Source organism: Rhinolophus sinicus, linkage group LG02 (genome assembly GCF_036562045.2).
Source record: "Rhinolophus sinicus isolate RSC01 linkage group LG02, ASM3656204v1, whole genome shotgun sequence".
Classification (NCBI taxonomy): Eukaryota; Metazoa; Chordata; class Mammalia; order Chiroptera; family Rhinolophidae; genus Rhinolophus; species Rhinolophus sinicus.
The window spans coordinates 19,248,564-19,320,652 of NC_133752.1; the positions used below are offsets into that span (position 1 = coordinate 19,248,564).

Genomic DNA, 72,089 nt, shown 5'->3' on the forward strand with positions numbered 1-72,089 from the left:
AATAGAATTACCATATGATGCAGCAATCCCTCTCCTGGGTGTCTACCCAAAAAATCTGAAAACATTTGTACATAAAGACACGTGTGCTCCAATGTTCATTGCAGCTTTGTTTACGGTGGCCAAGACATGGAAGCAACCAAAATGTCCTTCGATAGATGAATGGATAAAGAAGTTGTGGTATATATACACAATGGAATACTATTCAGCAGTAAGAAAAGATGATATAGGAACATTTGTGACAACATGGATGGATCTTGAGAGTATAATGCTAAGCGAAATAAGTCAGACAGAAAAAGCAGAGAACCATATGATTTCACTGATATGTGATATATAAACCAAAAACAGTAAAAGATTAAGACAAACAAATGAGAAACAAAAACTCATAGACACAGACAATAGTTTAGTGGTTACAAGAGGGTATGGGGGGTGGGGGGCGGGAGATGAGGGTAAGGGGGATCAAATATATGGTGATGGAAGGAGAACTGACTCTGGGTGGTGAACACATAATGGGATTTATAGATGATGTAATACAGAATTATACACCTGGAATCTATGTAATTTTACTAACAATTGTCACCCCAATAAATTAAAACAAACAAAAAACAAAAACAAAGGAAACACTCTCAGCTTCCAATCTGCCTCTAGGTGTAAGAGAGAGAGAGAGAAAGAGAAGGGGCAGGGGAGAGGAGAAGGAGGAGGTGGAGAATAATTTGCTTTCAAAGCTCTTAAAGACCAATCTCAGAATTTGCACAGCATCCATTGCATTTCATTTGGGGAAAAAAAAAAAAATCACAAGTCCAGTAAAGATTTTAAAAGTAGAAAAATAAATTTAACTTGTTGAAGGAAGGAGCTGCAAAATCATGTTGTATAGGCACAAGAGAGGCCATTAACTGGGGCTGTGGTTGCAACTAATCTACCACATATATTAACCAACCAGCAAGTATTAAACAAACATATATATGTAAATCTACAAAGGATACAGAGTATGAAACATTACTTCCTACACATTACCTACTTTTAATCAATTCAATTAATGACACACTGTTAGAATTTTCAATCTATTTTTGCCCAATTTAATTTGAGAAGTATGACATCATTTCATTTTTTTAAACAGTATAATTTGCCAGAGAAATTCAATGGAAGAAAGAAGGTTTTAAAGTAAAGACACAACTTACTAACTAATTCAGACATTTTAGAACCTCAAACGGATGTTCACAAAAGCTGTGAAAAGGTAGCTTGGGATGAGCAGATGGCCTTCTGGGAAACACACACTAGCCACTGTATCACGAGCCCAGGGAGTTAATAGAGTGATGAAAACCTTAGGTTGGAGGAATGAGGAGAGAATAGAGAAATCTGAAAGTAATTCAGTATTAATAATTCTGAGAATTCTCTCCCTTTCTCTATATTTTTACATGAATTTTTTTGATCCCTTCGGACAAAATGATACACTAGCATCAACTTGTGGGGAAGAAAACAGATCCACATGGGTGTGGTAATTAAGACATATTGACTATTCTCCATGTCGAGTATCAATAGCTCAAATAAATAAAAATTTGCATAGAAATTTTACATGCATCAATTAGTCTATGTGTGAGGCTGGAGTTTCTTTACATATGCCAACCGAAACACCACCGTATTGTAAACAATTGTATGCAGAAGCAGATATGAGTATCTGAATGCCTTCTATTAAGCCAGACATTAAAGAAATTTGTAAAATGTTACATAATGCCACTTTTTTAACTTTTTTTGTGGTTTTATGATAGCATGCAATCAGTCTATCATTACTTTGAAGGAATTAATATGTAATTCGTTTTAATCAGTTTAAATTTCTAATACAGTAAATATTGATAGATATTTATAAACTCATATAAACCCAATTTATTTGGCAACCTTAATAATTTTCAAAAATGTAAACAAGCTGTGAAACGGAAGAGTTTGAGAACTTCTGATATGCACTTATATGAAATGAGAAATAGATTATTGCTGGTGGTGTGCACATAAAATAAATAAGGTACTTTAGGAAGACTGAAGGCTGTCACATTGCCTTATTCCAGAGGAAAGTGTGAAATACATTTTAACTGTGTAGATATCTATTTAAGTTATAGCGTTCTGAATAGTTATTTTGTTACGGTTTCTTATGTCAGTTTCTGTGAGTTTCCAAGCAAGCAGTATGAACAAACATACAAAGGCATGAAAAGGCCAGATGTTTTCTGAAGATAGTGAAAAATCCAACACACCTGTGTAGAGAAACAGAAAGTAAAGAGACAGAAGAGCAAAATACAAGCCAAGTTTGAAAGGCCTGATGTGCGTGGGATTTAGTCTCTGTTCTGCACTGGAGGTCTTCAAAGAACTAGGTGAAGATAAAGAAATGGTCAAGTTTGAGTTTGCAATGAGAATCTGTCGGCAATGTAGAAGCGTCAGCAAGACCATCATTTGGTTGCTTTTTTCAATAATCTTGGTGACATGATGAACGCCTTCACTGATCAGTGACTATGATAATAGAAACCATGGATTCAGATGTGATATGTGTGCTTAACTAATTAGGAAAGAAAAAGAAAAGAAAAAAAAAACATTTGGAACAAATGATGATCCTGGGCTGGAGTTTATGAAAAACTCATATTGCCGTTTGAATAGATAGTTAACATATAGGACAAATAACTAAAATGTATCAGGTGACAATAAAACTTAGCTATGCATCTAAGTGCTGTGGCTCAAAAGAGGTCAAGGTTAGATTTGTCAGAACATAAATGAAGAGAAGTGGAAGTCAGTATGGGGTGCTTGTAGTTCACTAAAAGGGAGCTGTTTGTTTGATGGAGTAAGGGAAATATATGAATTTCAGTTGGAAATTTTAGATGGGGAAGGGATGAAAATCAGGCAGGGAGTTAAAACAACTTCCTGGAGCCATTGAAAAACTAGCTAGAAAATTACAGCTGCATGATACAGGTGTGCTGAGTGAATCAATCAATTCTGTCACGAGAGTGAAGAACAGTTAGGAAAAAATTACTTTGGTAATGGTGTGTGTACCAAACTAGAAGGAAATGAACATTAATCAAATATCTATATTTGGATATTTTAATGCCAATGTGAAGGTAAACTACACAATATAAACCTTATAAAATTAATAAACTTTTATTGCTTATGTAAAATAATTTTTAAATTCAGCTTATTTATTTGCATGTTATTATAATATCCTCTTATAAGCTAATCCAAAACATAAGATAAGTGTGGCTGTTGTTAATTTTTAAATTAAAAAAAAAAGAAAAAATTTACCTCCCTATATTAAAGCACCATCTTTAAAGTAGCAAAATCCTAAATAGTGCTACAAATTTCATTTGTTTTCTTGCATTTTCGGAAGTAAATATGTATAAAGACTACTTATGTGTAAAATCTGTGAGATTAATTTAAAAAAATAGTAATTCAGGTGTTCCTATTAAATTAGAACACATTTACACTCCTGAAGGTAAGGAACAAAGAGTCTGGGTTGCTTTCTACTTTTTGAAATATTCAAAATAGGATAGATTCATTGTTTCTTCATGGAAAGCATTCATCAAACATGATTTTTATTTATGTGAAGCACTAATAATATGCCATCTACATCATATTTAACACAGATGTCTCATAGGTATTGATAAATTACAGGCTATCATATTTTAATACAATTTCAATATTATGTTAACTGTGTTGTTCATTTAAAATGATGTACAACTTATAGCATTGATTTGAAATTGGGTATAATGTACACTGTGTATTATATTACATTATAGTGTAATATACATTACATTGCAATCTACATTTAATACAATATGCACTATATATAGAATAGTCAAGGAAATACTTAAAAACAAAGTTGTAAGTGTATATCACAAAAACATTACTTAATTTCTTATTAGTTCTTGAATTGAAGTAGTAAAGACAATAGTGGCTCCTATTTACAAAAAAAAGAAAATTAAGGTCTTTCTAAAAGTCCATTTATTTTCACTGAAATTTTAAAAGCTCATTTTCAAACTGAAGGATGGATGACATATATAATAGAAAAGCTTAACATTGAATGATTTTTAAACACCAAAACAATTTTTATTGCCCTAGATACATTTTATAACAACAGATCTAAATCTCTCAGTGTGAAATACTCGTATACCGAACATAGCAAAATCCTTTTTTGTTAAATTTAAATTTGAGATCTTGACAATGTTCAAGTTGTAGAATATCTCAATTACTTAACCAGCCTCTTGGGGATGTCATGACAGTAAATTAGTACATTTGCGAAGCACTTAATAAATGAGCACTTTGTAACTGAGTGCTAAGCATTTGCTGGACATAACATAATATTTAAGAGTATGTTGGAAAACATTCACCTATTTGCCAATTTCACCTCATATGAATAACACTTTTCCCTTTGGGGAAACAATATCTAATTTCACACATAAGCAAAATCCATTTTATGGTAATATAGAAGCCGCAGTGGAGGTGATACTAAAAGTAAAAGTTGAAATATGTTTTGCCATGTGAATTCCTTGCACACATTATTTGAACTAATTGTCACAACTGGGATTTAAGCTAAGAGGGAGATTATTTAGTCAACGAAGGGAAACTGAAATGATCCTACACAATTTGCTAACTTAGGCAATCATACAATATTTCTGAAAGTTAAACATTTTAATTGATATATTGTCTTCCCAAACTGCACTTTAAATTCCACAGGCAACTTTCTGTTTTGGGAACAAATCACACACACAATACACACACACACACACACACACACACACACACACACACACACACACAAAAAAAAAAGGAAGGAAGAAAAAAATGTAAAAAGGAGTAGGGAAGAAAGCATTTTAACCAGGAATAAATACAGACAGATAGGTAGATAGACAGACATGATATTATAAAGAGCATGTTGTCAGGAAAAAAATCACCGATCTGGCCATCAAGAGGTGTGATTATGATGGAACTTCTACTGCTAACTGTGATCTGTGCCAACAAGGCTAGCAGTTGTGTAGAAGTTTAAGGTACACCCATTAAAATAGTAATAATAATGATAATAATAATGATAATAATAATAATATCTCTAACACCATCACCACCACAATAATAACAATAAATATGCACTCCTGCCCTATAGAATTTGTAATTAAATGATTAGAGAAACAGGATGGTAGAAAATAAAAGTAAACTTTATTTTAAAGATCAAATAATTAAACAAGTGATTATTAAATAATTAAGAAGTAATTTGAAAAATACAAGAAAAGCTAGATTAGGGTAAGATGGTTTGAATTGTTGAGGAAGAGGGTTGGACTGTTAACTAGGGTGGTCACAACATTTTGTTGAATAAGAACTCAATCTCCCATAGCAGCTATTAGAAATGATAATAATATTTGGAAGCTTAAATTTAGTGTACTCTAGTAGTTAAAAAGAAAAAACAAACACACAAGCAAACAAACAAAAAAACGAAAACCAAAAACATTCCCCTGCCAAAAAATGTCATGATTTTGAAAAACAGGGAATAAATCTAATTCTCTGCCAAATGTTAGCCCATCTAAAATAGAGTTATATCTCTCCAGCCATCTCTTCTCTGTTCTAAGCACCTCGTAATTTGAAAGACTGCACTTTCTGTGCTCAAAGTACTATACATGTATAAGAGAATGATTATAAAGATCCTCAATTGATCTAGGTGTTAAGTGGTATTATTCCTATTTTATGGAAATATAATTAGAGTTGACAAGGCTCAGGGGATCAATCCAACAGGGAAAATAAAAACTATTAATCGAAATCAATAGCATAATGATGGCTGGCCTAGTGCCCTTGAATAAGTCACTTAGCTTTAATCTCCTTATCTGAAGACAATGACAGAAGGTGGGGGAGAAAAAAAAAAAAAAAAAAAAAAAATATATATATATATATATATATATATATACATACACACACACATATATATGTGTATATATATGTGTGTATATACATATATGTGTATATATATATCAAAGAGTTCAAGTCAAATATGTAATAGAAGTGAGGTTTTATGATAGCATAATATTCTGACTCACTGTGTCATATAGCAAAAGGAGGATGCACTGATTGAGAAATGGGACACTTAAGTGTTTAAATGACTTGGCACATAGAACAAGGCAAGCAAGTAAGTATTTTAACCAGAAATCTACAAGGAGCATTCACATATATATTCTTAAAATTTATTTTTTATTTAAATTCTGTGGTCTTTAGATTTTTTTTTTTTTTTTTACTTAACCAATGTATATTTATTTGACTTAGTATTAGGAAGCTTAAATACATTTGTATTGACATTTATTGAGTTTTAAGTGTCTAAGTTATAATTTTCCCACATATACAATTTCAGATGTGAAATATGAAAATTTCAGATTTATATTCTGCTCATGCTGCTCTTGCCCCATTTTTAAAACTACAATCTACATATCCTATCAAATATTCTGTCATCTGAAAGCAACTAATTAGGCATTATTGCAAAATGTGAGTACATGGCAGTAGGTCATTTTAACTCCTTCATTTTCTTTTCAAACTAGTGTGCCAAACGCCCAGTGTTGTTTCAAAAACAAAAAGTAACAAACAGAAGGAGAGGAAGAAAAGAAGAAGGAAAAGGAGGGGGAGGGGGAGGGGGAGGGGGAGGAGGAAGAGGAAGAGGAGAAGAAGAAGAAGCCAAATTTTAAATATTATTTTGTTGTTTTTTAAAATAGGAGATGGGGACTTTTAATAAAATTTAACTCAATTCTTGACCTTTCAATGTTTGATTCATTGACCAGAAATACCTATTGTAGTCAACAATAAATATTATTTTAAATAAGATGAATACTACAATATAAAGTTAATTTTTTCAAGAATTCATTTGAATCTGATTAATTGTATGGAAATTTTTTTTCTTTAAATTGAAGTTTATTGGGGTGACCATTGTTAGTAAAGTTACATAGATTTCAGGTGCACAATTCTGTAATACATTATCTGTATCTCACATTGTGTGTTCACCACCCAGAGTGAGTTCTCCTTCCATCACCATATATTAGGCCCCATTTACTCTCTTCTAGAGCCTCCCTCCCCGATACCCCTTACCCTCTGGTAACCCCTAAACTATTGTTTATGAGTTTTTGTTTTGTCATGTGTTTGTCTTGTTCTTTTGTTGTTTTCGGTTTATATACCAAATATCAGTGAAATCATATGGTTTTCCACTTTTTTCTGTCTGACTTGTTTGGATTAGCATTATCATCTCAAGATCCATCCATGTTGTCACAAGTGGTCCTATTTCATCTTTTATCACTGTCAAATAGTATTCCATTGTGTATATATACCAAAACTTCATTATCCATTTGTCTATCGAAGGACATTTTGGTTGTTTCCATGTCTTGGCCACCATAAAAAAAACCTGCAATGAACATTGGAGCACATGTGTCTTTATGGATAAATATTTTCAGATTTTTTGGGGTAGATGCCCAGGAGAGGGATTGCTGGGTCATATGGCAATTCTATTCATAATTTTTTGAGGAACCTCCACACTGCCTTCCATAATGGCTGCACCAGTCTGCATTTCCACCAACAGTGGATGAGGGTTCCTTTTTCTCCACATCCTCTCCAACACTTGTTACTATTTGTCTTGTTGATGATAGCCATTCTGACTGGGGTGAGGTGATATTCCATTGTGGTTTTTATTTGCATTTCTCTGATGATTAGTGATGTTGAGCATTTTTTCATATGTCTGTTTGCCATTTGTATGTCCTCTTTGGAGAAATGTCTCTTCAGGTCCTCTGCCCATTTTTCATTCGGATTGTTTGTTTTTCGTTGTTGAGTTGTATGAGTTCATTGTATATTTTGGATATTAGCCCCTTATCGGAGACACTGTGCAAAAATCTTCACACATTCAGTTGGTTGCCTCTTTATTTTGTCGATGATTTCTTTTGCTGTGCAGAAGCTTTTAAATTTGATATAGTCCCATTCATTTATTTTAGCTTTTACTTCCCTTGCTTTTGGAGTCAAATTCATAAAATGTTCTTTGAACCTGAGGCCCATAAGTTTAGTACCTATGTTTTCTTCTATGCAGTTTATTGTGTCAGGTCTTATGCTTAAGTCTTTGATCCATTTTGAATTAACTTTGGTACATGGCGACAAATAGCAGTCCAGGTTCATTCTTTTGCACGTGGCTTTCCAATTCTCCCAGCACCATTTATTGAAGAGGCTATCTTTTCTCCATTGTACATTTTTTGCTTCTTTGTCTAAAATTACCTGTCCATATTTATGTGGGTTTATTTCTGGGATCTCAATTCTATTCCATTGGTCTGTGTGTCTGTTTTTCTGCCAATACCATACTTTTTTGATTATTGTTGCCCTGTAGTACAAGCTAAAGTCAAGGAGTGTGAAACCTCCAGCACTGTTCCTTTTTCGTAGGATTGCTTTGGCTTTCCAAGGTCATTTGTGGTTCCATACAAATCTGATGATTTTTAGTTCTATTTCTTTAAAAAATGCCATTGGGATTTTGATAGGGGTTGCATTAAATCTGTATATTGCTTTGGGTAATATGGCCATTTTAACTATGTTGACTCTTCCAATCCATGAGCACATAATGTCTTTCCATTTCTTTTTGTCTTCTTCAATTTCTTTTAAAAATGTCTTATAGTGTTCAGCATATAGGTCTTTCACATCCTTGGTTAAGTTTATTCCTATGTATTTTTTTTTTTTTTTTGTCGCAATTGCAAAATATTGTTTTTTCTTTTTTAATTTCTTTTTCTGAGATTGCATTGTTAGTATTTAGGAATGCAATGGACTTTTGTACATTGATTTTGTAGACGACAAATTTACTGTATTCATTTATTGTTTCTAATAGCTTTTTGGTGGAGTCTTCAGAGTTTTCTATATATAGCATCATGTCATCTGCAAAGAGTAACAATTCAACTTCTTCATTCCCAATTTGGATGCCTTTTATTTTTTGTCTTGCCTGATTGCTCTAGCGAGGACTTCCAACACTATATTGAAAAGCAGAGGTGATAGGGGACAGCGCTGTCGTGTTCCTGAACGTAGAGCAAAGGGATTCAGTTTTTCATCGTTAATTATGATATAGGTGAGGGTTAGTCATATATGGCATTTATTATGTTAAGGTATTTTCCTTCTATACACATTTTATTAAGTGTTTTAATCATGAATGGTTTTTGTATGTTGTCAAATGCTTTTTCTGTATCAATTAATATAATCATATGATTTTTGTCCTTTATTTTGTTTATGTGATGTATCACATTGATGGATTTGCATATGTTGAACAATCCTTGTGCCCCTGTGATGAACCCCACTAGATTGTGATGAATAATCTGTTTAATGTATTGTTGCATTCAATTTTATTGAATTTTGTTTAGGATTTTTGCATCTGTATTCATCAGGATACTGGTCTGTAGTTTTCTTTTTTGTGTTATCCTTACCAGGTTTTGGTATCACGGTAATGTTGGCCTCATCAAATGGGTTAGGGAATATTGCCTCTTGTTCAATTTTTTGGAAGAGTTTGGGGAAGACAGGTGTTAGATCCTCTTTGAATATTTGGTAGAATTCACTAGTGAAGCCATTTGGTCCCAGACTTTTGCTGTTGGGAGGGTTTTGGATGATTGATTCAATTTCATGACTGGTGATTGGTCTATTTAGATTTTCCAACTCTTCATGATTCAGCCTAGGAAGGCTATATGTTTCAGTGAACTTCTCCACATTCTAGGTTATTGAATTTGGTGGCATATAGCCCTTTATAGTATTCTTGGATGATCCTTTGTATTTCTGTGGCATCAGTGATAACTTCCCCTTTTTCATTTATGATTTTGTTTGTTAGTGTCTTTTCTCTTTTTATCTTAGTGAGTCTAGCCAAGGGTTTATCAATTTTGTTAATCTTTTCAAAGAACCATCTCTTTGTCACATTAATTTTTTCTATTGTCTTTTTGTTTTCTGTTTCATTTAGTTCTGCTCTGATTCTTATAATTTCCTTTCTTATGCTTACCTTGGGTTTCATTTGTTCTTCTTTTTCTAGTTCTTTAAGGTGTAAGGTAAGGTTATTTATTTGGGATTTTTCTTCTTTCTTGAGAATGGCCTGTAATGATAGGATATGTTTTCGTTATCATTTGTTTCTATATATCTTTTGATCTTCCCTCTTATTTCCTCTTTGACCCAGTCAGTCTTTAAAAGTATGTAGTTAAATCTCCATGTATTTGTGGTTTTTCCTATTTTCCTTTTGCAGTTGATATCCAATTTCAAAGCCTTGTGATCAGAGAGTATGCTTGGTATGATTTCAATCTTCTTAAATTTGCTGAGGCTAGTTCTATGTCCCAGTATATGGTCTATCCTTGAGAATGTTTCATGTAAGCAGAAAAAAAAAATGTATAGTGTGATATTTTAGGATGAAGTGCTCTACAAATGTCAATTATGTCCATTTCATCTAATATGTCATTTAGGGATGCTATTTCTTTCTTTATTTTCTGTTTGGATGATCTATCCACAGCTGTCAATGATATATTTAGGTCCCTTAGTGTAATTGTGTTTTGGTCAATTTCTTCCTTTAGTTCTGTTAGTAGTTGCTTAGTATATTTCGGTGCTCCCTGATTGGGGGCATAAATATTGATGACTGTTATGTCTTCTTGTTGTGTAGTCTCCTTTATCATTATGAAATGTCCATCTTTGTCTCTTGTACTTTTTTTTCTCCTGAACCTGTTTCATCGGATATCATATAGCTACAGCTGCATTTCTCTGGATACCATTTGCTTGGACTGTCAATTTCCACACTTTCACTTTGAATCTACATTTGTCCTTGTAGCTGAGATGTGTCTCTTGGAGGCAGCATATTGTTGGGCTTAATTTTTTTATCGAATCTGCTACTCTGTAACTTCTTATTGGAGAGTTCAGTATATTTACATTTAGGGAGATTATTGATATGTGAAGATTGCCTATCATTGTATCTTTAGTTTTCTGGTAAGACTTTGTCTCCATTGTTTCTTTGACTTTTTGTTGCTCTCTATTATTTCTATGTGGTGGTATTCTATGATTTTTCCCTGTGTTTCTTCTTTTCTTACATTACATATTTCAGTTCTGAATGATTTATTTATTTGTTTGTTTATTTATTTTTGGTTACCATTAAGTTTATGTAAAATAAAGTTTCATATTTAGAGTATTCCATTTTCTTCAGCACACTTACTTTCTCCATTTACATATTCCGGTTCAGGCCTTTACTCTCCCTCCTTTTATACTTTGTTTGCCACAAATTATCCCTATTAATACTGGTCAAATAGCCTCCTTCAGTATTTCTTGTAGTGCAGGTCATGTGTTAGAAAATTCCCTCAGCTTCTGTATGTCTGGAAAGCTCTTTATTCCTCCTTTATATCTAAAGAATATCGTTGCTGGGTATATTATTCTTGGCTCATAATTTCTCTCCTTCAATAGTTTTAATACTTGCTTCTACTCCCTCCTGGCTTGTAGAGCCTCTGCTGAAAAATCTGATGATATTCTAAAATCCGATTTCCGTTGTCGGTTACCATCTTCTTTTCCCTGGCTGCCTTGAGGATTCTTTCTTTGTTGTTGATTTTTGACAGCTTCAATACAATGTGCCTTGGAGAAGGCCTGTTGGGGTTGAAGTAATTAGGTGTACTACTTGCTTCTTGGATTCGAGGATCTAGTTCTTTCCACAAGTTTGGAAAGTTCTCATTAACTATTTGTTTGAATATACTCTCTGTTCCCTTCTCTCTTTCTTCTCCTTCTGGTATGCCCATTATTATTATATTGCTCTTTCTGATGAAGTCAGAAAATTCTTATAGAGTTCTTTCATTTCTTTTAAGTCTCAAGTCTCTCTCTTCTGCCATTGTGGCATTTCCAGATTTCTATCTTTGATGTCACTGATTCTTTCCTCCATCTTGTCAACTCTACTAGGCAAGCTGGCTATTTCATTCTTCATTTATTTTATTGAGTTCTTAATCTCCAGAAATTCTATTTGGTTCTTTTTTAAAATTTCAATCTCTTTGGGAAAATGTTCATTTTGTTCTTTGATTGTGTTTCTGAGTTCATTAAAACGCCTGTCTGTGTTTTCTTGCATCTTGTTGAGTTTGTTAAGAACTGCAATCTTGAATTCTGTGTCATTTAAGTCACATATTTCCATATCTTTAAGTTCATTTTCTGGAGACTTTTCCTTTTCTTTCTGAGCTGTATTATTGCCTTGGTTATTCGTCACAATTAATGATTTATTATTTTTCTTCCTAGACATCTACAGGAGTGGATTCTGCAACAGGTTAATAAAGAGAGTTCTTTCTTTTGTTTTCCAATAGGTGTTGGTAGTATGTTTTGTTTTCTGTCCGACTACAGCCTTTTATTCTCTCTCACACTGTAGTGTTATATTTTTTCTGCACTATTCTGGCTTCTCACACAATGGGGCGATTCCGTGGAAGGCAGGTTTCTCCTCTGTGAACAGTTCACCTGGGTCATAGGGCGCCACCTCCCTGAGAGAATGTGGAGAGCTTCTTAAGTCCCAAAGCTCTTCCTGCACCAGATTCAGAGCAGCTCTGTTTATTCCTGCAGGGATCCACCCAGATAGATAGGGACAGCGGCAGGGTAGATTGTGAGAGGTGGCCCAGAGCAATGGCGGCGACCATCACCATAGCCAGTCCTGCTACCACAGCTTCCTCCTCTTTGATGGAACAAGTTGGGCTGTGAGACTGCAGACCACAGTTCTCAGAACTGCAAATATTCGGTTCTTTTGATCTGACACTGCTACTGTTCCACTCTAGAACTGGGCAGGTCGTGGCGGGGTGAGCTCTGTGAGGGTAGGGAGGGGGTGATTGGCTCAGTGCCTAAGGATTGCATTAGTTTGCTAGTGTACCACATACGAGGTCAGACAATTAAGCTTGTGAACTCATCCTAGAAAAGGTGCTCTATACTTCATTGATGAGTATCACTATGATCACCTCAAAGTACTCCCCTTGGGAAGCTATGCCCTGATGCCAGCACTAGTCCACCCTTCAAGGCAGTTTTGGAACTCTTTTTCTGGAATGACCATCACAGCTGTCATTGTATTACCCTTGATGTCCTGAATGTCATCAAAATACCTTCCTTTCAATATTTCCTTTATCTTGGTGTAAAGAAAGAAGTCATCTGGGGCCAGATCAGGTGAGTAGGGATGGTGTTCCAATACAGTTATTTGTTTACTGGCAAAAAACTCCCCACAGACAGTGCCATGTGAGCTGGTGCATTGTTGTGATGTAAGAGCCATGAATTGTTGGCAAAAAGTTCAGGTCATCTAATTTTTTCATGCAGCCATTTCAGCACTTCCAGATAGTAGACTTGGTTAACTGTTTGTCCAGTTTATATAAATTTATAATAAATAACCCCTCTGATATAAAAAAAAAAAAGTTTAACAACATCGTTGAAACAAGTTTGCAAACTAAATTGTCTGACATTGTGCAATAAACTAGATGAGGTAAACAAAAGAAATTAATTTTCTCTCAATTTTGAAAGCTAGAAATTTGAGACAGTGTCAGCAGAGTTCATTTTGCGGCCTCCCTCCTTAAATTATAGATGGCGCCTCTTCTTCCCGTGTCTTCAGATGGTCTTCCCTCCATAATATGTCTGTGTCCTGATCTCTTCTCATATGGCTATTGATTCTAATACACCAGGGTTCACTTTAACAACTTCATTTTAACTTAATTATTTTTAAAGAATCTATCTGCAAATATATAGTTACATTCCAAAGTACTAGGTTAAGACTTCAACATGTGAATTTTGGGGGACCATAATTCATCAAATAACAGGTGCATTATTTTGTCTTTAAGTTATCTGCTTCCTCATGTTTGTTTTACTTTATACATAGTTGTGCCACTGCATGTCTGACAGCCATTCCTTGATTTATTTGAAAAAGTAGGATGTATGTGATAATTTGTTTCTATAGTACTTTGTTGTCTGAAGAACAAGACACATCTTTTTTGTTGTTGTGAGGCATGCATTGTTGAGCAACATTTTTACTCTTAAAATGGAAAATTTGAAAAATGGATTTTTCCTTTTCATAGGCAATTCATCACACACAGATATCTTGATTTTAATGTATATCTGTTTGCCCATGCTACATCTCCCTTAAATATGATATTCTGTTTTTTTCTGTAATTCAGGCAGATTATTTTTTCCACTTCTCTAGATCCAGTGGTATTTATTTTTCCAAGTTTTTCTGATCAATGTTCAAAGTACAGTACTCCTTATTGAAAGTTCCAAATCGAATGTGTTTTATGGATAAATGCATATCTTGCATTTTTATTCTGCACTTCTTCTGGCCATTACTTCCAGATGCATTTATTTAACTCCTTTTATGTTGACTCCTGGTAACTTGTAGTTGAAATTCCTGAATCGTTTTCAGATTGAACATTCTATGTAGGCTTAGTAAGATGGTTGATTTATACCTCTACATAATTGTATATTGAATAAGCAGTTGGATATATTTTTATGTAATTTCAGAAGAATATTTTCTTAGATAAATTTTAATCAATTCTAATGCAATTACAGATGCTGACATATAGATTTTTGACACGTGCATCGATTGAATAATGTCTCCTTTTCAATAACTGATGAAAATATTGGATTTGGTAATTTCCACATTTCTTTGTTACTATCGGAAATAGACATTTGTTAAGTATCATGTGTAAAGTGCAGCTTTTTCTATCTTGATATGCATTGAATTATCTTTGAAACTATCCCTTATATTTTGCTATTTGAAGTGCTTTTCCTTTCCACCCTTTTCCTATTGCCATAATGCATTTGTGTAGTTTTCTTAGTGGATACTGTCCTTTGATATAACATCCACTATAGTCTGACTGAGTTTGGCTACATTCCACAGTGTAATGTCTTACCTTTCTTAGTTCAATTTCTTTTTACCATATAACCATTAACAAATTTCAAGTCAATCTTTTTGTTCTATATGAAAGATCTAATTGAAATCTATAATTTACCCAGTGCATTACATTAAATTGACCTTCACAATAGACTACTATAGTCTTTAACGTTTGAGGCATATATGCTGTTGAAGGAGGTCATCAAGAGAACGTAACATTAGGTTGGCCTCAGAACTAGACCAGGGCAACCTGAGGTTCCCTACCCAGTCTCCTGTCTTTGGAATGTACATTTGCCCACCTTTCCCATAGGCAGAGGCGTTTTCTAGGACACAGATTTGAAAGAGCAGTGTGTCCTTGAGACCACCAAGGAAAATGAGGGAAATTCAGAGTTGCCCATGGACCTCCCCATGGGGAGGGGTGGCCTGTATGTCAGATGCTTTGGGAATGCCGCATTAAGTATGGGGGCGCCCCCAAAATGCCCCAGTAGCACTGGGGCATTTGTGCTTATTTAAGGAACTGAGTAGAGAGCTCTGTGGCAAAGAGCAGAAACATGCTTGCGAAACGGGCTGGTCTCTCTTGTGGGCGGTACAACGAGTTACTGGTACCCAACTAGAGGCTGAAGCTGGAGTTAGAATGTTGGAAGAAGAGCTGAGGGTAGAGGAGGACGTGTGGTTATCCGCTACTCTGCTTGCTTCAGGGCTGGCAGACAAGGTAGAGAGCAGGATAATAAGATGGAGACCTTAGTGTGTGGCTTGGCAAAGCTATGGTGTTGCCCCGAAAATAAGACCTAGCCAGGCCATCAGCTTTAATGCATCTTTTGGACCAAAAATTGATATAAGACCCGGTCTTATTTTACTACAAGACCGGACCTTGTACAATATAAGACTGTGCCTTACATAAGACCGGGTATAATAAATGTAATTATAATATAATATAATATAATATAATATAATATAATATAATATAATATAATATAATATAATATAATTAATATAATATAATACCGGGTCTTATATTAATTCCAACTAGATCTTATTTTCGGGGAAACACGGTAGGAGGGTGCAAATTGCTACTGGTTAAGATCTGAGAGCTGTGACAAAGCCTGATTAGAAAACTAAAAGGTGGAGTTTCTGGGAAATTGAAGAGAACTAAGGGGAGGATATTATTATGATTGACAGGGAAACAGATGAGGTGCCCCATGCCCTCTGACACCTAATATAAAGGAAACCTTTAAATATTAACTGTACTAGACTTCTGATAATGAAGAATTGTATCCCATGACTCCTAGGGGAGACCTGCACTCTTCCTCTGTTCCTGTAAGATGTAAATCTCATCATGTTTTTGAAACAACAACACCCCGAGAAATATCTAAGACATTTCCTAAAACTGGATTAAAAAAAAAAAAATGAGGCGTTTTAAAAATGCAGACTATGTAGAAGCCCCCTTGCCCCAAATCTTGTGAATAACCTCCACACAATTATTTGTCAAGGGCAAGTACAAATCTTAGAAGTTTTCTTCTAGTGTTGGGTAGGCCGCGCCTGGGATTCATGATTAGTTAGGGTGCTGATTTTGCTTCCCTGTGGACAAGGTCCCTAGCTGGGCTCTTTTGTTGGTAAGGCCTCCAGCTATATCCAGCACTTGGGTGGGGCTAGAGATGGTGCTCTGTGGTCGGGCAGGGTCACAGTCCATGTTCCATTATCAGGTGGGGCTGTAGGCTATTGTCTACACAGTGTGGCTGTGTTACTAGCTGGGCTCCCTTCATGAGCAAAGCTGCAGGCTGTGTTCAAAATCAGGCAAGGTCCTAGGCTGGGCTCTGCAGCTGGGTGGTATGTAGGCCTTCCAGGGTCACTGTTAAGTCACCTTTGTTATACAGGGCTGGAGGTTATAGGTCACAGCTGGGCAGGACTGCTGGGTGCGTTCCCTGCTGTACAATATGCTCCATGGCTGCAGGGATTCTCTGATTAGGCTTCCTGATTAAGCAGGACTGGAGTCTATATTCAGCAGTAGGTGAGACTTCAAATTTGCTTTCCTTTCTGGGCAATGCCATAGCATGAGATCTAGCACTTGCACTCTTCCCTGGCTGGTGACCCAAACCATGCAGAACTGCCCAATAAGCTCCACAGCAGACAGAGTCACAGCATGACTGCAAATGGGCAGTCACTGGCTGGGATTTCAGCTCGGTTATAACTTCAAGGAGGAATGGGTCTGCCAAGTTCTGAGTGTTGGTTGCTGTAATCCTTATACTCTTCTCTGTTTCTACATGATCCTTAGTGGGTAAACCTGTCAGATTTCTCCAGTGATTCCTCTGAGGGAAGAGCTAAGTGGGCCACAGGGGAAGGGCCCTGCAATACTTGGGGAGCTAGGTGTACACTTTGGGCTCCTTTTGCCACTAGATAAACCATAGACCTAGTGAGACCCTCTCAGAGGTTGCTGTGTGGGCTTGTGGGAGGGGTCGATGTGGTCAGTAGCTGCCTCTTTTCCTTCTAATATGGTCCTTTTAGGTCTCCATGTTTCAGGGGGGTGATTCAGCCTTGCCTCTAGGTTCTGGGATTTTCACAATGGTACCTTGTTGATGGATCGTTGATAGTTGGTCCTCTTGTGATGGGGACTTAATTCAGGAACATCATATGGCGCCATCTTGATGATGTCATTCCTACTTTTTTTTTTTGGCTTTTATCTTCCATGGGACATCCTCATTCTCTATTTATAGAAATCATTTTAGTTCTTCAATATCCAGTTCATTTTTCTTTTTCTTTATTAAATATTGTCTATCTACATTAGACTCCTTCCAGTTCCCCGTAGTCCAGAAATGTGTCCTTTTTTGTGTCGTGTTATATTCTAAATGCCAAATACAATTGATAGTACGTTATATGTTTAATGAATATTATTATTCTTTCATTGGAAAACAACTTTAATAGGGAAAAATATTGTCAACATACTGAAAGTGTGTGTATGTGTATAAATTAGCATCTTAATACTAGATATTGTTTTTTAAATGTATAGATAGGCACTATTCAAAAGTACAGTTATATAAACTTGACATTGAATCCCTAAGGCAGAACAATCCAAAATTTTATTTAAAAAAAAATCTAATAGAGATGATTAGTCTGAAGAATTTGTGCAGTTACTTTGTGTGTGTGTGTGTGTGTGTGTGTGTGTGTGTGTGTGTCTGTGTGTGAAACATTCTATTTGATGCTTTCTAGGCAACTGGAACATCTCGTAAGAATAACTTAAGTTGACGATTTTAAGTGTAGGCTTTCAAAGCAAATTAAAAAGGCAGAGAATTATGGCCACTTATACTGTATATAACTTCAATTGGAAGAAGGTCTTTTGGGGCATAATTAAGCAGTCATGGTAAAAACTGCCTTCTTGAAACACAAGATTCTCAGCCTAGGATACTTCAAGTTTAAATAAGGGATGGTTCTACATGTGATACCTTTTAAATGTCTACAGTGATAACTTTTAAATGTTAAACATTTTCATTTAGCTTCTGATAAGGCATAATTGACACTGTGGTGTGTGTACTCAGAAGTCAGCAGAGATTATTAAGTTCCAGAATGATTATACTGGGGAGTCTTGGGTGAAATTGTGCGAAACTAGACCCACATGTGTTAGTGCAAGCTATTGTTATGTCTCCATGAATGTGCGCTCAGTGTGGTCTCTGCTCAGCCCTTTCCACTACATGTTACTTTGAAGTGTTGTGGCAATGCCCTTTCTTCGGTGTTGTGTAATGGCACATATCATTACTGTTAACTTTTGTTATAAAATCTGATGGTATGCCATCAGGAGATGGTCATATTGGGAAACTGCCTGGTGCAGGTACTCCCAGGGACATCAGTTTGGAGCTCAGAGGTGGCGTATGGCTTAATTTTTTCATTTCCAAGAGCAGCAGACAGGGGTACCCCGCTGTCATTCCAGGTGTGCACAACGCTATATTTATTTTTTTATTGCAACATGCCTTCAGTCAATGTACTTCTAGTTCTATTCAGTTTTCAAGAGTTGGTGTTATACACATTAGTTTTTTAGTTTTGAAGAACTTCTTTCATTCCCTTAATTCCTGGGTCTTCAAACTCTGATCCATCCCTGGGGTAAATTTACAGCTCAGAGGAGACAGTGTAACCATTTTGGTAAAGACAGATTCTCTTGAAGAACTCAAAGGTGCCAAACATAATTCCAAAATACGGAACTATCTTCATTCAGAAAGTTGGCTGCCAATCCATTCCAGAGTCCCAGTACCCGCTGGGACTTCACTATCTGCAGGAAGCAGTCCACGGCTTCTGAAAAATGGACAGGTACTCCTCCACTGGGGGGGAGGTCGGGGTTATGAGTCTATATCTTCCTCTTCACTGTATCAAAGGGAAAGGAGAGAGTCTGGATCACTGCAGCAGCCAGGCAGACATTGGCCAAGTTCTGGAGGAGAGGGAAGTGATCTCGGGGCCCATTCCAAATTTTCTCCAGGTTTGTGTAAACTAGAAGAGAGCCTGCAGACAAAGGGAGAGCACCTAAAACTATAAGGGAATCCCCTCGTTAAAGGGCCAGGAGTCCTTCCTGTTGATAAACAGTACAAAAAGCATGGAGGAATACCATGAAAGACGGTTCCAGCATGTTCTGCATAATTAAGCAGGTTTTGATGAGGTGTAGGGTACATCACAGTGGTGGAAACTATTCCTGCTAGACTTCCTGCCATGATGGCTCTCCACTGAGACATATGGCCTAGGTCACCCATGGAGAGTACAATGAATTTGCGGTAGGCAGTGAGCTGCATGGCAGTGTAAGGGAAAAGGCACAAACCACCACATTTGCATTCCACAGGGCCCAGGACCCTATACCCACCATACTCTGAGAACCTGCAGCCCATGATCCATAGCCAGGTCCTTGCATGGTGCTGACCTGGGCCAGCACGTTGGTGAGCTTTAGCTGCACTGTGAAGCTCAAGCTGAGTGGTCCTAGCAGCCCTCTGGCTGCTGGTCAGCCCTCCTGCTGCCACATCACCATCGTGCCACACTGGCCAACCCTTGGCCTGGGACACAACATGGCTCCTGGGCTCCTGAGTGCTGGGTGGAAGTGCAGGACATGCTCCACACCCCTGAGCACTTAATGAATATTATTGAATTGATGCTTTCGGCAAATTAAGTGTTCTATAAAGATAGTCATATTAAGCCTTTCAAGAAATAAAATCTGTTGCTTTATCATGTGCTAAAGTATAATATAATAAATTAGCAAACAGAGTTTTAATTTGAATGAAATAAATTTAGTAGTTAAAATCGATAATTTTAACTTATATTTTAAACCTCAGTAATGACTGATAAGCAAACTTGTATCAAAAGCAAAATCACCTCTGAAATATCTTATGGCCAAAAAGATATATATATATATATATATATATATATATATATATATATATATATATATTTATATTTATATATATATATATATTTATATTTATATTTATATTTATATTTATATACATAATGTAATATAATATATATGTATATGTATTATATGTATTATATATTTATATATTATTATCTATCATATATCATATATTGTATGTATATATCTAATTGTAAATAATACTTTCATTTGTTACATTCTGTAATTCCTTTTGAACAGATATCACTATATAGGAAATTTACATTCAAGTATATATTTTTTCCTTGCACATGAACATCCTGCTATCTATTGTGCATCTGTTAATTCAGATGATAGCAATGCTTAGGGAAGAAAGAATGAGAGAGAGAGAGAGAGAGAGAGAGAGAGAGAGAGAGAGAAAAGAAAACAGAAGAAAAGAGAAAAGAAAGAAAGGAAACTAAATGCATTATACGCTATTTACTTTTTTTAAAAGTTTTCTTTATATGCACATTAGTTACATTTTTATTTTCTTTACTAATTCGAAACATTCATTTTATGACTTTATTTCCAGAGAACAGATGCCAATGATGTAAAATCAAGAATAGCCCATGTGTTAAATTGTTTTGAGAAATACATGGAGCCTCTAGTACTAAATTCAAGGAAAATGACTTAAGTTACTACCTGACATACTAGAACACAATAATGTGGAAACACATGAAACAACTGCTAGAAATAATAGCCAAAGTTTATGTTACAAAAATATTGCAAATTAATTAATGCTTAAATGTATAGGCCCATTCTCAAATGCTCTGACTTTTTTACATATAATTATATAGTCAATACTCAAATTATTTTTCTGAGGAAAGTGAAATATGAAGGCTTACTTTTTCACTTACACTTCTTAAAACTCAATTTCAAATCTGATATTTAATCTAAAGTTGAGTATAGACAAAAGTATCATCTTTCTTATAGCCAAATAATTTTATGTTCATTTATTTTTAAATACTACTTAATAATTAAAGCTAAAAAAAGTCATCTCTGCAAATTTCCTATTAAACCTATGTCTGTAATTTTTTTTATAATAAAATAAAGGATAGAAAATACCTGTATTTGTAGTGATAATGTTCGAGTTCCACTATAGTGACCGTGATCTCCATGAACTAAATCAGAAGTTGTATGTATATATGAAAATATTGACATTATTAAGCTTTGGCATAGGCATGCCAAAATAATGGATCCTTGCACCCTTTACCATGTAACACCCAAGACTCAACACAAACTACCTAGAAGATTATTGATAAAACATTTAACCTGACTTATGAAAATATATAATTTCAGATATAATCTCAAATGTGCTATTTTTTTTAATGAGAGTGAACTACAAGTAATTTGACTCTTAACTGAATAGATTCAGTAACTACTCATTTATAGTACCTTAACCACCATCACTTTAATCATTGTGCGCTTCTTGAGTGAACAGAAGCCTGGGTCATCATATCTGTCTATCTCTTACGAAGTTTCAAGAGGTAGAACTTCAAGGATCTAATGATAGAAATAAAAGTGTACAACAAGATCAAGCAAAAGAATAAATGGAGATGCCTAGAAGTTGAGGTTGTCTCTCATCTCCATGGTGTCAGTGGGATGTTTGTATTTTGGTTTCCTTTTAGCGAACATTACCTTTATGTCATCCATTCTGAAGAAAATGATTACTCCTGCTAAAGCAAAAATAAATCATACCCCTGAGATCTCTGAATTTTTATTTTATTGACATGGTAGCTTCTGAAGATACCAGTACTTCTACAATCCAAAATGCTATTGTTCTTTCCATGACAAAATCAACCATATCATAAAAAATAGTAGGAAAAAAATGCACAATTACCAATTCCATGATGATGAAATTTGCAATACACATTTTTGGTTAAAATTTCTTCTACACTTTTACAATGATTTTATGAACATTTGCATGATTTTCTACTACTGAGGGATAGTACATAATTTGAGGCATCACCAAACCTTAGTAACATAGGCATCGAATTTTCACCTTTTTCCAAGAACTGTATTTTTCGTATCTTGGACATAACACAAAATATTTGTTAATAAAGAATATAAAGACATTGTATTTTAAAATGGTAGTCAGAATAGCATTTCTCTTTCATAAGACCTACATGCTTCGTTGCTGGTTTTAATTCTCAGACTGTCAACTAATTATGCTTGATTTGTGATTTGACAAGTATTGAATTATCCATGCATCATCAGATGCCACAGGTTGAATTTTTAAGTCCATTCATTAGTATTTATAAACAATTTTACTTTATGCCACACTGTCATGTTAACAGATGGCATATGTAGTTGGCAAATAAGTCTTCTTAATTCCACTCATCTCCTCCTCTTCTGAGTCCCTCCTTGTTATATATTGTACCATTAGTGCTTGAATCTGGTATTCCCTCTTTGCCAAGTACTCATTTAAGTTCATATATTCCCTGTCCTATTACCATTGCTTCATTGCTCTGGCCTTCTGTTTCAGAATCTCTTTCCACCTGCTTTATTATGAATGCTTTACTAAATATATTTTTCTCTGTGTATATATCTGTCTCTTTATTCCTTTCTCTCCCACTCTTTCAAATATAAAATTGATCCAAAGATCCTATAGTAGTATAATAACTGTTAGCTTTGTTCCAAGGTTATACCATTGTCTGTCTATATCTTAATATCCTAATAAACCTATTTAATGTGTATGTTCAGCTCTGTTAAACCACATTTTACTCTTTTCCTTAGTGTATTTTCTCTCTCTCTCTCATTTCTTTTGTTGTATACTGCTCCCTCCGAATTACAATTTGTTTTTAATTGAGATTGACCTTCCCCTCCCCACCGCCCCCAGTTGGTTAAGATAAATAACTCTTTCCAATAAGACCTGTCTTTTGTCTCACTTTCGCTGATGATAAGTTATCTTGGGATGGCCGAAAGAATTTTTCAAATCTGCTAAGGAGATTCGCCAAAAAAGAGATACATTTTGTTTAGGTTTAGATTGACATATCCATGGGCTTGCAGTCACTTCCATGATTAGTATTACTAGCTATATGCATGTAGAAAGGATTCCAGAGTGTTTGTATATATTTGCAAAACCAGAAATCACGTGAAAATGCTCTGTAAAACTAGGATTTAAAGTATGTAAGCGGTAGAAGGGGAGAAAAGTTTAAATTATGTGGAGCAGAAAGTAATCTGTGGGAAGTTCATATAATCATTAGATGTGCGATTGTTAAGAGAAGGATTTGTTGCTCAACAAGTCAAAATAGAAACTCTCTTGTTAGTAACATATTCAATTATTCAGCCCTTTCTTAAGGAGCCCACCATTATATTTTATCAGTGTCAGATCCTAAAATATTTGGATTCAGTCCTTCCTACACAGTTTTTCTTTATATGAGTGAATTGCCAATATGTTAAAATAGGAATGTTTTTGATGCACTTAGCATATCTGAACCATTTTTAAATATATAGTTCAGTGGCATTAAGTATTTACAAAACTTACAAACTGAAATTCTGTACCCATTAAATGATAACTCTTCGTTACCTCTTCCCCCAGCTACTGGCAACCACCATTCTATTTACTGTTGCAATGAATTTGACAACCCTAAATACCTCACATGAGTGAAATCATACAGTGTTTATCCTTTTATGACTGGCTTATTTTACTTAGCATCATTTTTTCAAGATTTATCCATGTAGCATGTGTCAGAATTTCGTTTCATTTTAAAGGTGAATAATATTCAAGTATATATACATATATATATGTATATACACACACACATTGGAATATTATTATATACATTGGAATATATATATATATATATATATATATATATATATATATATATACACACACACACACATATATATGTGTATATATATATATATGTATATATATATATATCCCATTTTGTTTATTCTTTCATATGTCTAGAGACACTTGGGTTGCTTCCACGTTTTTGGCTCTTATGAGTAATGCTGATATAAATATTGGTGTATAACTATCTGTTTGAGTCCCTATTTTCATTTTTTTTTTAAAGTATATACCCAGAACTAGAATTTCTGGATCATATAGTAATTCTGTTTTTTAATTGTTTGAGGAATCAATATACAAGGCAATTTTTAAATTAAATTTTCTGCTTTCTTATGGAAAAAAAAGAATCCAAAAATCCAGGAAGATCACCTTGTCTTTCTGCCATGGCAGAGGTTCTTCTGTAGCAAAGAAGATGCTTAGTCCATCACAGAGAGCGTGAGTCTTTCAGTTAGACACAAGCCCCTTTTGTACAACACTCCACTGTATTACTTGTTTGCCCCTTACAAGTACATATTTTTGAGACCATGGCCTCGAGCATAAGAGAATCAGTATAAAAAGAGTGATAAAGAAAGTAGGAAAAAGGAAGAAAACCACGAGTACAAATGTGCTGGTGATGGGCTAGACTTGGAGGGGAGAGGGCTATAACAACAGGTAAAAGATTTAAAGAAATTATATATAAGAGGAAAAAATGTCCATAAATATTGGGGTTGACTATTTTAGAATGATTTATGAATGTGTATGAAATTGTGTGGTCATGGTTTAGTTAACTAACATCAGTTTCCCAACATCCTGGCTCAACTTTCAGTTTTCATATTAGCTGTACATAATTATATAAAGTACAAACTTTGCCACTAGGTCTTGAGTCCACAAATGGCTATGTAATTAACAGATGTACAGCGTAATCAGTGGCTAATTATGCCATTTCTTTCAAATTTTGTCAGTGATGGTTATGCACATCTGTTAGATCATGCACAGACAGGAAAGCATGTGGTTGTGTTGTCTCCGTGTCTTCCAGTGGTAAATCCACATGGCATTTTGCAAAACTGGATAATCAAAAGAGAAAATTGGCCAGCAAAGAAGGAAATGCAACAGAGAAACAAATTGATAATGCTGAAGTGAAATTTGAATAGAATTTAAGTGGAGTTACAGAAGAAAGGAATTGATTGTAGGAATGTTGAAATAGCCACCATTGAAGAAACTCTAGAGGAGGAACTTAATAAAGGCAAATTTTATCTACATAAATTAGAAATTTGTTGTGATGAAAAAATCAACATGTCCCAGAAGAAGTGATGCTGATGAAACACACACACACACATAGGGAAAATCTTCACATTTAAGAAATTCCTGGAAATTTTTTATGACATTGAAAGTGTAAAGGATAACATGTTGGAAACTGATCCATGCTTAGAATTGCATATGCTAATTTGCAGAGGCTACAAAAGATCTTCACTCCATATTCAAAATTACATGAAAAGGAAGGAAGCACTCTTGGTGAGGTTTTTACAAATAAACAAAACTTTAATTCTCAGTGTTTCTAATATTCTAATTGTGTACTAAATAGTTTCCCTTGTTTCTATTATCTATATATGTATAATTGTCAATAAAAAAAACCTTTAATATTTGACATTTTTAAAGTTCATACAATAATCATAATTTTTCCTCATTGGTCATTAAGATAGCTTAGGATGACTTCAGTTTACGGGATCATTTAAATGTCTTTGCTCATCCTTGTTTTTGAGATGGATAATCACAATGCAAAGTAAATGTACTAGTAGAATGTAGACACACTTTAGAATAAAAATGGGCTGAGTTATAGCTTAAGCATCGGCATTTTATACAATGCAATTTGGGGCAGGGTATTCAATCCTTGTAAACTTATTATCTTCATCATTGAAGTAGAAAGAACAAGCTACTTGTTAGGAAGATTACTGTACAGTGACTATTACAAGATTTATTAAAGTAAGTGTTCAATTAGTAAGTATTGTAATTGGTTATTTAGACTTTTTAGGTAGTTTGGAGAAGATAACAAAAGTGTGAGTAAAAGGCCAAAAGGTTTGGACTTTATGTTGTGGTAAAGAGAAAGTCATTGGGGATCTTATACAATGGGACATGATTAATTAGTGCCTTGTGAAGATTAACCAGGAAATACTGGGCATGATGGATTAGAGAATAAAAGGCCTAATGGCAAAGTATAACTTTGGAGTGTAAAACAATTAAACAGGTATATGTTGATAAGACAAATTAGTAAGCCCTTGATAAGCATTATTCAATGTATAAAATCTAACGATAAATAACGTATATTTGTTTAATGCATTTAATAATGATTTAAACTATTGGTAAAACTATGATTGGAGAAAATCTTGGAAGGCCTTATGTGTTCTCATAAGAATGTAATTATTTCACCCGTGTATTCCATGAATTTTAGACAGGGTTTTTCCAGTGGGATTTTTATGAATTTCTTTTCAATGGCATCCATATTAGTCAGGGAGAATTAACTGCTATAACAAATGACCCAGAATCACTGTGGCTTACCAAAATAAAAGTTCATTTCTCAGACCAGAGAGAGTCTGTAAGGCAGGGACAAGGCTTGTTTAATCATATTGTTGTGCGATATTCTATGGCACCAGAATTCTCCATTGGAGTCTCCCCATTTGGAGGAACTGAGAAGAGGGGTCTAATGGGAAATAATAGAGGCTAGACCCACAAGTAACATACATTGCATTAGCCAGAATCCAATCAATAGACCAGGAAAGTATAACATGAACATGTAGAATTGTCTCTATCCAGGGAAATACATTTTGGGGTTACTTGAAATATGCGTGTTGACGTTGTCCTGACACTTGTTTCCCTAAAAGAAGTTTTCAGAGGGAATTTCAAGAATGTGACATCTGAACAAGGGATAATATGTTAGGGATAATATGTAACCAAACAACTATTGTTTTATATCAGAGTCCTAATGTCTGCTAGGATCTTTTAAAATCAGAAAGATGTGACAAAAAAATGGAATAGATAACAGTGTGTATCTTAATGAAAAGAGTCATTAAGAAGCCAAGGATGACAAAAATTCAATCCCAGGATTTTTAAGTAAAGAAAGGAAAAAAACAACTGAATTTCACAGATGAGATTAGAGATCTGAAAACGTATAGATTACCTATAAATAGGGTCAAATTATACATCAGTTTTTGTGGCCAAAATCCAGTTACAGTTGTAGTCCCAGCAAAATTAAGTACCAAACGTGTCCCAGTTTGGACGATGAATATTATGATTATTTTGCTCAGAAAGGTGTAACTAAGGGAATTTAATCAAGTAAATTTGAGCTGATTTTTAAAAGAGTATTGCCTAATTAACTTTTTAAGCTAAAAATTGCTTAATAAGATTAACCAAATTAATTGAATAGGTCTATCCTCAAAAAGACTTTACTTTTGGCAAAAGAGTTAGAGTTATAGCATCTTAGAAACGGGTTCCATACAACAAGGATATGTCAGTGTACCTACAACAATAGGAGAGATATTTCAGAATAAATTGAAGCAGCCATGCAGTCTGCTGAGTAGAACTATCCCTACAGTAAATATGAATGAATTACAAATGACTTGAAGACATTGGTCATTAATATCTTCAATGGATTCTCCTTGCTGTGATTGTGTGCTTCACCCACGATGTATTGATCAGAATTGTCTTCCCAACAGAGCCTTTTCACTGGAAGAACTTGCATTGATCTTCAACATATACATTTTATTAAGTTTGCCAGTTATGCTATTTTAATGATATAAGAAATTGAACCCTTGGATTTTATATCAGTCATTTTTGTTTGGTTAGCATGAGTCAGGTCCTCTTGAAAACAACAGCATCTAGGGATAGTGGAAAATATTTTCAGAGCCTGAAAAGTTGAGACCAAGAGCCTAGTCCTATTCCACCCACAAAATTATCTTCCCGAGGTCCTTATTAAAGAACCAGCTTCTCTCTCTGGATGGAAAATATATATGTATATATATATATATGTATGTATATATATATATATACACACACACACATATATATGCATATATCTGTATATATATATTAGTTTCATTTGGTCAACACTGATGTTCAAAGGAATGAAAAGAACCCATGAAGGTAATTTATTAAAAAGCTATTCTCATTAAACTTAAGTATTTGTAGATTTCAGGATTTTTTTTTTTTTTTTTGTGGTCAGCTCTTATGTCATATAAATCTAAATGAAAATAGAAAGATGATGGAACCTACAAAAAATAAGTGTAGGCCTGCCTTATACTTTAATTATAAGAAAGCACATATTATAGTCAGAAATTTGAAAGCACCTCGGAAGTCTGCAGTGAATATTTTCAATGAAACAGTAATGGCTGAATTCTAATGACAGTCAGAGTGAGATTTCACAAACCATATTTAGTTTGAAGGAAAAAGCATTAGTGCTTATGTGACAAAGCCGATAAAGTCATCACAGCCCTGTAATGTTAGAAGAAATTTAATGATTCCCAATCATTTCCTTCCAATTGGATTACTCTGTAGACTTCAGAGCATATTCAAAACCAGCTTCCTTCCTGATGAAGACTTTATGTGCTATATAAGTCAAGACAACAGATATTTCAATGACAAAGGAGACAGCAAGGAGAGGTGGCAATGCCAGGCCAAGCAGACACGAAACCCAAACGTGTTCAGTTTTTGTAACAATTTTTTAACTGGCATCTCCAACATTAGAGAAATGACAAAAAACTGACACAAACAAGGGTAGTGAATCATAATTGATGTTTGTCAAATAAGAACAGAAAAGAGACACACTAGATAGGCTTTTGGCATTTGCACTTAGAATTTGTTGAGGGAGCATCATGCCGAGAGATGGAGAAGGAGGAATGAATATATTGAGAGAGAAAGAAAGAGAATATGAATGGTTGTGCCTTTAGTACAGTAATGTAATTGCTAGTTTGGAGATAAATTACTTCTCTGTGTATATTGGGATGTTTTGATTGATAGCAATAGCATAAAAGAAGGCATTAAATATTAAAAACGTATGAGTCATCTCTCTCTCTCTCTCTCTCTCTCTCTCTCTCTTTCACACAAACACGACACACATATACATATGCTTACACAAAATGTGCATAAAATTATACTTGAATGAAGACTTAAACTATTCATAATATTTGCATTTACGTATCTTTGTGCATAAAAAACTCTTATTTGTACTATATCAGCTATGGATAGCGTTATTTGAAAGGACTACACATATTTCATAATAGCAAGAGATGAACTTTTCATTATCCAAATATAAAGATGAATGTGAGGGATTTTTAAAAGTGCTGAAAAGTTGGTGAAATTATAGTTTGGGAAAAATTCAGTATAATTTTATTCTCAATTATTAACCTTGAAATCAGGAAAAGAAATGCTTCACTAAGTTCTCTTGATTTTGTTGGCCTAAAATTTTGCTATATAAATTAACTTTGCCTGGGTGAAATTAACATTTAATATTAACATTAAGGTATTGTTCATAATTCTATGCCATATACAGATTACTTTTAATTGTACTGATATATTTGAGAAACAGATAATTCAGGGAAGTGACAGAATGCATGGCCTAAACTTTTTTTGTATGTTATTTTTTTGACATTCAATATTATTTTATATTAATTATTATATTAATTATTTTATATTAATTTCAAGTGTACAGCATAGTGCTTAGACATTTATATAATTTAAGAAGTGATCCCCAGACTAGTACCGACCTGGCACTATTCAGTTACAGTATTACCATATTATTGATTATATTCCCTATGCTTTACTTTTACATCCTGTGATTATTTTATAACTACCAATTTGTATTTCTTAATCCCTTCCCCACCCATCTAGCACCCCGATAAATCTAGTACCCATCTGACACCATATACATAGCTATTACAATATTATTGACTATATTCCTTATGATATGCCCTACATCCCCATGACTATTTTATAAGAACCAATTTGTACTTTTTAATCTCTTCCCCTTTTTCAGCCACCCCTACTGATCAGGAAGCCATCAAAATATTCTCTGTATCTATGAGTTTGTTTGTTTCTGTTTATTTGTGTTTTTTTGGTTTGTTTTGTTGTTGAGATTCCACTTATAAGTGAAATCCTACGACATTTGTCTTTCTCTGTCTAACTTTCTACACTCAGCACAATACCTTCTAGGTACATCCCTGTTGTCACAGATGGCAAGATTTCATTCTTTTTTATGGCTGAGAAATATTCCATTGTATATTCTATGTACCACCTCTTTAACCATTCATCCACTCAGGGACACCAGGTTGCTTTCATATCTTGGCTGTTGTAAATAACACTGCAATGAACATATCAATGATCATGTCCTCTAGAAGTAGTGTTTTGATCCCAAAAGTAGGATTACTAAGTCCTTCATTGTCTCTTGTTATAGTCTTTGTTTTAAAGTGTTTTGTTTGGTGTAGATATTGCTACTCCAGATTTTCCGTTTGTTTGTTTCCATTGTCATGAAATATTTCTTTTTCCATCCCTTTACTTTCAGTCTGTATGTGTCTTTCGATCTGAAGTGAGTCTCTTGTAGGCAGTATGCATAAGGGTCTTGTTTTATTATTTATTTAGCCCCCTTATCTTTTGATTGGAACATTTAATCCATCTACATTGAAAGTGATTGTTGGTAGTTATGTGGTTATCACCATTTTATTATTCATATTTATTATTAGTATTATTTTGTCTTAAAAATGTTCTGTAAGATTCCTTGTAATACTAGTTTGGTGGAGAAGAACTCCTTTAGCTTTTCTTTATCTGGGAAGCTCTTTATCTGTCCTTTGATGTTAAATGATAGCCTTGCTGGGTGGAGTAATCTTGGTTGTAGGTCCTTGCTTTCAATATTTTTTGCCACTCCCTTCTGGCCTTCAAAGTTTCTGTTGAGAAATCAGCTGAGAGTCTTATGAGATTTCTCTTGTAGGTAACTAACTGCTTTTCTCTTGCTGCTGCTCAGATTCTCTTTGTATTTAACCATTGGCGTTTTAATTATGATGTGTCGTGGTGTTGGCCCCTTTGTCCATATCTTGTTTGGGACTCTCTGTGCTGTCTGGGCTTGTATGTCTGTATTTCCTTTGCCAGATTAGGGAAGTTTTTGTCCTTATTTCTTCAAATAGATTTCCAATTCCTTGCTCTCTCTCTTCTCCTTCTTGTACTTCTATAATGCAAATATTGGCTTGCTTGAGGTTGTCCCAGAGGCTCTGTAAACTCTCAAAATTTTTGTTTTATTCCTTTTTTTATTTTTTATTTTTTGCTGTTCTGATTGAGTGTTTTCTGCTACCTTCTAAATCTCTGATTCAATCTTCTGCTTCATCTAATTTACTGTTCATTCCCTGGAATGTATTCTTCAGGTCTTTTATTTTTTTTATTTTTTTATTTTTTTTTATTTCTGACAGGTTCTTTCTTGTATTTTCCATGTCCATTTTTATGTTTCCTATCTCTTTGTGGATGTTCTCTCTGAGATCATCGAGCATCCTTATAACCAGTTTTTGGAACTCTGCATCTGGTATATTGCTTATCTCATTTCTTTTTCTGGAGCTTTGTTCTGTTCCTTTATTTGAGACATGTTTGCTGTCTCCCCATTTTGGGTGCCTCCCTGGGTTTGTTCCTATATATTAGGCAGGGCTGCTATGTCTCCTGATCTTAGTAGAGTAGCCTTTAAGTAGTAGGTGTGCTGTGAGGCTCAGTGGCACACTTGTGTGGTACATTCTTCCTGGTCCACTTGTGTGGTACATTCCAGGTATATCCCTAGTGTGGGTTGTGTGTGCCCTTCTCTTGTAGTTGAGCCTTGGTTGCTGTTTGCTCGTCAATGGGAGGGATTGACTCCCAGGGTTATTGACTACAGTGGAGGAGCTGTTGTGCAGGAGCTGACCCTACAGAGCAGGATCTGCCTCAGCAGGGTTCTGGTGCCTGCACAATCTGCCCCTTGGGTGTGTCATACTTGGAGGCAGATTTGTGGTACTCCAGCTTGTTTTAAAACTGACTACTGGGAGCGCCAGCCCCAGGGCCACCTGTGAGGATACCTGCTGCAGGCCAAGTTCTTCTGCAGCCCGTGCCCCACCCCAGGCCACCCAGCAGGAGCCACATAGCAATCCACTGATGGCCACTCCCTGCATTGTGCTTGAAAGCACCTTGAGAGGCCAAACCATGAACCAAGGCCGTCTGCCACTAGTGCCAGGCTTAGGGATGCTTAACGAGAGGTACAGGTCATATTCAAGCCAGATGTTGCTTGTCTGGGTTCCATGAACCTTTGAGAGACCCTAGGAAAGTCTGCAGCATGAGCCAAGGCAGGCAGTTTTTATGAAAAAGCCACTGGAAGCGGCTTTGGTATGCCCGAGAAAGTTGGGTGGGCCAGGGTCTCAGAAGCACCAGTGTGTGGTGAATGAATGGTTCAGGCAGCTTGATGGAGACTCAGATATGGTTGCTGCCTGTGTCTGCCCACCAAGAAAGGGGAGGGCTCAACAAAATAATGGCTTCCACCACCTTCTCCTCCTGGGAGAAACCTGCCCCTCCAGCTCTTGGCCTAAAGCCTGGCAACTCAGTTTTTTCCTGTATGTCCCTGTTGCCTCTCTAGCTGCTGCCCCAGAGCTGGAGCTCAGAGACAGTGATTTCATCGGTAAGCCATAGGTGGTCTCTTTAAAAAGAGCACCTGGTACTCCAGCCACCCTCCCTCTCATTTGTCACAATCTCCACTGGTTTTCACAACCAGAAATAGTACAGTTCTCCCTGGTACTGGAACCCCAGGGTTGGGAGCCTGGTGTGGCACTGGGACCTCTTGCTTCTTCAGGAGGGAACTACACAGCCAACATATCCTTCCCAATTTTTAATGGTCACGTGCAAGTATGGCGCCAGCCTGTTCTGAGTTTCTGCCCCTTCTACCTGTCTTAAGGTGGCTTCTTCTGTATGTCCTTAGTTGTATGTCTTTGTTTCAGCAAGATTTTAGGTGATTCTCCATGATGATTTCTTTGTAGTTTAGTTGTAATTTGGATGTGGTTATGAGAGAAGGTAAGCACAGCATTTACCTACTGTGCCATCTTGACTGGAACTCTCCATGGTCTAATCTTTTCTAAAGAAGTGTAACTACAAATAGTAATAATAAAAAAGATCAGTTGATATCTCAGAACAAAATCTCTAAGCAAAAGAAGATTAGTATGATAGGTTAAATATTTAAAATCATTTTAATAAACAAGCAGACTTAACAAAACTCCTGTTGGTTGAATATAAACTATATTGGAGCTAGAAATTTGTTTCTAATTTTGTATAATTGAAATTGTTGTGGGTCCAATGAAGTTCAGAAAACTGCTACAATCTTATTCATTATTTGACTTTGTATCACAATGACATGTCTGCCTTAACTGAGATGGAAGTTAAGATAATTATGGTGAGTTATGTACAGATGGTCTGACACCATAACATGAGTTATCTGCTTCACCAATAGTGCTCCTTTCAGCATCCTGCTTAAATTATCTCAAAGACTTTGAGGTTTTATTTAATCCAGAGCCCTATCTTCAAAATAGCTCATTATCAAAGGCCATGTTTCAGGGGTTTTCTAAATCCCCCGAATTAAAACCATTACAAATATGTTCTTTTCTTGAATTCCTTAAAACCTGTGAAATTTTTATAACAATGTTTCTTAAAATTTCCATGTTTCTATTCCATCCATGTTCCTTGTAGGTCACAGCAGCTATATCTTTGTCTACCCAGACCAACTCTACCAGAGTCGCACTAATAGATTATCTTATATCACTACCATTTTATATCCTGTTCACTACCTTCATAAAAGGGTCAGGCTTAGTCCCAGTTCTCCTAATACCTGGTCTAGAATTCTCTTTATTCCATCAAAATCCATGTCTTATTTCCATATGATCTTTTTTATTTTTTCATTTTTATTTTAAAATTTCAAGTCGCTAAAATGGAACATTAATTCAATAATGAACTTTGATTGGATGTCACATGAAACATATCCCAGATAAGACAATGCATTATCCAGCCAAAATAAGTCCTAGGGTGAAATGTTTGCATCATATGGCTCCAAACTGTTTTGTGACAATTCCTATGAAAAAGGTAAACATATGTGTTTCATCTACGAGTATGAAGAGCACTGTCCTTGGTTCTCTTGAAATAATAAACATGTAGAACAACAATAGAGTCACAGGAGACATTTTCTCAGAGGAAGAATATCCTAAGTTCTATAAGTATATGGATCTAGAGGGAAGAGGACAGGCTGCTTTTAGAGATTGGAATAATTTAGGTATAGGATGAGAGAGGAAAGGTGATGGGAGCAAGGATAAGAGTGAAAGAAGTATGCATTGATGATTGTGTTCAGTGTGTTATTTCATGAGTATTCAATTTTATTAGAATAGAATTTTCATATTTGAAAGAGAACAGAAATACTTACCTATGCACGTTGTAGATAATTTAAAAAACTTATGTGATCTCAAGAATCTCTATTTTTTAAAAGCATTAATTATTACTTAAACATTATTTACTTAATAACATTATTACTTAAACATTCAAACTTAAACGTTAGTTTCATTTGATTTGGTTTTGTTTTACTCGGAGTCATAGAGATTTGCTGTTTTTAAGTGCAAACTCCTTGACTCTTTAATTAGTAATTTATTTTTTAGGGGTTGGGTAGTTAGATTCCTTTTCTTGTCCGAATAATGGGAAATGAGAACACTGAGACAATGACAATATATAGCAGGGGCAAGACAAAAAATTGCTGTGGTTTATCAATCTAGTCTTTCACAAGTTGTTTATGTTGCTCTGCCTCCCACTGCTGCCACTTGAATTTCTCTGAAGAGGACCTGCCATATGATACCTACAGACCACTCACTTACCCACCGCTTGTATTTCAAACCTCAGGTTGTGAATCGTTTTTTATATAAAGTCTCTGTCGCAACTACAATCTTGTAATTAATTCCTTTTGACCCCACACTTCTCTGACCAAACAGGATTAGGTGTTTCCTCTGCTTCCATATTCTTGCTATATCACTCATCACACTGAATTTGATTTATCTGTCTTCCTTACTGGACTAGGGACTTTTTGAGGGTCAGGTGTTCTGATCCTGAGGCTCTTAGTTCACTAATTGGCATAGAAAAGTTTTATGTATAATCATAAACCATGGACAATATGCTTAGCTCTGGGCTACATGCACATTAATTTTTTTTCATTGAATAAATTGACTCATGGATGTATGCAGTTAGCATACTCATCATGGATGAGATATATTACTCATTAAATCAATATAAATCAAAATAGATTTCTCAGTACCTTACACCCAAAAGATGAAACAAAGTATTGTAAATAGTGGATGAGATTGCATTATCGAAAGACTAGTTTCTGTAACACACTTTATTTGTTATAACACATTTTAATTTGGCAGAGGAATATATGGAGTACATATAAACTAAATAAAACTGTAAATGTTGGCATATTTACACTCCTAGTTTAAAATAACCCTCTCAATCTTGTCCGAAACAATGTGAAAGTATTATCTTAATTTCCCAGGTAACTACTTAAGAACTTGCACTATTAAAATTATCATTAAAAGTTCAAACAAATGCATATGAAATTTTTGGATTTCAGGTCTTAATTTCCAAGTAATGATCTTTAAAATGAAAATTCCATAGTAGGGATATGGAAAATAAAATTTTCAAAATATATTATTTTATTACTTGTTGGTGTTTAGTGGCAGCATATGCTGAGTCCATTTAATCACATATTTTTCAACATATAGAATATTTATATAAGACATATTTATGCTCAGACATGGGGAATTTTGTTTGCTACCTAACTGCTAAGTGGATTCACATTTAAATGTAAATAACTTTGCAAGTGCAGTGTGTTGAAATTACTAATTTTCATACTAGACATTTCAAAATTTGCATGTATAATTGTGCATTCCTTCATGCAAATAAAAACTTAGTTTTTGTCCTCCTGGAAAAGGTATTTATGTATTTATCTCTGCATACTAAATGTGTGTGCAAACATTTGGATTTGCATATATACATATTTATTGTGTTTATGTACCTATTGGTTTTATATAGTGCACCTACACATTTTACTTTAAATGTGATAAACACTGTTATGCTTTCTCCTAATCAGATGTAGATAAAATGTTTGTCGTTTGTCCATAGTATCTGAATTTTATGAAAACTCTTATCTGTTGAGAATATGGGGTGATTTCTTTTAAATAGATTTTAAAATATCAGCTATGTAAGAGCTTAGGAACCTTGTTTATTTGGGAAATGGTATTCAAATAACAAACATGCATTTAGTACATATATAAATTAAAACTTTTATAAAAGGGGACATATTTGGGTAGGATGTGTTCAGGGACTTCTTAGGCCTGGATACTATTCACTGTCAGCTCTGCAAACAATATGATGGAAAGACACAAAAATAAAAGTTTACTATGTATTATGTATGACTGCATCCACACAGATTTCCCACTCACATATGCTGCCTGGGACATGGAATATGTCACAACCATTTTGTACTCGATTCTTTTTTCTAACTATAGGGGTTGGTGTTGTCATAATACATATTTAGCTTCTGAGATTGATGAATTGCTTCAGTGAACAAGATTATATAGCATACTTTTTCTTATCTGAGTCAATGTTTTCCTCAATACCATGAAGTAAATGAAAATAAAATGTTTAAATCTACTGCTTATGATAAAGAAGACCAAATCTCATTCTAATAAATGTGAAATACAGCTTGTCATGTTCCTTTCATTCTGTAGAAATGCTACCACAAGGCTTTGCCAGTTAAGTCTAATATGTTGACATTTATTTTTGCTGCAATAAATGTTAGGATTATATTTTTGCATTAAATTCTGGCATTTTTAAAGATCACGATGACAAGTAATTTATTCCTCAAATCACTATGGTTTGTTTTTACTTTTTGAATATGGATTTGGCCATGTGTCTCCAAGGCACGGTACAAAGCATATTTCATATGTTTTGCAACCTATTAGTTTGATTTAAATCCACTTTTTCCATCTGGATTTATGCAAGCCTTCCTTGATGTTATTTGCTCTGAATTATTGCCTAGAAATAATCACACTGAATCCAATTTTACACTGGCTGTGTGGCCTACCAACTCTGTCACTGTAAAGCTTTAAGGCTTTTAGTTTATTTCAATGAAGACAATTCCTCAAATATTCTGTATATGAATATGTAATATGTTATTTTGACACACATTTAAAAAAATTTTCTCTCCTGTCCTTAAATATGGTGTGAATATGATGACACATCTTAGAAACTACAATCGTTATAGTCAGTGGAACAAAGCAACATGTAAAATTAGTGGTTATTACGCGTTCAGTATAAAATCCACATACAATAGCTTGGGTCAATCTAAATGTGATTTGAATCTAAACCTCAAAGATAGTAATTTAGTGCCGAAAGCACTGATGCAGTTTATTTTTCGCACTTTGAAGATTTATTTCTTTGAGTAATACAATAGCTGAAAGAGAAGATAAATCTGAGAGCCATCTTTCTTTCTTTTTTTAAAGCCATAGTGTTAAAGGACTATCTTTCTCTAAACTGAGTGAAGAGTGAAACAGAACATTTTTCAAAGTAGGTAATAAATCTAGATAATCCAGACATAAAACCTTGTCTTTTTTCCCCCCCTTTTTTGGTAAACAGTTTTAGTCTTACCTCACAGAAAAAAAAAAAAATCTTATTTTTTTTCTACCCATATTTAGTAATTAGCTTCATTGACCTTCATAGAAAATGTGAAATGTTGAAAAAGTACCAAATTGTAGTACAATACTGAGTTGTTTTTAACCTCTTATAAAAATCCAGAGAATTTCCATTGGGTAATTTACACAAGGAAATATGTAGGTGGTTGCTCACACCTATGCATGTCTAATTTTCATTCTGGTCACTTCTGAGAATGTTCAAAAGGCTTAATGTTTGCTAATCAGAAATACAAAAAGCAGAAATCTTTCCTCTTTGGAAAATATATATTTTTCTGGTGATAAGCTTACTTTCAGCCTCTCTTGATGTATGATTAGAATCAAAATCTATACTGAAAACATTTTTGAGGATTAATTCAAGTATTTTTTAATATTCATTAAGGAAAACAAATATAAGGGTTAAAACATATTCTAAATTACAAACCCAATTTATTTATATGGATGAAATGGCTTGGCAAGGTGAAAGGTAGAGCAGTCATCTGGATGTTCTGCTGTGGATAAAACTTCATGCTTTGAGGTCAAATATATACAGGCAAAGTGAGATGGAGAAATGAGGTAATTTATTCAAGTGATTCTAGACTTAAAAGGAAAGCTTGAAGCCAAACTGTTTAGAAAATTTTTCTTTTACCTTGATTTATTTAAATAATTAGCTTAATACTCCTCTTTATCTTTTTACTATACCCAAAATGCCTTTTCTTTTTTTTTTAATTAGTTTAAGGTGCACAAAACAATGTAATAATTAAACATTTATCATTTATATCCCTTACAAAGTGATAACCCCCTCCTCCAATCTACTACCCCTTTGACATCGCATACATCCGTTACATTTCCACTGTCTCTATTCCTAATGCTGTACTCTACTTCTTGTGAATATATATATCTATATATCTATATCTATCTATCTATCTATCTATCTATCTATCTATCTATCTATCTATATACAATTGTAGTTGACATTCATTATTGTTCAGCTTCAGCTTCAGGTGTACAGTGCAGTGATCAGGCATCTACACCATCCCTGAGGTGGTCTCCCTAATGAGACAAGCGTCCATCAGTTACCCTAAAAAATCTTTGCTGCATTATTGATTATGGTCCCCAACCTGAATTTGGTACCCCCATAACAATCTTGTGGTTACCAATTGTGCTTTCTAATCCCCTCACCTTCTCCCTCATCCCCACCCCTCCTCTCATCTCGCAAACCTCAGTTTTTCCTCTATATCTCTGAGGCTGTTTGTGATTAGTTCATTCATTTATTCTTTTCTTTAGATTCCACATATAAGTGAGATCATATGGTATTTGTATTTCTCGTCTGACTTATTTCACTTAGCATAATGTTATTTAGGTCCATCCATATTGTTGCAAATTGTAAGATTTCATTCTTCTTTATGGCTGCATAATACTCCACTGTATAAATGTACCACAGTTTCTTAATCCATTTGTCTACCAATGGATTTCAGTTGTTTCCATGTCTTGGCTATTGTGTATAGTGCTGCAATAAACATAGGGTGCATACATTTTTTTCAAATTAGTGTTTTGGATTTCTCTGGATAGATACCTATAAGTGGAATTGCTGGGTCATAAGGAAGCTCCATTTCCAGTTTTTTGAGATACCTCCATACTGATTTCCGTAGTGACTGCACCAATCTGCAATCCCACCAACAGTGCACGAGGGTTCCCTTTTCTCGACATCCTCACCAGCACTTGTTTGTTGATTTATTAATGATAAAATGCCTTTTCTTTTAGAATAATCACAACTACATTGTTAGAAAATACCAGATAAATAGCTATTTTTCTTAATTATCACATATCATCTGGAGTTGACCATTTAAATTATATAATTTTTCTGCAAGATGCAGAAAAATTGCTCTATTCTTCATGGAAACTTTTAAAAGGTTAGAAAAGTAATTGTAGGTGAACCAGGAAATCATAAGAAACATTATGTAAATTGTAATTAATGTATTTTACTTTACTTTGAAATACAGGCATTTATACAAATGCACATTTTTATAATCAGGTAGAAATTGTAGAAAAAGTTAGGTATACCATGTATTGTCAAGAACTTAAAGTCATTTTCATAGTAAATCTTTAAAACCCTGGCTCCTTTTAATATGGTGTGTGTGTGTGTGTGTGTGTGTGTGTGTGTGAAGTACGATAAAAAATACAGTGTATGTTTAAATTTAAAAAATATATTACAATAAAAGACACACTAACAATTGTCACCCCAATAAACTAAAATAAAAGACACATTGCCATTAATCCCCCTCAAAATACTCCCCAACCCCACTTGGAACACACTTATCCCATTGTTTTTGCCATTTTCTGAAGCAGTTCTGGAAGTCCTCTTTCATGAGTGTCTATAGTTGCGCTGTTGTGGCTGCCTCCACGTCCTGAATCGATTAAAATTATCTACAATGACCATAAGCCACCATTCCAGAACAAAATAAGTGTTTTAGTTACGTAGGTATGAGATTCAAAGCCAGTGGCTTAAAGACTAAATGTAAATTAAAGAAGTAAAGGTAGCTAATACAGATTGTTGTACCAGTTTGACTACAAAGGGAAGGACACAGATGAAGTAACAGTTTTAGGAGCATGAGGAATTCAGTATGGATTCTGTTTGTTTGTTTAGGTATGTTTGTATGTATGTATTTTAATATGGTGGTAACTTGAGTATTTTTAAATGATAAGAAAGATCTAGAAGCAAGACACATTTAAGTAAATTCATAAATTTGGTGGCCAAAAGTTAAAAAAAAAAGTAGTGAGCTGATGATGACTTCAGTTTACTGTGTGAGTTTTGAGACATGATCATCTACTGAGAGCTGGGGGTAAAAGAGGAGCCAGGGTTTAAAGATGGAATGTGGAGAAAGTTTGAGATTGTTCAGTGTGGCCAGTGGGTCAGAACCTATCAGGAAAATATAGTCTGACTGATATGTAACTTTGGAGGTACAGGTGAGGTTGATAGACGTAGATTTGGACAACACTGATTTGAAATCTTAAATATTTTATCTGCAATCCCACAGCTGGTTGTTTGGCATTTACTGGAAACATGTTGAACATTTTAACAGGATTTCCCCTCAGTTTAGTAAAATGAAAGTGTTTGTTTCTTTTCTAATATTAAAAAAGTAGCAACTTATTTTCTCTTTTTGCACAATTATGTTAGATTGTTTCCAGGTAAGTTTTCACATAGATTTGCGATGTGCAGACTTTGTGTGGGCAATCATAAATAAATGCATCATGCTTAGGGAAACTTTCTTACATTTATTGGCAAACTCTCATGACTCTAACACCTTTGATAACACTATTCAAGGTCACAAAAGAAATCTTTGTCAACACTGACCCAGATGTGAATTTTCAATGTGACATCCTATGATTGAATTCATGGTAATTGCTTCTAATATCTGTAGAATTATAACAGGCACGAGAAAAAAATATTACTCACTGCATCTCTTCTGTTATACTAAAATCACACTAATAACCACAGCTATCCATTTTGTGATGGCTGACAAGTAAAGGGTGCAGTCTGGCTGTTGAAAATTAACAAATTGTATTTTTTCCTTTTTTCTGAGTGAATTAGGATCATGGTATGTTCCTATTTTTCCACTAATTAGGAAAGGGTAAATCTCTTAAGGCTCTGTGATTGGATTCAGTTTGGATAAGGTTCGTCTGACTGTCAAATTGATATATGGTATGACATGAATCAGAGCCATCTAAATCTTTACACCTAACTGAATTATTGCTTCTCTTATATCTAATGATCCCAGCTTGTCTTCTTCATCTGTCACAAATTGACTCATTATAACCCACTTTAGATTGTTCTACTTGAACCTCTGACTTTCCTTTCAAATCTCCCTTTAAACCAAATATTATTTTTCGATCTTATGGGCAATTAAATGATGTGTAGGTTGGGGTAGAATAAATCAGGAGTGACGTGAGGCTCAAAAACTTGAAAATGAGATTGCACTGAGAGAGAAACTAACAACCTAATAGTGTGTAAGATAAGTGAGATTATTATTTTTTTTTTTATGTGACAGAACAGCTGCTAGGAAGGAATAAACCTTTGAATAATTACCACATCTAAATAAAAGCGTCATAATTAAAATAGATTTGATGAGGAGGAAGGGGTCAGGTAAATGATTTGGTCAGAAATATAAACCATTGAAATTGGATATATATTTTGGAAGAGCAACTGATACAATAATTATGTACTGCTTACTTTGTATTTACTTACATATTGCTTACTTTGTTCTAGGTCCCATTCTAAGTGCTTTATGAGAATTATTTCATGTGGTACTCACAATAGGCTTATGAGATAAATGATTTTTATTTTTAATCTTACTTGGCAGACAAGAAAACACAGACTTGGGGATTTTAAGCAATAGACCCGACATTCCAGAATCAGTGTTGGAAATTGTTTAAATTCCAGAACCTATCACTAACTATTTCTTATACTTGGTGAGGTGAATGGGGGAGAGAAGGGGAAAGACTTTGTTTCACCATTCTCATCTGTAAAACTAGAATAGAAGTATTTATTTTTCTTAACCTTATGGCTCTTACAGGCATCAAACGAGAAATTGCACAGGAAAAGCACTTTGCTCAAATCTTTTGTGGCTTTAAATCTCAGAACCTCTTGAATCACTAATAAGCAAATGTTACTTGTTAATGCACTAGGAATGTGCTGGTAGAATGAGAGTGTGCTCTCAAAACCACACTGAAATATTATGAGTCTTTTCAGACAGGCAGGTCAGTCGAACAGGCAGTAACAGGAATGTGACCTTAGTGATGTGTGTGGTACATTAAATGAAGTGACCAAATACTCAAAAGGCCAGAGGTGTTCTCATGAAGCCTGGTAATTTATGAGGCCTGGAATTATCATGACTTTTGCCATCCATAGTTTCTTCTAAGGACATATCTCTCTTTACTTCTGGGTTTACTTAATTTGTAAACGACACAACGATCTGGTGGGTCCACCGACACTTCCCTTTAGGACTGTTCAATAGCCACACAAATAGCTTTGAATGAATTAAAATATTTTTATTTCAGGAAACTGAATATAACTGTGCATTAAATGCCCCTTTCCATTGACCAAAAAAACAAACAAAACAAAACAAAAACAAAACCACAAAAAATAAACAAACAAAAAACTTGTTCAAATTAAATAATTCATTGCTGATTTAAAAGGTAATCCAATTTGAATGACTTCAACATGTGTAAGGGATTCACTTTTGTACCATTTTGGTGGAAACTATACTGAAGGAAAAACACAGTCTTTATGTACCAAGGAAGTTGGCTTAACTCTGATACCAAAACTAAAGAAGGCTACTACAAAAGCAAATTCATATACTAATCAGTTTTATATACGAGGTCTGTCAATTAAGTTCGCAAACTCATCCTAGAAAAAGTGCTACATACCTCATTGCTGAATATCACTATGGTCACCTTTGAAGTACTCCCCTTGAGAAGCTATGCACTAATGCCAGTACCTAGTCCACGCTTCAAAGCAATTTGGAACTCTTTTGCTGGAATGGCCATCGGAGCTGTCGTCGTATTACACTTGATGTCCTGAATGTCATCAAAATGTCTTCCTTTCAGTATTTCCTTTATCTTTGGGTAAAGACATAAGTCATTGGGGGCCAGATCAAGTGAGTACGGAGGGTGTTCCAATACAAACATTTGTCTACTGGCTAAAACTCCCTCACAGACAGTGCCGTGTGAGCTGGTGTATTGTTGTGATGTAAGAGCCATGAATTGTCGGTGCAAAGTTCAGGTTGTGTTCTACTAACTTTTTCATGCAGTCTTTTCAGCACTTCCAAATAGTAAACTTAGTTAACTGTCCCGTTCATCATCTGTAATCCTTCTGATATCAAAAAAGGTTAGCAACATCATTTTGACTCTTGATTTGGACTGATAGAAGTTTTTTGGTCATCGAGAATTGACTGACTTCAATTGTGCACTCTGACGCTTTGTTTCAGAGTCGTGTTGGTACACCCATGTTTTGTCACCGCTGATAACACAGCTCAAAACATCATCTTGTCTCTCCAAAGGTCTTGGAAAACTTCAACTCTCCTTTGATTTTGTTCATTGGTCAGCTCCTTCAGGACCATTTTTGCACACACCTTTTTCATGCCAAGATTTTCAGTTAAGGTTTTCCTAACTGTTTCTCTTTCGATGTTTATTTGGTCTGCTATGCTTCTCACAGTCAGTCCATGATTTTGACGCAGAATTCGATGAATTTTTGCAATGTTTTCATCACTTCTACTCATTACTGGCCGCCCTGACTGCTTCTCATCAGGGACACGCTCTCTCTCCCCAGAAAAACATTTAATCCATTAGTACACTGCCGTTTTCTTCATAGAATTATCCCCATAAACTTGGATTAATATGTCCCTGATTTCACTTCCACTCTTGCCAGGTTAAACAAGAAATTTAATGTTGATCCTTTGCTTTAATTCAAGCTCAGACATTCTTGTGATGGCACACAAAAACATGCAATAACAATAATGAACGCCACTCACCAAGACACTGCCACACATCGACACAAGAACAGCTGTGAGACACTGATATACCAAAGTTATAAAACCTTACAGAGCTGTTTACACACACACACACACACACACACACACATGCACACACCTGTCACAAACTGACAAACCCAAAATGTCTACTACCCATCTGACACCATACATAGCTGTTCCAGTATCATTGACTATATTCCCTATGCTATACTTTACAGCCCATGACTGTAAATACGTGTATATGCCAGAGGTGCCAAAAAAATGCATAGACATGACGGGTACTGTGTTTCCCCGAAAATAAGACCTAGCCAGACAATCAGCTCTAATGAGTCTTTTGGAGCAAAAATTAATATAGAACCCGGTATTATATTATACTATTATATTTTATTATGTATTATATTATATTATATTATATTATATTATATTATATCATATCATATCATATTATATTATATTATGTTTATTATATTATATATATATATATTATTATATTGTATTGTATTATATTACATTGTGTTATATTATTTTATATTATATTATATTATATTATAAGACCGGGTCTGATATTATAGTAAAATAACACCAGGTCTTACTATTTGCTCCAAAAGATGCATTAGAGCTGATTGTCTGGCTAGGTCTTATTTTCAGGGAAACATGGTATTCATCTTTTGTTGTCAGTATATATTGAGTATTACTGTTTTAATACAGTATTTTCCATTCTTAAAATATGTATAGTTTTTTTGACCCACTCTGTATATGTATATATTTATTGTATATTCTATAACATGAGTGGTTGTTGAGAACATTCACTTCATGGTATCATGGAGGCAAACTTTATTTTTTTTATTTCTTTGGAGGCAAAGTATAAAGGTGTACAACCCAATGACTAGAAGGACTATGGAACTGATAAAAATCAATTATGTTATGAAACCACCTTTATTTACAAAATTATATTTTAGTAAAATTTATTGGGGTGATTGGTTAATAACATTATATAAATTTCATGTGTAAAACTTTTAAATTTCATGTGTACAACTTTATAATGTGACATCTGTATACGCATCGTGTGCTTACCACCCGAAGTCTAGCCCTTCTGTTACCATATATTTGACCCCTTTACATTTTTTGTCCTCCCCCACACCCTGCCATTTCCTTCTTTCTAACAACCATTCTTTTGTCTGCATCTATGAGTCTGTTTGTTCCTTTTTGTTTTATATCGCATACTCTACATTTTTGTTTTATATGGTTCTTGTCCTGGTTTATCTGACTTCTTTCAAATTCCATCCATGTGTAGTGATTATCATGTTTGCTTGACACCCTTTATTTTAAAGGAGAGAAAATACATGAGGAATTTTATTACCAGCCATAACTATTAGAATAGCTATAGTTTTATTTTTCAATTTTGAAATACTGGCGATGTCTGAAGATTAGCCACTACACTTTCTTCAGTGGAGAGATAGCTGAGAATTACACCAGTTCATTTGAAGAAAAGAATACATCTTGACTGAAGAGCCAATAAAAAATCTACACAGTATATAACAAGTTTTCAGCAAGAGTTAGACTGAGCAAATTCAGAGTTGTGTACAATGTATAGAAATACTCATTGAACAGAAAAACATTGTCCCTTGTGTATGACATCCTTAAAACCAAAATTCAGAATTGCATACCAGGTGATGCAATGACAAATGAAGTAGTCAGGGAGACTCACCATGGCCTCTGACCAAATGACAAAGCATCAAAGTTCTATTACAGATGTTGAAATTATGAAGAAGTAAAGTGTTTTGTTTGCTAAAAATTGTGAAAATATGGCAAGTTGCAAAGGCATCACATATGTCCTCTTCGTTTCTTAGTGTGTTCAGTGGTCTTATCACTGACTAGAACTACAAAATGCAGAAGAAATGCACAAGGTTTATATCCCTGCAGAATAAGGGTACACTTCAAATTTTCCTGAAATTATGATTCAAAGTGAGAGATTTTTGCAATATTTTCCAAATCCAGTATCCATAATTTGTACTCTTCCTAAGAAAAAGCTGTTGGTGCCACTGCCTTATCTAAGACATACATTTAATATCCATGGACACATCATATCATTTCCATAATCAACTCTTATGTACCAACTCTGTCGTATTTAAATAATTTTTATCTTTCCAGACTTATGGAGGGAAATTCACTGTTCTATAATTTTCTACAATTCAATCAGTACAAATTTTAGTTAAATTCTATATTATATTATATTATATTATATTATATTATATTATATTATATTATATATATTTAGTATCTACCTTTGGTAACATTCTCCTCTAGGTAGTAGTTTTCATATTGAATAGTTTTCATTTGGTTGTATGCAACCAAAACTAATGCTGACAGCCACAGAACAACAATACCAGCAGCAGCAATGAAATAATAACAGATATTAGAAGGATATTTTGGTACCTCTTGGAAACTAATGACAGAAATGCCTGTCAGGAATGGACTCTAAAGAAGAGCTGTAGAACTACTGGAGACCCAGGAGAAAATCTCTTGGCCTCCAGTTGTTTCTGCTTCACTCTTCCCTCTTATGTCAACAGTCTTTTTCTGTTACTCAGTTCATCCTAAACAAGGCATATCTGCAGTCATTTGTATGTTCACTTAAAGGTGCCAGAACTAAAACTAGCATTTACTTCTCACTAACTCTCCTTAACTTTACAGGAAAGATTACTAATTTGCCTACCTTGAGCAAGATTGTCCCACAGTGGCCACATTGTCCTTATCTAGTGGTCTCCATGACAACCAGTTGAAGTATCTAGAACAATGATGGTTGTGGGTGAAATAGTTAACATATGGGACAATTGGAATGTCATTTAGAGTTCAACATATCTCAGCAATCCAGAAATTGTGTTGAGCCCTGCACCCTCTAAGAGGATCTTCCTTATCCATCATATTCTTTGCCTACGTCTGAGGAAAGCATGAGAGAATGTAACCTAGTTAAGAGCTGAGAAGCTTTCTAAGCTTCTTCCTTGTCTGTGAAATCTTGGAAGACCAAGGGTGTTATGAGTTAAATTGTGTCTCCCCCAAAATTCATATGTTGAAGTCCTAAATCCCAGTTCCTCAGAATGTGATTTTATTTGGAAATACATTGTTGAAGATGTAATTAATTGAGATGAGGTTGTTATAGTTAATTTTATGTATCAACTTGACTGGATCACAGGCTACCCAGATATTTGGTTAAATATCATGTTTGGAGGTGTCTACAAGGGTGTTTGTGGATGATATTAACATTTGAATCAGTATACTGAGGAAAGGACATTACCTTTTCCAATGTGGGTGGGCATTATCCAATCCACTGAGGGCCTGAATAGGACAACAAGGTAGAAGAAGGGAATATCTTGGTGCTCCAGGTTCTTAGGCTTTCAGATTCATACTGGAATTTACATCACTTACCCTTTGGCTCTCAGGCCTTGAACTACATCACTGGCTCTCCTGAGTCTCCGTCTTGCAGACTCCATATCATCTCCGTCTCCATAATTACATGAGCCAAAACCTTATAATTATAATACATCTCTATCTCTATCTCTATCTCTATCTCTATCTCTATCTCTATCTCTATCTCTAGCACTAGCACTAGCTCTAGCTCTAGCTCTAGCTCTAGCTCTAGCACTAGCTCTAGCTCTAGCTCTAGCTCTAGCACTAGCACTAGCTCTAGCTCTAGCTCTAGCTCTAGCTCTAGCTCTATCTCTATCTCTACTCTCCTATTATTTTGTTTCTTGGAAGAATCCTGATTAATCCAGAAGGCAGAGGTCATACTGAAGTAGGGTGGGCCCCTAATCTTGTGAGTGGTGTCCTTGTAAGATGGTATATCTGGAGACAGATAAATATACAGGGTGAATGATGTGAAAAGACACTGGAAGAAGACAGCCAAGGAGAGAGGCCTGGAGTAGTAATCATTCCTTCACAACCCTCAGAAGGACTCAATATTCCCAATACCTTAATCTTGAACTGCTAGCCTCCAGAAGTAGGATATGATAAATTTCTATAGGTACCCAGTTTGTTGTACTTTGTTATAGCAGCACTCCTAAACTAAAACAAAGGGTTGTTTTTAATTTATCATTATTGCCATTTCTTTTGGCCCAGGTTAGTTATACTCTTGCACAAATATTGTTGGTTTATCATCACTTTGGTTCCAATCAATTTCATGTATTAGTCTCCATACTCGAAGTTCTTTTTAGTTTTCTGTATTTTTCTACTCTTTCACCTACCAAGTTTCCTTGAAAATAAGACCTAGCTATTTTCAGCTCTAACAATCAGCTCTAATGCATCTTTTGGAACAAAAATTAATATAAGACCCAGTATTATATTATATTATATTATATTATATTATATTATATTATATTATATTATATTATATTATATTATATGAAAGACCTGGTCTTATATTATAGTAAAATAAGACCAGGTCTTATATTAATTTTTGCTCCAAAAGACATATTAGAGCTGGTTGTCCAGCTAGGTTTTATTTTCGGGGAAACACAGTTATGTCTCTCTCTGAAATTAACTGCAAGTTGCTGTGAGTCTGTCAGTCTTACATGAAAAGGTTGTGTCCTCAGTGTCTTCCTCTGAACCATTTTTTTCACCTGAAAGTATTTACTATACATCATCTGAATCCATTTGTTGCTAGGTAGTTTAATTTTAATCAGTCCTCGTGACTCAAATTACTTCCTGAGTTTTTCTTTTATGCCCTCTAATTGAAATACTATAGCCTCTTCCTAGAGAATCCACACTTCTGGACTCTCTTTGTTCTTCTTTAATCAAATTTGTGAACTGGACTACTCTTTTCTTAGAGCATCTCTTTCTTGAGTTACCTTGTAAAATGCAAATAATAATAAACAACACATGCTATTAACAATTTGTTTTTACAAATTCTTTCCATAAAACAACAAGCTCATTAGATGTTATCTCTCTCTCAAGTTATTGTGAATCAATGTTTTACCAAATATTTTCAGTTACACCCTTCCAGCCTTTAAGAATAGGTCTGCCCGCTCACTCTCAAGTGAGCTTTTTGTACCTGAGTCAGGAGAAGCTAGGTGATGTTGCAATAGCAACTTGACAAGCACGATGCAGTATAGTAAGAAAAGTTTATTTCTTGCTTTTCCTACTGTCCGAAATTGAAAAGTGAGCTCGGGTACTCATAGGACTAGTTGTTCTTGCATTGAGATTTGGGCTAATGGAACAGGAAAATAGGGAATGATTCCATCATAGTTGCAGAGGAAAATAGAGCGCTGGTTGGTCTTACATAATAATTGCAGGCTTAGCCTCAATACATATCACTTGTATTCAAAACTGATAGACCAGAATAGGTCACATGATCCCAGGCAACTACAAGAGGCTCAAATCATGCATTCCTACTATAAGTGTTAATGGAAACAGAACTGTCTGGGGGATAATGATACAAGCCCGATTTTTATAATAAAGTAACTAAATCTTAGAGGACTTAGAAACCTTGGAAAGAAATGGAATCATTATTTGAATTATTGTCTTCTATTTCCAAATTCTTTGTTTTTTATTGTCATCACATTTTGCACCACCCCCCCCCCCCTTAGATTGCACCATCCTGAGATATTCTCAGAGATGCAACAAAGAAATGGGGTTGTACATGTAATATAAGGGAATAGAATGAACTCTAACAGACAGGACAATATCTTGATCAGGACAATAGAGACTGGGATAAAGATGTGGATACCCCCCAAAATATTCATTGAACTCCTACTTTATTCCTAATACTTCTCTAATTACTTTCATTTCAATAATAATAATCTTTATAAAATAACATAAAGAAAAAATACCTTTGTACAAGCAGCTATGCAATTCAACTTCTTTGAAATGAATTCTCTTTTTCAGATATAATGATGATTGAACAGAGAGAGTCAAATGTAATTTATTTATGTAGGTGGGTGAAATAATGGAATAAAACATGCAAGTCTGTGGCTCACACACGCACAGACTTGAGGTGAATATAGACGTGCCATTGCCTCTCACATTGCCAAGAGTGTAAGGAGACCTGGGGTCCTTCTCTGAGAAGCGTTTCAGCAGAACTTTATTGGCCTCAGGGTCCAATCCATGATAAATGCACAGATCTCTAATTCCTCTCTAATTTGCTTAGTGAGCTGAAGACTGCCCTTGATTGGGGTGTTAATAGGCCCCTCTAGCCTGAAAGGATTTTTCCTTTTCATAGTCAATAGACTAAAAAATTTGAAAAGAAACATAGTCTGAAACTCCTTTTAAAAGTGTACAGACTTTTTTCTGTCTGTAAAGAGATCCTATCTTTAAAATAATATTTTGTTTCATTATACATTTCTACACCACTCCCTTCTGCTAGTAACTTAGTCTTCTTTTTCCCTTATTGTAAGTTTCCCTTCTATTTTCACACCTCCTCTATCTTAAAATAACCTTTTACTATCTTAGATCTTCTTTACCTGCTGGTAATGCTTTTTACTCTTTTTTTTTCCTCTTTTGACAGCAGACCTTCTTGAATATATGGTTAACTCTGCCTTAGTTTCCTAAATAGTACGTTATCTATCTTTTAACTTCTAAAATTCTGTCATTTGACCTTACCATTCCCCTGAAGATATCATGAGTGATTTCATTAATTCTTTTACAAATACTTACTGAACACCTTGGTGCCCCTTGACGTCATAAGTAAGGACTACGTAATGGTGAATCAGTTATAACACCGGCTCCTGTGTTTGCTTACATAAATATGTAAATTAAAATTGCAGTTAGTACTTGAGTGGTTTTTACTCACAACATTTCTGACACCAAATGAGAGGGCTTTTTATTTTTCCCCCTCCTGACACCAAATACTTGGGTTGTTTTCTAAAACCACTTTTCCATCTCTTGATTATCAACTGGTGTCTAACAATTCAATTCCATCCTGACACTGTCAACCTGGAGTTAGCATCAGATTCCATCAGTTAAAGGGCTCAATCCAACAAGACTGTTCCCGCTTCAGATGACTTCAAGTCTAAGGCCACTGGTACTTCTGACCAAACTGCCTATAAATCAGGGGTTCCCATGAGCCCCTCCTCAGGTTTGATAGTTTTGTTAACCAGATCACAGAATTCAGTAAAACATGTTGTTTACGTTTACTGGTTTATTATAAAGGGTACAAGTTAAGATTAGCTAAATATAAGAGATACATAGGGTGAGGTATAGGTGTGTGTGTGTGTGTGTGTGTGTGTGTGTGTGCAGAGCTTCCATGCACTCTCTGGGGATGCCACCCTTCCAGCACCTAAATGTATTCACCAACCAGGAAGCTCTCTGCATCTTATGTGTGCATGTGACTGTGTGCGCATGCACGTGCACACACACACACACAGGATTTTGAGCATTTTATTATGATATGTAAGCGTCAAGTAACTTTTAGAATTCATTGAGCCAACTCTATGCTTCTTTCTTTTCTTGCTCCTCATAGTAGTCCCTAGTTACTAGTATCATTTGCATAGGCTTCTGAAAATATGAAGCTTAAGACAAATTAAAGTTGGATACTGGATATGCAACTTCAGAATTACCTTGCCAGCTTGCCAAAAATACATATTCCTGCAAAAATCAAAATCACCTGATATTGGACAGAGGCATCTTCAATCTTAGAAATTCCCAGAAGAGTATACACATTCTGCAGACTGTATATTATTATCTCAGATGATGTGCTAACTTCTGTGGCTGGTTCAGTCACCTTCATTGCTCTGGTAATAAATAGGAGACTGTGCTGTGATGAGCCTGGAGTGGGGGGCATTTGAGCCCGTTCCTTTCATTTCCTGACCTGTGTATACCTGCTCTGTTTGTTGAGGAGCATAAGGAGTCAATTTAGCTTACTACATATTCTATATGCTGAGACTGGCTGCTCACTGCAGTTGGCTTTCCTATACCTCTGAGCTCTCTATGAATTCTGAATACAAAGCTCACTTTTCATTGTGACGACATTATTTCCTGCTTCCATCCCCATCTCTGCCTCTTAGAAAAGTTTCCTACTTCATCTGACCCTTTCTAATAATCATTAGATTTTTCATCTAGAAACAATCTTTAACATTTTGCCCATCTCTGTATTCCCTAGATATTTGCAATGCCTCCTTTTGATGCGATACTCAAATACCTCTTTATTTTAAAGAGAAGGAAGATATAAACTTAACAAATTTTAAAAAGAAAGAAAAAAATAAAAGCACTGAATCCCATAAACATGCATTGAATTGCATCAGTTTTCAAGTAAGAGTCTTAAAATCTTCAAGGGACTCCTAGGAAAACTCTTCCTGAAAACCACAATAATAACCCTTAGGTATGCTATTTGTAAATGCAACTTACAGAATTGGAAATTTACAGGTAATTTGCTTGTCATTATTGACTAGTTCTTATTCTCCTCTAAAGATAAATGTGCTGGTCCCAGTGTGAGGGGAACTCTGACCTCCTGGGCTTAATAAATTCTATGGTTTTCAGAAAATCTCTGGCCTCATTAACAGAATAAAATTTCCCCGTGCCACGAAGTCCCCAAGTCACACTGATTGAATGGAATACTGACTTAAAACATTTTTCTTTCAATTTCATTTTATTTTTTAAATCTGATTGCTAGATTTGCAAGTTTTTGAGCTTCTCTGGGATACCCAGGAATTGAAAGTCTGTGAAACGAAGTGGGGTGCCCTGGAATGAGAAACTAAGGCCGTTGTGCTACATGGACCATGTGGAAGTTCTAGAAGCTCAGTAAACTGTTGTTAAGGTTACATTGGCCTGGATATGCCTTACTAGAGAGTTTCTTTCTAGAGGAAAATGCCAAACTTCTCTCCCCACCCTTCTCTCTCTCTCTCTCTGTCTCTCTCTGTCTCTGTCTCTCTCTCTTCCTCTCTGTCTCTATTTCTGTGTGTCTCTCTCTGTCACACACATGCACACACACACAAACACACACACACAAATACACACACCCACAATACTGTGATCTTTATGCACATTGTAAGTATACATCCATGGTACTTGGTTTCATTTCCTCCTTATGAAATTATGATTAACACTTGCTTTTCTTTTATTCTTACAAAATTAATTCATAATCATTGTAGTTTCCTTAAGAACAAAAGTAAGTCTTAAAGTAATTGGAAAATCGTCCATAAACTTATCTTTTCAGGCAATACTTTCCTAATATGTATATATTACTAGATTTTTATCTCTGTCTTTCTCTCTCTGTATCTGACAAATTGAGTTTGTTCATTTTTTTTTTAGTTTTACTATTAACATGGAATAATACTGTATAGATTAATTTCTAACTATGTTTTTAAAAACTTGAGAGTATATTGAAATTTCTATCGCTGCATAATAAATTATTTATTGATTTATAATTCACATAAAATTTGTGATTTTAAAATATACAATTCAGTGGTTTTTATTATGTTCACTGTTTTGTCCAACTAACATCACTATCTAATTCCATATCCTTTCCATTACTCCCAAAAGAGACCCCATCACTCTTAGCAGTTAGTCCCAATTCACCTCCCCTGCCCCATGACAACCTACTCTACTTTATTTCTCTAATGAGTAAAACTACAAGTACTTGTGTAAACAAATGTTGGAGGTAATTTCAAAAGCGAGGAATATCTGGCAAGACTCTTGGAAAACACAAAATTGAATTGTAATAAGCAGCACATAACACAATTGGCAAAATCATTGCTACATTGTATATAAGAGATTACTATGGGTATCTGGAAATAGGATTCATTATTGTCATCTGGAGCGGTCAAGGAGGGATTCTTTTAAAGACATGGGACATTATCAGGGGCTGGAAGTATGCATTCACTTTGAACTAAAGAAATGATATAAGAGGGTAGGTAGTCTAAACTAAAAAGATAAAGAGAGCAGAGTGTCTTGCAAGCAGGGGACTGCAGAGTGGCTATTTTCAAAGCTTTATTCTGTTATGAACTGAGGCAAGTTGTTTAACCTTTCTAACTTTAGTTCCTCATTTTATAAAATGGTTATTAGTGCCTACTTCACAAAGTGGTTGTGTAGATTAAATGAATTTAGCAGGAATTCTTAACAATAAATCTGATATTTCAGAAGTATTCAGTAAGCTATTATGATGTTTACCATTAATCAGAAACAAAGAGACTGTGCCTGATGTTTATAATTGGGATAAGGTAGAGACGGACCCGGATTACATGGAGAGGCCATGTGACCTGACACAGAGCTGTGCAGAGAGGAAGGGCTGTCTCTATGACCATAGACTTACTGATGTCCTGAGCTTATTTTGAGGACTATTCTCTGATCAACTTTATCTTGAACAAGGACATAGAATACAGAATTCTGGCTTTTGTGTGTGCAGGCAATTCTACATATGCAGTTATGCTGGCTTGGTGAATGGAGCCCTTGCTCTGTCAAGAACTCCGTGCGAACTAAGGGTTTTGATTTACTTACTAGTCATATAATTGGGTAACCTGATCTCTCAGGTATATTTGGTTTCTGTATTAGTATAATTACTACTAATATATAATGTTTATTGTACATCTATGATATGCAGTCACTCTATTTAGCCCTTTACATGGATTATTACATTTAGTAATTACAACAACCCTTTAAAGCAGGAATTGTTACTCGTCTCCATAGTATCCATGAGGAATGTAAGGACTAAAGAGGTTAAATAACTTGGTCCAAGAAAATACTTTGTAGACAGATGAAATAAGCATTGGCCAATAATCATGTGTAGGTGTCATGAGCTCTTAACCACCACAATATAATAAGCGTTTTTATCATCAAACATTTATTGATATTAATAATACTTTCAGGGGCTCTCTTAAAGAGGGAACATTTATTCTAATGTACTAGTGAACCTATTTTTAATAACAAATGTGAAGGTTACTCTAAGTGTTCGGGTGTGTGAACAAATATACTGTGTATAATACATATTAGGTTAAGGACGAGGTTGAGAGCAGTTTCTCCTTTTTACATAATATTCTTGTTTCTTACAGATGTAAATATGATGGAGCTGTGCTTCTTTGAAAAAGATAGCAAATAAATCACACAGTGCATATTCCATAAATCTCACTTGCTCTCCCACTCATCCTTTGCACCCTCCAAGGTTGATTATAACAGCTCCCGCTCCTTGCAATAATACGTACATTTGCTCATCCATATTACTCATTTCACAATTACCTGATTCTCACTTGTTTTCTGTATCTTATCCTTGTATAATTTCTAAAATGTGATTCTAACTTCCTAAAGATCACTGATTTGTTTAATAACAGTACGTGACTCTCCCTTAAAATCTATAACATATAACATAGGGGCTCACACATGTACCCAAATTGGAAAGATTATGGCTTCAGATACAGAAAACCCAGATTTGGATTCCTACTCTGACATGCATAGGCTGGTATCCCAGGGCTTAACATATTTAGGTCATATTTTCTCAATTTCATTGCCTACAAAATGGAGCAAATAATATTGATGTTAGTGGGATTTGCATTATAACCTCAGATAAAGTATGTGGAAGCACATTGCAAGTAATTAAGTATTATAGATTCTTGAATTTGTTATGAGTAAATGTTTGGTAAACACCTTCAGAATTGAGTAAATAACTATCAAGTGGAAAATAAGAATAAGGGGCACAATCTCTCTGAATAGGTCAGGAGTAGACCAGGTTCCTTAAGGAATATCTACTGCCACTAGGTTGTATGCCGTAGTAGGACAATCATCTCTTTATCTTGTTCACTACTCTGCTTACAAAGCCAGACGCATGGCAACTACACATTAAATATTTGGTCACAGAATACAACTGGTCTGTGGGACCATTGGGGATGTATTAGTGAAAAGGAAATGGTCTAGTGTTTGAAGGATGAGTACAGTCTGGAAAAGAATATAGAGGGAAAGATAAGAATAATGTTACAGAAAGACACACCACTTTTCCAGATTGGTTAGAACATAAAATTTGTGTGATGCAAGAATAGTTGGAGAAAAAACACACCAAAATAATAAAAAGGACAGCTTACAAAGGACGTGGAATGGCAGCTTAATGACTAAGAATTCTATCCAGAGACTAAAGATAGCTAAATTAAACATTTGCTATGTCCGAGGCACTAGTCTAGTTACTAAACCTGTACTAACCTTATTTAACAATCATAACTCTGACAATCACTCTGAAATATGAGTGATTTGTGGAACCATCTTTGTGGGTCCCATGTTTTAAAAGAAAATAAAAAAAAGTTAGACACATGGAAGCCAATAGCAGCCAGAGTCATATAGTTAGTCAGTGGTAGAACTGGTATTTGATCCCAGGAAAGCCAGTTCCAGGTCCACCCTCTTTATAGATACATTTATTGCACTGTGGAATAGGCAGCTGTGTACCTCTGAGTTCATCAGAGAGTCCTATCTCAGTTACCTTTGTTGCATAACGAACCATACCAAAGCTTAGTGGCTTAAAAATAACAAAAACACACACACACACACACACAAAACACTTCTTATTTCTTATAACTGAGTGATTAACCAATCAATTCCTCTAAATAGGTGGTGTTGGTTATGGCACTGGAATTAATGGAAGATCTAAAATGGCCTTACTCAAACAATCAAAGCTTTGCTAGAAGCATTCGTCTGGGTCCTGGGCAATTCTCTGTGCCGACCTGTCCATGTGGTTGTAGGAGCATCCTCACAGCATGGTGTGTGGATGCCAAAAGGGACAATCCAAGAACAGGGGAGAGAACGTTACTTGCTTTTTTCTTTTCTTTTTCTTTTTCTTTTTTTTTTTGGTCTGGGTTCAGAAATCTCAGAACAACTCTTTCTTTTCTTAGTCATGAAGCCAGAGCAAACTCAAGAGGAAAAGAAACAACTTCATTTTCAATAAGAAATAATATGCAATTACAGGGAGGTAAACATTAAACTGTGGTACATCCATACAAAGGAATATAATCAGCATTAAAAATAAATGATGCATCAAGCCATGAAAGACATGGAAGAAATGTAAATGCATATTACTAAGTGAAAGAAGCCAATCTGAAAAGGCTACGTACTGTATGAGTCCAACTATGTGATATTGTAGAAAAGGCAAAACTATGGAGACTGTAAAAAATATCAGGGGTTGCTGGTAAAGATGAAGTAGACAGAGTACAGAAGATATTTAGGGCAGTGAAAGAGTCTGTATCATATTATAATGGTGAGTACATGTCATTATACTTGCACATCCAAACTCATAAAATGTATAGCACCAAGAGTGAACCCTAATGTAAACTATGGACTTTGGGTGATTATATGTCAATGTAGGTTCATCAGTTGTAAAAAATGTACCACTCTGGTAGGGGATGCTTATAATGGGGAGACTATGCATGTGGGGTGGTATATGAGGAATCCCCTCAATTTTGCTACTCTAACAAAACAACAGTCTTGAAAAAAAAAAAATGATGGTGGCTCTCTTTGGAAATTATCTACTTTATATCCCAAGTAATAGGAGGAATCTGTTGGACTCTGAATCATCTGAATTCCTAATCTTCATATATTAAGGAGGAAATACCTATTGTGAACATTAAGCATCCCTGTCTAGCCTTTCTTTCATGAGAGGCTGCTAGTAGTATTTTGTCGTGTACAAAGACTATTATTTGAGCAACTGACTTTGATTTCACATAAAATAGAACATATATATGATGGCCCAATATTAATGGCATGTTTATTACAGTGGTTCAGAAAGGTATTTCTAAACACATGCTATTCCTTGCCAGTTTGTCTTTGCCGTTGAGGGGTATGAGATGCTGTTATTTAATGCATTTGACAGTACATTATAGTAGAATTAAATGCCAGTGGAAAACAAAGTTCTGTTGATGGCTCTGAATAATCTAAATGTAGAAATTATTCCAGTTCAGTGGAGGGTAAAATTATAGGATGTTGAATTGTTTCCTACAAGATGAATTTGGAATATGAGATATGGAGATTAAATGCAGACTACTGTACAGATTGGTACTGTAACACCAGGATGAAAATTATGCAGGTAGGATGGGAAAGAAAGAATTCTAGAACACAAAAAAGGGAATTTCAGTTCATTAACTATGGGGCTGTCATGGAGCTTGGAGATTTTGTAACAGTATAGCAAAGATAAATAGTTACAAAGACTCCTCCTGTTCAGAGGTAAAATTTCTAACTATTGGAAAGATTTTTGCATTTGTGGATGAATGGCCCTTGTCGGATAGAGCTGAAAGGATGGCATGTAAGCTCATTTCATCTGCTGTGAAAGATTCTAAAGGAAAGTTGTTGACTTGTTCTTTGTTGTTTTCTTAAAAGTGGGATAGGCAATTTAAAATCCTACAATGTTTTCTGTAGTAAATAGTCATGCCTACTAAAGCATTATTATATATTTGAATGTTATTTACTAGTAAGAATCAGTATTTAATCTCATAATCTGTCATTTAGTGATCATTTACATGTTCAGTAAAGTTCTGTTGAATAGTTACACAATACATCACATTGTGCTAGGCAGTGGTTGTGCAAAGATGAATTAAATAAGCTCTGTCCTCAACAAAATGCACTTTATCCCTTTAAAGATCTAAATATACCAAGCATGTTACAACACTATCTTTTGTTACTCGTTTAGAGACCACATGACTGGTGATGACCTGAGTTACATGCTTTAGGGAAGACTTCACAGAGGAAAATAAGCTGTGGAATGTGGGTATTATAAGAAGGTGTTAAAACATGGATAAAGGCATGGAAGTATATGGAAACATTATAGTTATTGAAAGTAGCAAAATATGGGGAAAGAATGCTGGACATGAAATTGGAAATATTTGCAGAAATCATACAGTAAATGATCTGGCATGTCAAACTATAGGAGTATCGATGATCTTATATATGATGGGCACTGTAGCAGACAGAGTGGGCTAGGTTATGCTGTCACACAATAGGACACCCTCCCTCCCTCCCTCCCTCCCTCCCTCCCTCCCTCCCTCCCTCCCTCCCTCCTTCCTTCCTTCCTTCCTTCCTTCCTTCCTTCCATCTGTCTTATTCCACTGGAAAAAGCTGATCCAGTCATATTAATGAGGCAAAGTATATTCCACAGGCCACCAAAATTTGCAGCAGAGTAGCTTATTCTGTAGCAGAGAAAAGATCTGTCACCTCGAGGGCCCTGAAATGTACAGATGGCCCCAGATAGTTTCTATACAAATGCCGCCTTAGAGGGTTGACTAGATAAGTTTCTATTTCAGCTTGTCTGAAATTTTAAAAAATTGGGTATCCTCGGCTCTTTTCTAACCCTTTGGACTATATACTGTGTCTATATAAGAAAGTTCAATATTTGGGTGTGAGCATTACATGCTCCAAAACAAAGAAACATTAGAAGGAAAAAAAAGGTGAGTTTTTTTTTGCATCAAGATGATACTGTTTCTGCAACTATTGGACCTGGCAGTTTGCAGCTGCACAAGTCACAACTGCCGTTTCTAAATCTGTAATAAAGGCCCAACTAGGAATAAGTGGGAGTATGAGCACCGTAACCATAGAAAAAGTAAAAAAACAATCAAAAATAAAATCGCAAACCAGTCTGGTCCCCTTTCTGTCAGCACACTCAGCATGGTGTCCGGTGTAACCACCTTGCTTCCTGGAAAATTCATAGACCATGGTGTATTGCTTTGTGAGTTTGTCCTTGGAAATGATATTTTACCAAAGAAAGTCTCTCAACTTCTATTGGTCTTAGAAGCAGAGGCCTGGATTTAATTATCATTCTTATCACATTGCTAATTATGTGGCCTATTATAGTTTATTTATCAATCTATTCCTGTTTGCTTGTCTACGGAGATACTAATCTATGCTTTCTCTATCAACAGTGGTGCTATGGAAAGCAAATACAGACTACGTAGAAAGATAGTAATTGAGACAGATAGCATAAAGGATGTTGTAAAGGAAAGGAAGGGATTCTTTGCATGTTTCCTTGTTCTGTGATACCTTTTTTGCAAGAAGGGACTAGGTCTGGCTTTTTCCTGCATAGACAATAACCTGTAGTTGGATGAATGCGACTACCCTTTTTTTTGAGCTCTTCTTCTACCATAATTTCTTCCTTTCTTATTACAATCAAACTGCACTAGTTTTTCTGCTGGTCCTAAAACAACTCCACTCATTGCCTTCTCAGGACCTTTATACTGTTTATTGTCTGAGTTGGAATTATTCCACACCCCGCCCCCATATATCCAAAAAGATTGTCCTTATCATTGAAGTCTCTGCTGAAATATTATGTTCTCAGCAGGGCGTAGACCAAGACTTAATATCTAAAACAATGCACCCTACCAGCACTCTTTACCTTACAGCCATTTAGTATATTTATGATTTCTTTTCTTCTGTATCTCCCATGAGAAGAGAAACTGCATGAGCAAAGGACTTAGTCTATATTGTTTTCTTGTATCTCTGCAGCTTAATATTTGTGGCCAACAGACACAAAAGTGTTCAATATTATTAATGAGAGCTGGGGCATGAAAATCAAGGTCATGATGCAGTACCAGATTACACTCAATCAATTGGGAAAAATAAAAATTACAGTAATACCAAGTATTGGAGAGGATGTGGGCCAGAGGATCTCTTGTATATTGATGACTGAAACGGAAATGTTTGCAAACATTTTGCGAAACAGTTTGATATTATACTCTAAAGTTAAATGTCGCATAAAATGGGAAATAGACATTGTATTCCAATTTATACATGTAAAACAGGAGACATGGACAAGAATGGTCTAGAAAAAAAAACAAAAGAAAACAGCAAAATAACCCAATTGTTTATTAGTGTGAGAAAGGATAAATAAACAGTGATAGAGTCACACACAAAAATATCATACAAAGCTCTGACTAAGAATGCTACCTGGTTCAGATTCACCACATAATTAAGCTATAAATCTATCCGTTATCTTTATTCCTTTGCTAGTTCTGATTTCCTGCTTTCAGTGAATAATCAAGATCCGTCCATCAAGCATCCTGCATATCTCATGAATCCATTTGCTGTTCTTCATTCTGAATGCCATTACTGTAATTCGTCCTATCATAATCTTTTGCATGAGTTAGTGGAAAAGCGCCTCCTAGACGTTTACCTACGTCCCTGCACATCTCTTTGCCATGAAGCTCAAATTTGACGGTGTGTATTTTCTGCTTTGTTTACCTGTCTAATTATTTGACCCTTCCCAATTTATAATCCAGATTTACCAAAAAGTATCAGTTACATGGCGTTTTGGATTCCAGAATACTTTCATTTTTGGATCATTGGAATTGTTTCCTCTACTTTGAATACACTATCAAGGAATCATCACCTCTGTTAAGTCTGCCTCCCATAAATTTTAGATCTCGACATGTCAGTTTAGCATCACTTCAGTTAGCTTTGAGCTCTTCCCTGTCCCTCTAAATAACAGATTCTTGTCTTTTATATTTGTCTGTGTCAAACTGCCCTTCCTCCATGAGACCACATGGCATATATTATCTATTGCTTGCTGTATTTTTCACTAATCTATTAGCTTAATAAAAGCTTAATGAGACTTAATCTATTAGATCAATTACAGGAATCCTGTTTGTGATTATATTCCTTTTCTCCCCCATGGTACCTGATGTGCACTCATCCTTCTGAATATCTGTTTAATCAGATATTGTCCATGGAGAAGAACAAAGGCGAAGAGAAATTGGAATCACACATAATAAAAAAAAAGTATTGTATTTGCAAAACAAATTGGTAAAGCAAAAAAGTTTTTTGGTTTATTTTAGTAAGCTAAGTGTCTAAACATTTTTAATGATTATATTAGAGCACTCTAATAATCATTAGAGCACTCATACAATCTCTATTTTTTATTTGATGCATTTTTACATAGCACTTTTTGGTATTTAAATGTCTTCATGTAACTTGGGCTAATTTTTAAACTTTCAGTGATTTCTGGAAAATTGAGAAAATAGAAAACCTCTGGGCAATGTTCCATAATTCTAACTAAAAGTGATAATTGGTCAAATGTTTTTAGCAAGCTGTTTTATCTATGTAAGAAAGTACTTTGTAAATAGTAAAATATTGTGTGAAATGAAGATATATATCTATATCTATATCTATATCAATATCGATATCGATATCGATATCTATATCGATATAGATATAGATATATATAGATATAGATATAGATATAGATATAGATATTTACTCAAAGTATACCCAGTACTAAATATACTGTGTATTGTAGCTCACTTCTAATCTTTGTAAAGCTTACAATCTAATTGTGGATACAAGACTCATAATTATAGAGCAAATAAGTGAGATATAGGAAGTGTAGGCTAGGAAAATATTTAAGTGGGGAAAGTTCAGTTGGCTAGAGCACAAAGGCCTTAAGAAAAATTGAACATGCTATGAACTTTAAACTATAACCTGAACAATGGGCAGTTTTGGATACACACAATTAGAGATGGTTAAGAGCAATTCAGGGGCTGGCTGATTAGCTCAGTTGGTTAGAGCGAGGTGCTAATATACCACCAAGGTTGCCAGTTTGATCTCTGCATGGGCCACTGTGAGCTGCATCCTCCATTAAAAAAACAAACAAACAAAAAAAAAAACGGAGAGCAACTTAAGTGACAAGGGAACATTTCATTAAGCAGATGCAAAAATAAAGACTTAGAAAGTTCTATGTCACCATTAATTACGCTGTTAAATCTCTGAGTGGATATGGTCAACAAAAGTACTACCAATCCCCCTTTTGGTTTAGTCATGGGAAAAGGCCAGCATGGACAGACTTGGAAATTGCTTAGTTTGCTTTGGTTCCTATATATGTAGGAGTGCAAAAAGCTGCTGCAGAGATCAAATTCAATAAATGAGACTCTATCTTTGTCATTATCCATTTGGCTTGTATATTTTATCCAGAATTTGAAAACACTAACATCTATTAAGATACAGAAATAGATAAATGAATTATTTTTCTCACAATAACAAAAAAAGATACAGTGATCTATGCGAATAGGGACGTTTTCTGCTTGTTTCACAGGTGAATCAGTAGTGTTAACATGTAGTAGGTGATCAATTAAGTTTATATTTAAATTAATGGATGCAAAACATACTTAACTCATAAGTTTATTTACTTATGAATTAATGAAGTCAAATGTATAGCTAGGTCTCAGTAAAAATAATTTTATATAGGAATTCTTTTCCATAATTTGATTATTGCTCATTCTATACATACTAAGATTTTACTGAAATGGTGGATAAAATGGGAAGACCTCAGAAATGCCTAGGGATGAGAAGGGAGGTAGGGAGAAATAAACAATCCACTGAAGCTATTTTTAAAGAGGCATGACTGTCCAAAATAAACTCAACTTAGATCCAGTACACAGTAACTGATCTATACTTGGCAGGAAACATATACCATTAAATGAGAAAGACTCATTCAAAAACGCATTTATAGCAACATCCCAGCTAATGATAGTTGCATATTCAGCGAAGTCCAGTTCTTCAGGGTGGTGAAGAGGGAAAGAAGACTGCTGTTTAAAATGGGCTACAAATCTAATAATTAACTAGAGCCATAGCAGCAAATCAGAGGTAGATTAGGCCTAGAGCAAGACATATGCCAGCAACACCGGCTGTCAGATCAGAGTTAGTAAAGGTAAATTAAGTGAACAGATCTTAGATGGATTCTGAAAATTCTAAAATATATTCTACATGGGCTCATTAAGATTATTTCAGATTCCATATGTGGTTGCAGAGATAGTTGAAATATTTCAGCTTAAAGGGCTAGGGAAAGCAGCTATCTGTTTTTTCTTTGTTAAATTGAAAATAAACTGATCTTCAGTGGAATTGAGCCCCTGATAAGTTGTAATATCATTGGTATTTACACTGGATGGTTTATATAGATTTATGTCTATAGGTGAAGTTCTTCTTGGTAAATTGGACAGCTACATTAACCATAACAAGTTTTCTGACATTGGAAATACCTATATTAATTAAGTAGCATTGATTCACTCTTTCCAGCATTTTATATTGTCAATCATTAAAAAATATAAAACTAAATTCTCTCTCTCTCTCTCTCTCCCAAAATATATATATGTATATTTTCATTTAAAACACAGGTGTCTATTTATTTTTCATCCAGTAGTTAGCCCAAGGTGCTTTCCTATGCTATGGAACTATGCTAGGAAAAGTGCTAACAGTAAACTTTACTTAAAGAAAGAAAATAATAGGGGTAATAATCTCAGAGAAACATGGAACAAAAGCTATCCAGAAAATCTGACCAAACTATATGATTCTAATAAAGGTATCTGGGAAAGTTTCACATGACATTTCAAAACCAGAAGTCAGGGTACAAAAAAAGGTCAAAGTCAGAAAAAGAGACAGAATGTAAGCATTTCAAAGATACTATATGGAAAAGATTAAGTGCAATCAAGAAAATCAGAAGGTAATGTGAGTACGATTAAAGGTTTAAGAAACTAAAGAATTGAAAAAAACAGAGAGCTTCAGTTGATTTGCCTTTATATTGTTTTGGTTAGCATATATTTTCAACTATAAATGTATTAGAAATACTTGCAGAAGAAAATTTAATAATGTGGAGTAGGGAAAAAGACTTGAGTAATTAGACCAAAGGTAGAATTAATAAAAGAAAATACTGACAGATTTGTCAACATAAAATAAAATCTCCTTTTCAGTAAATTATTCTAAAACAGGGCATTGCAGACATAAGGGAGAAAAAAAAATAAAATAAAAATAAATGAGAGCAAGAATTGAAAGTATTGATCAGACTGGTTTTAGACGTATAACATAAACTATAACATGGATCTGAGAAGTCTATCCAGGATTGAGTCTCAGATCTAAGAGACTCAATCTTGGGCTAAGTAGATGGATGGAGATTAGTTCCATAGTAGACCAAAAACACTATGGTAGGATACAAACAGGAAGACAGTACAAGAAAGAGGTGTGATTAAACAATATAGTCAATGTTTAAATTAAAACATATCACAGTAAAAGACACATTCCTATTAATCTCCCTCAAAATACTTCCCCTCTCTTTGAACACACTTATCCCACCATTCTTGCCACTTTCTCAAGCAGTTCTAGAAGTCCTCTTTCATGAGTGTCTGTAGTTGCACTGTCATGGCTGCCTCGATGTCCTGAACCAATTCGAAACGTTTACCTTTCATGGTCATTTTGACTTCGGGGAAAAGCCAGAAGTTGCACAGTGCCAGATCTGATAAATAAGGTAGATGAGGACACACCATAATGTTTTTATTTGACCGAAATTGCCCTACCGGAGCAATGTGTGACATGAGTATTATCATTATGGAGGATGATTTACGGCACACTTTAAAACACACCTCTCAACCGTGGCTCACATCCGACTGACTGACCCAAATAAGTTGAAACTTGTCACACACTGATACTAAGTTTCGATACGCCATTTCCTGTATTGAAGATCCCTGCCTTTCCATTGCATGGCACTCGGCAGCAGCATTCACCATGTTTTGTGATCACAACGGAAAGGCTCCGTGTCACACATCGCTTCTGGTATGGCAATTTCTGTCAAATAAAAATATTATGGTGTGTCCTCATCCACCTTATTCATCGGATCTGGCACTGTGTGACTTCTCACTCTTCCCCAAAGTCACAATGACCAAGAAAGGTAAATATTTTGAATTGATTCAGGACATCAAGGCAGCTACAATGGCGCAACTAAAAACATTCACGAAAGAAGACTTCCAGAACTGGTTCAGAAAGTGTCAAGAACAATGGGATAACTATGTTTAAAGCAAGTATGTTCTGAAGGGGATTAATGGCAATGTGTCTTTTACTGTAATATATATATATATATATATATATATATATATATATATATATATATATTTACATATATATTAATTTAAGCATTCACTGTAGTTTCTGATCATATCTCATATCCAGTGAAACATCTGTCCCAAGCACCAGAGGGTGCAGATTTTGAGATTAAAATAAAATATTGAAAAATAACAATGATGGGTAAATGTATACATTGTTATAGCTGAGGTCTGTCAGTTGACCTTACATAGAGGCTTTTGGTAGTCCATTATCTTACCATTGCCATCATCCTTGGTATGGGAAGACATAAGCAGTAGGGTCACTCTCTAATGCCAAAAAATTACACAGAGATGCATATACCTAGTGAACAGAGCATAGACAGACGAGCAGGTCTTTCAGAAAATTGAGACATTATGAAGATAAGGTAATCTCTCTGATAGGATCCTCTCCTGGGCTTAGTCTAGGGATTAAAGGCCACATCTCCATATTATATTAGCTCTCAAATTTGCTAATGAGTGCTTTGTGATTGAGATGGGGGTGCAGAATCAGGTGGTGATGGTGAAAGTGGGAACATTTCATTTGTCAGAAATGTTTGAGAACCACTGAGTCATTTACATCAGTTTGACCAAAAGATAAAGAAGTGTCTCTTAATTACTAAAGTTCACAGAGTTCCTCATGTCTTTATGTGCATTATCGGTCTCCAAGAGTAAAATGTCCTATTGAGTGTACACGAAACTTAATTGAATGCAGGTTTATTTTCTTCATAAGCCATCTTTCAGAACTGTCATTTTATGCAGCACATTTGGAAAATGTAGAGTTAGGAAATTAACTTAACCCCCTTTCATAGTTTGTAAAGTGTGGCTTGAAGTAAGATGAATGTCAAAATTTGTGAACATAGGAATATAAAAATGAACAAAATCCTTAGCACAGTAGGCTGGTTTAGAGTCCAGTCATTTACATCAATTTGACCATTTATTAAGTTCTTTATTCTGTGGTCCATAAATGTGCTAGGTGTTATAATAATAAAAATATTCAGACAGTGCCTCTCTAAACATGTTTAAGTAGTAATAAAGTTCAGGACAGATACTTTGTTTTCTATTACTACTTATTGTTTTCACAATAATTGCACAAGGTAAAAATAATTATTCTTATTTTATATTTGAAGAACCTATTATTAAGTGCTATATCTGAGTTACATGTCTACGAGTATACATGATACAGGAATTGGTAAAATCATAGTTAATAATGTAAAGTAATATATATCTAAGTACTAACCTGAATGACGTTTCAAAAGATCAATGGAAACAGTAATACAGAGAACATTCCCTGAGATATTTATGTGATCCAATGAGTTTAGGTACACATTGACTCATTTAAATTTACACCTTTCAAAAACACTCTAAATATACACTATTAGCCCTATTTCACATAGCAGAAAACTGAAGCTAGCATTCCTTACTAAAAATAATCCACTGATGGTAATCAAACACATAGTAAAGCTCTGTTCATATCCCAGTCCACAGATCCCCTGGAGTCCAAATCTCTTGTTCTTTCCACTGCACTGTTCTTTCTTCATGAGTAGGACAAAGGTATACAGGACAGCTTGAGTTTGAGCCGGAAGAATGAAGAGGAAAGAGCTGCAGTCTTTGTTAGAAAGCAGGAAGTAAATTGTTCTGAGGGACAGGAATTTTAAGTTTGTAGCATTGTCTGTCTCTGAATTTGTTCATTTTTCACTCTTGATTGGTACAGAAAGGGGGTCATTGTCTTCAAGTCATTGCTACTTCTCTACTTCTCTTCTCCCACTTCCTAATCCATGGCAAGACTGTTAGCAAATCAATGAACCTTTACTCACTGAAATTTGCACAAGTAAAAGAGTAAGCAATCCATAGTCGTAACAGCAATAGTGCATCAGATTTTCTACTCCAATCATAACTCCAAAGTCATAGGAAACAAATACATATTAATCATAATGGACTACTTTTATAAAAACAATAAAACAATTGGATTAAAATAGTAAAAGTTTACTATACTCATGACAAGTTTAACACAGAAGTTCCAGATTGAGTGGCTGTCCTTCAAGCAGTGACCAGTAACTCAGGCTTCTTCCCCCCACTGGCTCTATTATTTCCTTGGGATTTTATAGTTCTCCACAAAGAATCTTTGACATTTGGCCAATACACCACCTTGACCAGAAAGCAATCTCATGACTGGACTAATTGCAAGATGGATAGGAAATGAGGAGAATGATTTGGTGAGCAATTAGGGATAGATAGTCTGCTGCATCCCACCTTTCTTATCATAAATGTCTGTTTCCTATCTCGTACACACATATAATAGACACCTTTTACCCAACAAATGTATCAATCAGAAATGATAAGGAAATTGAAATCTCTCTGGAATTTATAAGAGAAAAGTATTTAATATAGGGAAATGCATGCTGGAAAAACAAACAAACAATAACAGCATTTAAAAACTGCAAAAGCAAATGTCAGGGAGAATTGCTGCTCACTTTGGCAAAATCAGAAAGTTTCTGCATTTGAAGGAGCCCGTTTCATGGTTGTAGTTGACCATAGCACTAGTCACTTATATGTGCTAACTCTAAAACTGCTCAAAATTCATGTCTGTTCTTTCCTCACACATCTTCTTCTCTTTTGAAAGTGTTTCATATTATTCATGGAATCTAAACCAGACCTCACTGGAAAGGGAGGCATAGAACTGTAATTTTCAAGTATACTGCATCTATGGCACAGACAGAGAAAAAAAGGCATATGATTTTGCAAGCTGTCAACAGTATTTGGCACAGGAAAAAAAAAAAGAAAAAGAAAAAGAAGAAGATCCCTAATGGGGTCTTTTTGCAGCCATTTCAAAGTCTAAGGTCTTAGGGGGAATCTATCACATAATGCTCATTATGATTTGGCATTTTATATATGACGTATGACAAAAAATATATGGTGAATGTTTACATTAAAAAAATTTTTACAGTAAAAGACACATTGACATTACGCCCCTCAAAATACTTCCCCTTGCTTTAAACACACTTAACCCCATCATTCTTGCCACTTTCTGAAACAGTCCTGAAAGTCCTCTTTGGTAAATGTCTTCAGTTGCGCTGTTGTGGCTGCCTGGACGTCATGAATCAACTCAAAATGTTTACCTTTCATGGTCATTTTGACATTGGGAATGAGCCAGAAGTCTCACGGTGCCAGATCTGATGAATAAGGTGGATGAGGACACACTGTAATGTTTTTATTTGACAGAAATTGCCATACTAGGAGCAATGTGTGACATGGGATGTTGTCAGGATGGAGGATAAGGTAAAGACACTCATGAAAGAGGACTTCCAGAACTGCTTCAGAAAGTGGCAAGAATGATGGAATAATTGAAGGGAGGGGGAGTATTTTGAGGGAGATTAATGGCAATGTGTCTTTTACTGTAATATATATATATATATATATATATATATATATATATATATATATATTTTAATTTAAACATTCACCATATTTTTTTATCACACCTCAGACTAAAAATATACATTATTTTTATCCCTCCACCCACTCCCCTACCATGCACCCAATAGATAATGACTTCAAACTCCAGTCTGAATAAAGGATAAATGGAAAATACACAAGAGTGTACTGATTCCATATCAATTTTGGAAACCTACTGGGCATGGACTATGAAAGTCTTCTAATATTGATGAAAAACTGCTGCTACTCTTTTCTAAGCAGTCTGTTCATTATTCTCCATGACCTGTGATTCATGCCCTTATGTATTATTCTATTTGGTTCCTTTAGAAGTAGCCTTGTGAAGTAAGCTTTCCAATGGCATTACACTGCACTGACAAGAGAACTTCCTGTTGGAGTAAATTCATGGTTCCCATAATTGCTTTTCAGGCAAGGAAAAAAAAAGTGCTTTATGGCATGGTCCATAAATGTGGTTCTTTAGATGTGCAATCAACTCAGAAATTTAGTGTGTTCTGGAATTAATTGTTTCTAATCAGTTCAATATGGGATAAAGATATTTCTCCCCCTAGCATTACTTTTCAAGACTGATTTATTGACTTGCATGTTAACACCCATTTCACCAATTTTTTGTAACTGAAAGGGGATATCTTCACATTTTCCGATAGATCTGGAGGCTATCTGGAGTTTATTTAGGATAAGCTTGAGTGGGAAGGCCACATCCTTAACCTGATCTTTGATCCAAAGATAAATCTTAGTATTTCTTTGTCAGTAAAAACCGTTCTCGCCTTATATATGTTTCTGTTTATTTGTATGTCACATTTAGTAACCTACTTCTATATTAGTCAAAATATAAATAATACAAGAAAGAATCCCACATTATCAGTAGTTTAACACATACTGTTTCACTTCCAGCCCAGCATATATGGGCCCTCTCCAGTATAGCTCTTTTGCAGTCAATATGCAGAGACCAAAAAGTTTCACTGCAATGGAAACTTTGGGCTTTATTTCCTTCCCTGGGTTTTGTGCAAAGTAGAGGAAGGATGAGAACAGATCATCGTGCCAGAGATTGTCACATGTGGCAAAACACAATGTTAGTCATAAAAAATTACCACCATGGGAAGATATCCATTTATGATAATTTTCCTGTTTTTATGCAATTAATTTTAAATTTTGTTTTAATTTTTACCTTTTGGGGAGTATACTGTGAAAATTTCTCTGTTATAGTTTAAAAAGACAAAGTTTTCATAAACAGATTTTACCATTGGATTAAACGTTATCCAGATAAAAAGTTGTGTTGTTAAAAAAAAGTTTCCATTAACAATTCTTCATGTGTTTTCTAGCAGTTTTCCTTTTCAGTAAAAGTCTGTATGCATTTAAAATAACTTGGTAAAATAAATAAAGTTTGGAAATAAACTTTACAAAAAGTTATTTGAACTTCTACTATAGTCAGTCTAGTCTTTGAAGAAATGAAAGTGCTTCGAAACGACAGGTTCCTTTTCTGGATTAGTAGGGGTCAGCATCCGATTATTTTTTCCCTTTTTTTTTTTTTTTTTGGATAAAATGACAAAAAATACTTAACAGAAAATTTCAGATTTGGTAACTAAGACTGACTTCACATTTTAAATAAAACCTTACCCCCAAATTAAAAAAAAAAAAAGTAAAAAGAAAGTTGGTTTCTTTCCAAACTCAGCTGTAGTATTAGAGTATATACAAGTGACTAAATTTTACAATTCAAAAAAATAAAAAAATTAGTTTTTCAGAGAGCTTAGCCTTATTTCGCTAAGAACAAAATCAATTTGAAGAACCACCATTAGTGTATATAGTAACACACACACAAAAATAAAAGAAAATGAAAACAGAAACTATTCCAAAAATTTTCAGGCTAAAAGGATAATAACGTCTGATTTATCTGACTAACATACAGAATACAAGAATTTGAATCTAAATCCTACAACATGTTGTTCGATCTTATAAGTACCATGTAGAATTCTAAACCCTGGTGAATCTTAACTATGGGGAGTTCTCTTTTGCTAACAATATTGTTATGATTTTAGATCTGCAAACACAATAAGGCCATATTTTAAATCAAGCACTTTTTAAGATGAATAGTATTTAGAGATGAATAAAGATTTTTACTTCTAGGAACACATAATCTTATGTGAGGAAACAGAAGAAAGTCAGTAATTATAATGAATCATGGTATTATGATAATATTTATAGGAGGATAGAGAAGGAAAACATAGAAATAACCTACATCATTTGGTGGAAGTGAACACAGGCTCCAAGTAGGGAATGTTGTTGAAGCTACTCAGTAAAATCATAGATACTTTCAAAGAGGAGAAGAAAGAGAATATTTCAGGCAATAGAATAATGTGAACAATGGCACAAAAATATAAAAGGTCTGAGTACACTTAGAGAAGAGAAATGAGTCCTACTTAAATCAGTAACATTGAAGGGAATTCAAGAATTTGATTGTGTATGGTCTCAATTGTGAGCTTGGGAACTTTTGTTTTATTCTGAAAGCAACTGAAAGCCAAGAAAGGATTTTAAGAGATAAGTGACAGATATACAGTTGTACAAAAAAAAAAAAAAAAAAAGACGCTCAGTTT

The 72,089-nt window shown here is 34.9% G+C and overlaps 1 pseudogene; it reads right to left on the bottom strand.

The window, feature by feature from the left end:
* Positions 1-18,828: 18,828 nt before the first annotated feature.
* On the bottom strand, positions 18,829-47,763 carry LOC109456660 (solute carrier family 25 member 43; annotated as a pseudogene).
* Positions 47,764-72,089: the final 24,326 nt, after the last annotated feature.